This window comes from Porites lutea, chromosome 2 (assembly GCF_958299795.1).
Source record: "Porites lutea chromosome 2, jaPorLute2.1, whole genome shotgun sequence".
In the NCBI taxonomy this organism is placed as follows: domain Eukaryota; kingdom Metazoa; phylum Cnidaria; class Anthozoa; order Scleractinia; family Poritidae; genus Porites; species Porites lutea.
The window spans coordinates 42,230,585-42,302,106 of record NC_133202.1 but is presented as its reverse complement, the minus strand read 5'-3'; the positions used below and the strand labels follow the sequence as shown (position 1 = coordinate 42,302,106).

Below are 71,522 nucleotides of genomic sequence, written 5' to 3'. Positions count from 1 at the left end.
TTTACAGAACTTATATGAAGATCATCTGCAGCTCTCACAGCGCTGTCCTCTGTATATCTTGGCACTGTTACTGCGTATCTTGAGATCACACTTCAGTCTGGACTCGCAAAGCGTTCACTACACGATACTGACCGAACCTTTACTTACGCAAGCACGCATCAAGGCAAACTGTGTGAATTTTAAGTCAAGTTACCAACAGTCCCCCTTAAAGTCCTTAAATTATAATTATTAAAAGCGCGTTAAATAAACCCATAAAATATCTCTATTTTATAGTTAATATGCCAATAGCATACTATTCGTGACAGTCCCTTTCACGCACGTTGAATGGAACCGCGCTTGAGTGAGTTGGAAGTGGAAAGGACAGGGAAGGGAGGGAGGGAAAAGAGAAGCGCGGCCGCATAAGGTGCGATACATGAAAGGGAGAGACAAACAATTCACGGCTGCCAACAGCCGAAGGATTCTTACGCGAACTGGGCAGAAATGAGATGCGGAGTTCTTATTTATACCCGCGTTGCAAGGGACTTGCGCGAATAGCATACTATTCGCCACAGTCCCTTTCACGTTCGCTGAATAAGAGACGGAGAAATGGAACCGCGCCAAGAAGTTGAACATTAGATACGTCCTAAAGAACCCAGACACTGCCAAAACTCAAAACTGGGTCCCAAAACTCAAAGAAGAGAAAAACCCAGTTCTCCAACACTCAAAACCGAGTCCCAAAACTCAAAGAAGAGAAAAACCCAGTTCTCCAACACAGAAGGTGAAGGGGTGGAACAAAAGTACTCATAAACTCGAGTATAGTGAAACAACTAGACTGCTGATACTTGCTGAGAGCTGGGCAAGGAGGTCTTTCAGGGAATACCAAAAGGACTGCGTGGTAACACACGAATAGGCTGTTAACCCCTGAGTGGCAACAAGCAAATAAACTGGAGATAAAGGTCCAAGGTAAAAAGGAAACCTAAGGCGCAGAGAAGACGCGAGAAAAACCCACCCAAGGGATGGCAGCCCGAGCGTCAGTAATCCGACTAGGGCATTAGACACCCTTTCAGGCTACCATGGAAGCGCAGGAAGAAAAACACAAGAAATGACGGCAGAAAAGGCGAGGAACGAATAACACACATAAACTAAAAGAAAAGAAAAACAACTAGGAACACAAGGGAGCAAATACACTGGGACAAGGGAGTAAACCCTCACAACTGGAGGCCGCGTGGCGAAACACGCGTACCAAATTACAGAAAAATGCAAAGGAAAACATTATCATTCAAAATCTACAGGGGCCGAGGAAATAAAACCACTGTAAACAGTGTAAAATAAAACACGCCGAACAGATTGACCAAATAAGGCACAAATGCAACAAAAGTGATGAACCAACTTTACGGTAATCGAAGGAAGATTAAATTAGTGAGGGAAAGAACGCAGAACACAAACTTCAAACTGAATAATACAAAGCAAAAAATAAAGCGTGCACTGAATTCGAAGCGAGCCGAGGAGAAATCACTGCACAAACCGGAGCTTGTCAGGCAGAGCACGCATAACAGAAGCAAACTGAACAAAACAAAGAAAACCAAAAGGGTGTAAACTTGAGGGGAGCCGAAGGGAAAGCACTGCACAAGCCCGATGTTGGTGAGGCAAAACACGCAAAGCAAAAAATTGCTGAATAAAGCAAAATAAACTCAAGCATGCAAAAAAAACTTGATGGGAGCCGAGGGAGTAGCACTGCACAAACCCGGTGTTTTTTAGGCAAAACACGCAAATCAAAGTTCTCAGCGTAACAAAAGCGTCTTCTTTATGGGGGCCGAAGGAAAAGCACTGCCCAAATCCGATGTTTGTGAGGCAAAGCACGCAAAACAAAAAATTACTAAATAAAGCACAATACAACACAAGCTTAAGCGTGCAACAAACTTTAAGGGAGCCGAGGGAATAGCACTGCACAAACCCAGTGTTTGTGAGGCAAAACACGCAAAACATAAATTACCAACAATGAAAGCGTGCAACAAACTACGGGAGCCGAAGGGAAACTGCACTGAAACTTAGCGAGGGGCCGAGGGAAGAACACTGCACAAACTGCAGTAGCGAGGCAAAGTACAAATAACACCGCTACTGGATGAAACAAAAGCAAAACATTAACGCGTAAAAACCTTACGGGAGCCAAGGGAAGGGCAATAAACAAACTGGGAGTATAGCGCCAGCGAAACACAGGCGAGGGAAAGTCAGTCATCGGCACTGTACTGGCGATTGGATTGACCTGAGGTCTCCGGTCAATTTTAGCCCGGCCGGGGTCTTCACGCGAGGACCAGAAGGCAAAACTACGTGGGGTCTGTTCCTCGATCGTCTTGGTACCTTTTCTAGTCCAAAGCAGACAGCCTAACGTGAGGCATAACTACTAACGTATGGCGTTAAAATACAGAGATTGACTCTGACTGAACGTCAGTTGCTAGAGATTTAATACGCCCGACATTAGGGAGGCGACGGAAGCGAAACCTCATTTATAAAGCTATTTGGCGTACTTTTAAATTTGTGGGGGTTATCTTAATTGGCTAACTTGGTCAAATTTAAGGGTTTTTTCCGTGGAACTGAATTTTTAGGGAGCACTGACATCAAAGTGTAAATAGAGAAAAATAAATTTGTCTTTGGGTGCTTATGTCCTCCGTATAACGTAGTGACGCCGAATAAATTTATAAAAACGTGTGATGCACGTGAAGAGTTCTTGTTTTGCTTATTGAACCTATATCAAGAAAACATGCGAATGAGGCCACGTTTATAGAGAGAAAAAGTTTCCCTGGGTCACCCTCCCAGCCCGAGTCAAATTAAGCAAGTGTTTATATAAGAAACAGTTGACCCTTTTGCCCGAGCTGAAAACAGCCAGCTCGCGCATGCTCTGATTCTCTCGCCCTAACCGAGTTGACCGCGGTTGGGCAGGCCAGGTGTTTACTTGGAGAAAAGTTGGCTTACCTAGGAAGGTGACCTTACCATCGAAAAAGGGGTCTATCCGAGCCCACTATTTGTTTCTAGTGTGATTAAACAAAATGAACTGGCCTGCCGTGACACAGCCCCTTTAAAGTCTCCAACAATGCATGAAAACAGCCGTCGATTCATTTTGGACTTACGTATTTTTAAACATTGTTGCCCTAATATTTTCCCTTTGATGATTTTGTTTTCGAAATTCATATGCAAATTATGTGATCCTTATCAGTGTTTCTTTTCAATATTTAATAAGCAGATACCGTGAAGACAAAGAAGCTGTCAGACGTCGCGAAAAATGAGATAAAAAATGAAGAAATATTGGCTCTCATGGCCAGCCTCGCGCTCTTGCGTGCACGATGCCCCTATGCAAGCTAGTTAGGTCAGGGTTTGGAACCATGGCAGTATTTCCAATCGATACGGCAACAACCGGGCAACTGAATGACGAATATGAATTTTACCGACTAGTGACTTGCAGGTGGAAGACAACGGGCGATGAAATGAAGGCATATTTTAGTCAAACTGATAGGGCCGGTTTTTTGAAAACTTTGTTTCTAACAAAATCACTTTTATGCAGTTTTCAACTGAACATTGTTTGTTTCTACAAAAATTGGATTTTGACAGCTCAGGCTAGAAAACCAATACCTTTTTAACTGGAAAGATATCCCACTTGAAAACAGTTTTTTTTTTAAACCTTAGACTTTGTTTCTAAAAATAAGCTAGCAATTATGTTCTCCGGAAGCAAACGAAGCTGTAAAAGTTTTAGGAAAAATGAGGTCAAGTTAGTGGAAGAGGGGTGGTTCATGAATTCAAGTATGATAACCCTCAACCGTCCGGACCTCACTGAGTTGTATGGATGAACTGGGTATTTAAATTGTTCTCTTGCGGAATTGGCTTCCTTGTGGGAAAGATGAGCTTCTGCGCACGCGCATATCACAAACAATATATTGACAACATAATGACGAAAATACATAACATTTCCATGAGTTAATGTTGTACTTTCAAAACGCAGATTTGTAGCAATTCTTTTAGTCTTGGTGTATGCTCTATAACGTGGAGTAATACTTTGAGTAGTAATCTTTAAAAATAATGTGGTACAAGCTGACAACCGTGTAGCCTCCCACGCAGGCGTTTTTAGGGGAGCTCGTATTTCTTCCCTCCCCACAAACGCCTGCTCAACTGAAGACAACATTCCTTTCCCAAGCTTAGCCAATCACATTGTACTTTCCAAATTCTGGAAAGTTGACCTTGACCGCAAGGTAATCTGATAATTACTCGATCTGCATTAAACACTGGGAAAGCTTTCTGACCTGCAATACATGTTAGTTCAGAGCGGCAAAAATAAGATTTCTTCAAAATTCAGAATACTCCGTGCACTGCATAACCTTAGCGAAGGAAAGAAAAGAAGGAAAACGGTAACTCTAGGGTCACGTTCAGTCGTGTTTAGCCTGTCAACACTTTATTGCACAATTGTTGATTGGTCACTTACCACGCAAATAAAACAATGAGAAAGGAATGTTGTTTTCGGTTGAGCAGGCGTTTGTGGGGAGGGAAGAAATACGAGCTCCCCTAAAAACGCCTGCGTGGGAGGCTAACAACCGTGCAGCTTCCCACGGTAGGCTCAATTTAATTGCTTGTTGCAAAGCTCTTCCAGTTTGTCCTCAGATATCTCACTCCAAATAAGACTCGCTTCTTATTGTAGCTTGTTTGTGCCATAATCTTATTGGCTGCTTGCAACGGAGCAGTGTAGCCTGAAGCTATGGCTTTACAGAACGTACATGAAGATCATCTGCAGCTCTCACAACGCTGCCCTCTGTATATCTTGGCACTGTTACTGCGAATCTTGAGATCACACTTCAGGCTGATCTCCTGTCTCTTAAATTTGCATGTTGATCGAAGGCGAGTGCTTTCATAAGTTTTCGGAAAATACACTTTTTAACAATTATTCCTCAAGTCCGAATGGGCTATTGACTCAGAGGCCATGAGGGCGAGAGGAATAATTGTTTTAGTAAAATCTAACTAGTTGGTCAAAAATGTCGAAACAAAACAACTTTAGCTAAACACGAATCATCCGCCATTGTTTTGGTTTTCAAAGCCGCCGCTTTTCGCTACTAGTGGGCTATATCATATAGCCTAGTAGTAGCTCAACCAATCAGAACGCAGCACTAGTTGGATTTTACTAAAATGAGATTAGTACTTGTCATTAATTCATCGCTATATGTCGGAGCCCGATACACTTGACAGACAGTACTAACAAGATAATCAGATATTTTTTGTTGGTGCCTGTGGACGGAGTTACACAAACGAGATCCCATGGACGTGTCAATATATAATTATATTAATCGGAAATTTGTGCGCAATTACTTTTAAAGTTAAAAAGTAAGAACTTAGTGTAGCTGGGATGGTACAGAAACGGCCAAAATGAAAAAAAGGTGAGGTAAGATGTTATAAGGTATATTGCTATTTTCCTGCCCTTGATAACGATCGATGTGAGCACGAAAAATCAGGTAGCCAATGAATCAATCACAGAAATCGGCGTATTTAATGCAAACAAAATAGATAGTCTGAACTATCATACACTGCACCCATTATCTGTCTTCTCATTGGCTAAGAGTCTACGGCTAATTTTGGAAATCAGCGCAACCTCAAGATTAGTTATTTATCTGCTGCTAGCAGATAACTGACTAATCTATAGGTTGCAAGCACAATGCATGATTTCCAGTAACAATATCAATGCGACGTGCGTTTTTCGTCAAGTCTTCAAAACAAAATAATAAAGCAATTGTCAGATTCATTTTTTGTAAATCAAGGTCTTAGTAAGTATTATCAGCCTCGGCCTTCGGTTCCGAGACTACAAGTAGTCCCCATTTTTGCTCAGGGAGAGTGGAGGGAGCGAAACGCGAGCGCGAGTTGGAACAATGGGGACCACTCACTATCCCTGAGGAAAAATGGGGACTACTCGTAGTCTATTCGGCTCGGCTTAAGATGCTTGTTTTATTTTATCTCTATATTTTAACGGAGTTCAGAGGATTTAAAAATAAAAGCAAGTTGAGAACGCTTGAATTATAGTTTTTGCCTTTATTTTTTGTAAATAAATGATTGTATTATATCAGCATGTACAAACATATGTTATCGCATATTTTTTGTACGATAAGAATAATTTTTTAAATTCAAAATATGAAAATCTTGTCTGTGTTTACAAATCTACTGTAATCAGGGGCAACATGTTAGGAGACCCCTCTCCTTTCTTGTGACCCCCCCTCCCTCAAACTACTTTCGTTTAATTCAAATGTTGTGTCATAGGTGTTATTTAGGTGCAAACTTTTGGGTAAATGTATTCACAATTTATTATATTGGCACGGTGATTAGTATTTCAGTGCTGTCATTTTGTAGTGACGGATATTATTTTTCCTTCCATGTTGTTGATATACTTCAGTATTTTGGGTAGCAGTTGTTGCTGTGGTGGATCCTAGTAGTACCCCCTTTTTCCCACTTTGGGTATCTTGCAGTTAATTTTTTATCTCAGGTAAATTTTATTTTTCTTTTGTTTCAACTCCATTTGCACACATTAAAATAACCAAAACGAAAGAAGAATAAAAATTACCTGAGATAAAAAATTAACTACGACAAAAACTTCAACTTCAACTTCAACTTCAACTTTATTTCATAAGACTATTGGTTACAATAAACTGGCCCGCAAAATAGCAATTGCTAATCTAGGCGGACCAGTTAAAAGAAAAATAAATTGAAAGGAAAAGAAACGAAAGGAAAAGGAAGGAAAAACTACAATTTTAAGTTACAATAAATAATATTCTATCACAGTTTTATTTTAATTACATTAAATCTGAACAAGCAAACAAACAAATACGGGGGCACCCAACGGGAAATTTTGAGAAAAAGACCTAAAAACAACAACAAAGCGTGAATAAAGTTTTCTGAGACTATTTTAAGCATTTTGGGAGACTGCTGGAAAAAAATTATCTGTTCCTCACTCCCAGCAAGACTGATGGAAGAGTTCCCAGCCAGCAAACTTACAACCTCCAACCCGACTTACTGGGGAGTTTCATAGGGCACAATTCAGATCTTGAGTGGTAAGTAACCCATACAAGTAACCCGTAGCAGCTATTCTAGACTTCAAATCCCCTCTCACACCCTGAATTATCTTTTTCCCAGCAAAACTTTCCTTCCAAGGACTATTATTTCTTCTACATCTCCCAGCCAGCAAAAATGTGCCTGAAGAACAGATATTTTGAGGAACAGATCCATTGGGTGCCCCTGCAAATACTTTAATACAGAAATCACTAAACTATTAATCGAACTTTTTCAACTATTAAGGGCGTCTCAATATAGTCATCTTGAGACGACAGATATTCCCTTTCCCGTCAACTATTTTTCCCTTAGCCTTGGTTCCCCAATTATAATTTAGTACATCTACGAGATAAACTGTATTAACTCAAGCCAACAAAATATGCAAATCCCTTGATATACCTGTGTTCTTGGGGTAAATAGGTTGACTGATGTTCCAGATTCCTCTAAACTACAATAAACCTAACATCCACCCACAAAAACACACACACTGATGTTTTTAACCGTGTTTAAATAAAGTTATCATTCATTCATTCATTCACACACACACACACTAATCTTAAACAGAGATATTTATATTAATTTGACACTCAAGTGTAATAAGGGCAATGGGAATATTCCTTTGACTAGAATCAAAGTGCCAGTTTTGTGGCTTCTACATGACACTTCTCATGCATTTAGTCTCACCACTTTTTTTCATAAAGGGTAGCTGTTTTCAAAATGTACAGGGTTTATCTGTATTTAAAGTTAATTTCTTACCTTTGAGGAAAAAATATTCACTCAGGTGCTTTCATTATACTCTCAGAGGCTTCACATACATCACATTTTCATTTTACTTGGTGTAATTTGTTTGTTTTCAATCAGACTTTAATAGGCCATTTTTCATTCATATATTTTTCCATAAATCTGACATTTGTTATGTGCAATCGTCCACAGGCTTCATACTCTTGTATTTAACCATTGAACTATTTTGTAATTAACTTGTGGTTACAAGAGTGTGCGTTCCATTGACATGTCACGTCTGTGCGGAGCTAGGCCATATTTCGTTATGAAAACATGTCGGTTTTAATTCGAAAAAACTATTTCAAAAAGTGGGGAGCGTTTATACCTTGGCGTAGAACAATCTTTGTAAAACACTTAAGACTAGTTTCTGTCGTCAATGAGCACTATGATAGAAATTATACCTCTCCAAACAACGGGTTCAAATTTCATGCTCGTAGAGGACTGATGAATCTTCGTGCTCCGTGTTTTAGATTGTAATGAGGAATGTTGATCTTTTTTCTTCACAGAAAAGGCCTAAATAAGTATAAGTTTATGAAATTGTGGATAACTTTCTCCGAAAAGAACTATGTCTATCGAAATATAAAGCATATAACCTGGGAAATTTCTCAACCTTCGCCGCCATCTTGAAAAGTCTACATCCACAATACATCGCAATCCCAGTATGTGCGCACCCGCAAAAGTTTTGTAAGTATCACATATAGGTATTTCAAATTAAGCTGAAATACCACTGCTCTAAGCCGATCAAATTGCAGAAATTTCTCTGGCAGTAGTATAAAGTAACATATTGTGAAAGAGGAAGTACCTTTTACGCATGCGTGGTTAAATGTATGTCCCACAAAGAAGGGGTTCTTAATATGCGACTGATATAAAATAGAGAAAATATGCATATTCTGTTGTGGCTGGTCCAGTCATGAGAAAGGCATACATATGCCTTCCTTCATGGCTTGACACAAACGCCACTTTTTACTGAATATATTATACTGAATGAGGTACTTTTCAATATTATCTCTTTTCACTTCTACTAATTTTCTGTATGTCTGCAGGTGGCTACCTTCAGGAGATTATTCGAATCAATTGAGCAACGAAAAGAGTTTTATTCGACCTTTCTTGTTTTATTATCATCATCATCATTATTATTATTACTGTTATTATTATTATTATTATTATTATTATTATTACTATTATATCAATCTGGAGAAAAAGCAGAGAAAGACAGAAAGTAAAATTAGCGGGCCCTCTTTTGTAGGTGAGAATTATGATCCTCAAAGTCTAGTACATATGCAAATATGCTTCGGATGAATGAATTGGGAAATTCCCCTCCGTTTGTTCTTTCCTGTTTCCTTTTTGCATCTGGGGGAAAGGGAAAAAAGGTGATTTAAAACATCTGAAAAATTAAGAAAAAACGTTGCTAACAGTGTTGATGCCAACGAAATTCACAAATTCTGTAAAAGTTCTAAATTCTATATTTGTATATAAATGCACTACAGACAGTCTATCCGAGATCTGGGTGTTAGCTGTACGCGTTCCCAGACAACTGTCAAAGCAACCACCCCATTCCAACCTTCAAAGTTAAGCGAGCGGAGCGAGTGACGATGTTCCGTGAGCCATTTTAAATTAAACGAAATACTTTTTCGAAAGTTTATAAAAGCTGCTGACGAGGAAATTTTAAAAAGGGAATGCGGGACAAAGACAAAGATGCAGCAACGGCACACTCGCCAAAAAGAGAGGTCAAGTTGGTGGATGAGGGGTGGTTCAGAAATTCCAGTTGAGCAGACTAGTATAAATTGATAACCCTCAACCGTCCGGACCCCGAAATATACTCACTGGAACGTGTATATTTATTAGTTTCTCTTAGCAGAATGCCTTTATTGTGGTAGTAAAAAGCATCTGCGCATGGGTAAATTATCACGCAGTTGAAGGAGCTTGAATTCAGTTGACAGTGATTATCTAGCATGATAATCTAAGTTTATATTGCACTAAAAAATGCCAGTCCTATTTGAAACAGGTTATTTCTGGAGTTCCTGTTGTTGCTTGGACTAAACGCATCTGAGTGATATTTGATTAGCTAAGCCGAACAAGCCTGCGAGTAGGAGCCTTGGCTCATGTGCTGAGCCGGCTAGTGCCTGCAGGATGATATCCTTATCACCCTTATTTTCAAGGTGCATCTGGTCGTTCGATCATATTGTTCTATAGGATGAACAGAACACAAGAGAATATTAATGCATAGAAATAATGGATATATTTTTTCCATGAACGAGGAAGCTGAAAGCTCTTTAAGCGACAGTTGTTTTATTTAATGAGCCAACTATAATATATATCGTCCGGTCCCTTCCCTACCGTATTTTCAGTGGTAGCCTTAAATTATACTTTAGCGGACTTCTTCAAGCGCAAAACAAACAGCAGCTAAGATTAGCGTTCACTACATAATACCAAACCTTTTACTTAAGTATGTACGCATCACTGAGGCAAACTGGGTCCCACTCAAAGTCCTTACATTATAATCATTAAAAGTGCGTCAAATAATCCCATCCAAAAAAACTGTATTTTATAGTTATGCCAAAATACTATTGGCGGTCTATGTATAACATGTAACGGTCTCCAACAATGCATGAAAACAATCGATTCACTTTGATCTTACGTATTTAAATTGTTGCCCAAATATTTTCCCTTTCATGAGGTTGTTTTCGAAACTCATATGCAAATTATGTGATCCTTATTGTTTCTTTTCAATATTTAAGCAGATACCGTGAAGACAAAGAAGCTGTCAGACGTCGTGAAAATAATTTAAAAAATGAGATAAATAATGAAGAAAAATCGGTTCTTATCCGGCCAGCCTCGAGCTCTAGCGTGCCCGAATTCTCCCTTCCGATCCACTTCCTGTATTAACGCCTGCCATACAGGCTAGCTAGGCCAGTGCTTGAACGATGGCCGTATTTCCAATCGATGCGGTAACAACCAGCAGGCAACTGAATGACGAATATGAATTTTACCGACTAGTGACTTGCATGTGGAGACAACGGGCAATGAAATGAAAGCATATTTTAGTCAAACTGATAGGGCCGGTTTTTTAAAAACGTTGTTTCTAACAAAATTGCTTTTTATGCAGTTTTCAACTGAACATTGCTTGCTGTTAATGTAAGCGGAAGGTTTACAGCTCAGGAAAACCATTGTCTTTTTAACTGGAAAGATAAAGCCACTAGAAAAGAAGTTTTTCAAACCTTACACTTTGTTTCTAAAAATAACCTAGCTAATATGTTCTTCGAAAGCAAAAGGGGCTTAGAAATTTTGGGAAAAATGAGGTCAAGTTAGTGGAAGAGGGGTGATTCATGAGTTTCAAGGATGATAACCCTCGACCGTCCGGACCTCATTGACAGGTTATGATGAACTGTGTATTTAAATGATTCTCTTGAGAAATTGCCTTCCTTGTGGGATAGATGAGCTTCTGCGCATGGGCATATCAAGGAAGCATGATGACAACTTAATGACGAAAAGACATGAAATTTCCATGAGTTAATGTTGTAGTTGCAAATTGCAGATTTGTAGCAATTCTTTTCGTTTTGATGTATGCTCAGTAACGTGGAGTAATACTACAGTAGTTATCTATAAATAATAATGTGGTACAAGCTCACAACCGTGCATCTTCCCATTTGGTTGCTTGTTGCAAAGCTCTTCCAGTTTGTCCTCAGATATCTCACTCGAAATAAGACTCTCTTCTTATTGTAGCTTGTTTTTGCCATAAACATGCTGGAATATCCTTTTTACACTTATTGGCCGCTTGCAACGGAGCAGTGTAGTAATGATATCGCTTTACAGAACGTAGGCTCGAGTAGGCCCTCTGCATATCTTGGTACTCTTACTGCGAATCTCGATTTAACACTTCAGACTGCTGAAATCCGGTCTGTTTAATTTGCATGGTGATCGAAGGCGAGTGACTTTGCTAGTTGTGAGGTTTTCGGACAATACGCTTTAATGAAATTAGTACTTGTCATAAATTCATCGCTATATATCGGAGCCTGATACACTTGACAGACAGTATTAACAAGATAATCAGATATGTTTTGTTATCTTTTGTTGGTGCCAGTGGAAGGCGTTACACAAACGGGATCCCATGAACGTGTCAATATATACAGTAATTATATTTTATAGATAGGTGCGCAATTGCTGTTAATGTAAAAAAGTAAGAACTAAACGTCGCTGAAATCGCGCTGAAACAGCCAAAATGAAACAAGGAGACACGGTAAATGTTATTAGGTGTCTTAGGTATATTGCTATTTTTCTGCCCTGAATAACGATCGCAAATTAAAAATCCCTAACAAACCCTTATAATATTTATTTCTGTTACGAAACGATTCTCACTCGTGAGATTAGGATACATAAAAAATAGAAAAAAAAATAACTGCCAGGTAAGAGGGTCCCCAGTAGGTTTTTTAGGGATCCTGGATTTCCCTTATTTGAAGCTCGGAATTCGGGATTTTAAAGAAAAATCGAGGCGAGAACCGAGATTGAAAGCACGGGCCGGAGATGGGAAGCCAAAAACAACCTTTGGCTGCTCACCAAAATTTTAGTAAAAGTGAGGTCGAGTTATTGGAAGAGGGGACATATTGTGCGTGAATTCTATGATAACCCTCAACCGTCGTCAGGACCTCTTTTCACTTCTCTAATTTTTATGTATATCTGAAGGTAGCTTTCTCTACGAAAGAATGAACTGGGAAGTCTTTTTGCATCTGCGTTCTAGTCTTTCGGGAGACGAAAGGGATAAACGGTGATTTTAAACATCTGAAACATTAAGAAGAGAAAATTGTGTCTAATGGTGTTCTTGCCAAGGAAATTCACAAATTATTTAAAGAGGTCTAAATTCTATGCACTACGATAGGGTCTGTCGGATTATGCCGTGATTTTTTGAGCAAAATACTATGTCTAAAGCATCGGGCATAACGCTGGTATAATGTTACGGAAAACTGTGAAAAAAGTATGCAAATTTTGCCAGCAACTCCAGCTAGAATGTACAAAGTTTATAAAAGTGGGAATATTTTAGGAATTTTATACCTTAGCCTCGTATCCAGTGCACCTTGGTATAATCGAAGGCCTGGTTACCTCTTTATGCCAGGCTTCTAAGCTTGTTTATAGTTACGGACCTACTGGGGGTGTGGTGGAAGTGCCATTTTAGTCCGGCCGAGCATAATTTTGAGGATAATGCACTGGTTTCACGGGTGACGCCCGAAAGCATAATACTCCATTTTACGAGCATAATCCGACAGACCCTACACAACGGACAGTCTATACGGGATGGTTGGGTGTCAGCTTTACCTGTTTCCAGACAATTTTTCTTTCGAATTCGTTCATTGCATTTTCCAGCGAGTGTTGAAACGTGGTTTAAACTTTAATGCTTTAAGTGAAATATCATCAGTTTGTTTCAAACAATAACAATAGGAAACATTCAGATATCAACCTTAAGTTAACGCTGAACGAAATTTAGATAAGTATCTTTCAACTTCTTGATAATACGCATGCGTAAAATAACTGTATTCTTGTTTATTACCACAATGCCAGGAAACAGAATCGAGTAATATATAAATACTCGACATTATCCCTCTTAGTTATCGACGAGGTCCGATGAAGAAGGCTTCCCTTTGACTTAAGCCTCCTTCATAACTAGACTTCGTTAACCTTTTTCTCGTTCGTGGAGCAATCTTTATTGTATGCGGCGGCTTTGCCTACGAAATCTAATTCTTAACCATTAATCTGCGTGTTATGCAAGAAAGCTAATTAAGTGGCGGCGGCGCCCTCTTGGCCGCGCGTGCAACAAAACGTTTAAACCGTCTTTCATTGGCCTTTTCTTAGTTACCTCTTAAAGGCATAGCACGCTCCAACATTTTCATAAGATATTTTATTTTTAGCTCCCGGCTTCATGCAATCTACGGTGCACGCGGAGTTAACTGGTACGAAATTAAAAATCTATCCCATAAACAACAAAACACTCCATTGTCGAATTGGGACCTTCTACTCTTGATTTAGCGTTTTTAATGTTAATTTTCTTTATCAATAACCTATTATTGAAATAAAGTATAACCATTTCTCTTTTGTTTCAATAATGTACCATTATTGATTTAAAAATTTCTCCAATCTCGTATCCAGACTTCACTGCTAGCATTTCGGCGCAGATACGTCATAACAGGAGCCGATTACCGATTAAGTAATCGGCTCCTGGTCATAAGAAACAAAACAACTAATGTCAAAACGAAAATGTTATTTTCTTCATTCAACAACTATCTTTAATCGCAAAACAAGCAAACCAAGTATTTTTCAAAAAAGGTGAATATCGTTCGCATCTGGTAGGCAAATACGTCGTCACACTTGACATATTGGGGAAATTTCCCTGCACTTCCGCTTTTGTTCTCGTCCCCAGAGCCCGTCGTTTCTTTGTCACGTGGTCTTGAAACCATCCTCGGAGACCCAGGGGTTCCCAGGGGCAGTTAGTCGGGTCGATAAATCGAGACGAGCCCCTGGGCACTAACTCTTACCGAACCAGTTCCAGAAGAGTTTGAATTGCCTGCTTCTGAGAGAAGCTGTCGGGTGACTCTCGTGTTTCCTTACTCGACGTAGTTTTCCACATCGATCGCCATAGTTGCGTAGTGCGTTCAACAGGATAGTTTCTCGAGAAAAGTTTCAGAACAAAATGTTAACAACCCGCAAAAATTACAACCTTTAGCACGGCTGCAAGAAACAAACACTCTCCGATGAATTTTTAGGGCGGATCTTTCCAAGGTATCGTAAATTTTTATTGCTGATACGATACGCGATGCATGACTTTCACTTTCCACACCTTGATCTAGTTAGTATAAAACGCCAGGCGAAGCTTACATTTTTGATGTCCATGTTCGTTGCACGACTTCTGAAACTTTCTACCGCGTGAAAATTTCCTTCGCACAGGCCACGCAACTACGTCGATTGATCATGAGAAATGCCGGCTAGCCGCAGTGCCTTCTTCTTGCTTTCGCTCTAAACTCCTATCGAAACTTTTAAGCTTGAAAGCTTACGAATTCTGCCGAAGTTGATGGTAGTGTTAACTTTAGATTCGAGGGAGGCCTCCAGCAAGCGCTTGAAAGAAGGCTTGTCTTTGTCACCTTTTGTACAGTTCAAAGCGAAGGAAAGATTTATTATTGAGAAGATTGTGGAAAGAAGAGATGTTTTTGGGCAATTGATAGAAGAGTCTAACCTTCCAAATGTTGCCTATAAGTTAGGGGGTTTAAAAATCGTTAGATGCTCGAGTATGTTATTTGAAAACTGTCTAGAAAAATGGGGTGTGCATTATATTTGAGTGCATATTATACACAAGTAAATATCGTATACCTACACATAACATACAAAAACTGTTTTCCCACACTCTCTGGAAAAAAGGGAACTGTGCTGAAATCGTCACTTACTGTTTTCGATAATTCTAAAAGTCTTCCTTCTTTTAGATTTTTTTAAGTGTACAACTTGCAGAAGAGAAAAACATCCTTCCTTTTTTGATGGCAGTAATGAAAACAGCAGAATCATTCCAAGCCACTTAAGTTGCAACATCAGTGCCAAAGACTGTTAGTCTGCTTAAAGAAAACGAAGATGATCTGAGACAGGAATTTCAAGAATCAAATCTTCACTGCTTGTATCCTAGAATTTGTATTCTCTGATTGTCTTCTACAGGAAACAATACTTTGATACTTGTAATAAATTATGTTCTGTGGAAAGTATTTTAGAGACACTGTGTGGAATGGTGACCATGCAATGAAAATTTTAACCTTTCTGAAGAGGGTGTTTGAAGATTTAAAAATATTTATCAATGAAGAATATTATTGTCAGATGAGGAGAATTATGATAGGGAAGTTATGAACTATCAAACAAATGCACCAAAGGAAAATTGTTAGTATTGCAGCATTATTCTTTCAAAATAAGTCCAATCTTGTACCATCAATTGTAAGGGAGTTAAAGCAATGGCACTGTGGATGTGTTTGAGGGGGTCAGAAAGGGGAAACATCAAGCCAATCATAGATAAATAGTTTGGCAAAAAATCACATATTATGTGAAATTACTTTTATACATGTATTTGTTAAAAGATATCTTATAATAAAAATTCATTTCTACTATATTAGCTATAATTCTAATCACAGTGAAAAAACCTCCGTTTTCGTCCGTCGACACAAAAGAGACAAGTCAGCGTCTTCATAGAAACTCCAATCTGTGGAACTGCAGTTTTGGTGCCCCAAAACGCTGTTTACCTGTGTAGGCTAAACTAAATACAGACAAAAAACCTTCGTTATCACCAGATACGTGTGGAAGGGTTCGAATGGGGAGTTTAAGATGTACAACGACAACAGCAACGGAAACTCAACACGTGCAGTATACTTTTTAGTACATTTCTTTGACGTCACTGCACGACCACTGCGTGAAATTGCCTAAATTCACATTTTACGGAGAACATAAATTACGACGAATTTTTCTTCCTCTTTCTGAACATAGCTGATTTAGTTCTCACAAATTCAACTCTAGGAGAGTTCTCTTTTTTTCTCTCATTCATCCTGTACTAAATTGCAAAAGTGAGCGAGTGGGTATAACCGCGCTGATGTTTCAAAAGACAAAAAACCACTCACATTGCCCTTTAAAAGAATTCCCTTTTTGTGAATCTTTTTTAGTTTCTTGATACAAAAAATCCTGACTGAATTTACTAAAAAAAAAAGCTTATCTCCATTACTGGAACTTAATTTCTAAATTATATAAATTGTAATATTTATTTATTTTATCTATTTCTATCAGTTTTTCAACACTGCATCACCACCGAGTGTATGTTTAAAACAAATTCTTCAACCTGGCTGGAGAGGTGGAAACTGATCATGTTATAACCCCGAGGTAAAAAGTTTTTGAACAAACACCAAAAAAAATAGACTGCAAGACACTCAATTCACTACCACTACTTATTGGAAAGCAAAATTAAATAATCAAAGTCGTTCTTCAATTCCATAAGATTGCGTGGCAATCAAATGTAGAGGTTATAAGTAAAAACGTGCGTTGAAATTCAACTAACCAAATTAGTTTGTTAAAGGTGTGTACAAATTAGAATTTTCTTTTCCTTATTTAAATTAGTTGTGTTCTTCCCTTAAGAGGACAACACGAAAAGAGTGTCAACCACCATTGTCACATAATCAAGAAAAAGATTCACTCTATAGTTCCTATTTTCTGAACAAACTGATTCAAGTTGTTATTATAGCATACAGTAATTTTTTATAACATATTGCATTTTTAGACAACAGCTTTTTATTGTAAATTTAGCAAGTTCCAGGCGTTCAGATAGTAGAGCACAGCGTTAAGATGGGGTAGTGAGCAAGTTAAATCATACGTGGGGAAAATGAGGGGAAAAATGGGCTGAGACCTCTCGTCAACTTTTCGCCTTCGCTCTACTATCTGAATGCCTGGAACAGGCTATTGTAAATAAAATTATGCAATTTGACAACTAAGATATTGGCTTATTTTCAATAATAAATTAATTTTTCTAATGACCTATAATTAACTTCTGGTCTCATCGGGCCCCTCTCCGGTAATTTAAATATATCAGCCAATTCTAAATTATCATGAGTAATTATCCTCTATGCTATCTATTGAACAGTTCATTTGTGACTGCTGGATTTCCTTCTGCACTGTAAGAGACTTTCTTGTCTGTGACAGTTCCACATATTTGTATTTCCTGGCTATGAACACAAACACCAAGAAATTCAAGAACATGACAGCAGCCAGAAAGAAGAAATAATTTTCTAGTTTGCCATCATTGAGATCCTGAGGATACCAGGTATCTCCTGAAGCTTTCTTTGCTATAGCAGCCAGGGCTCCTGCCACATAAAAACCAATGCCAATGGTTGCCAGGTTCAGGCCCATGACCACACCCCGCAGATAAAGGGGGGATTGGGAGTAAGCAAAGGCCAATCCTGGTAATAGAAAAAAAAAAGGGTAAGCCAAGTCTGACAAAAATCGAGTCCACATAACATGTAAGCCCAGTCACTGAGAATAACATTTCAGAGAGGGTCAGTAGAGAGGACAGATCAATACCATACCTGCCATACATGTGCTATTGAAAGATTACCATTTCAAAGGAGATTTACACTGAAGTACTAATTTCAAAAAACCAAAATCCAATACTTTAAGGCTTCTGTTTTATTATTTTGTGGGCAACTAAACCATAAGCTTCAACAAAAATTTGTACTATGTCTTGTAAAATTAACCGTATAACTCTTAAGCCAAAAAGTTCTTGCAAAATCATAAAATTATAGTTTTGAACAAAATAAGTAGCATCCAAAATCACCGACAAATAATAGAAATCTTCACAAACATGCATCTATGGCCTGTTTGGACATTAAAAATAGATGCCCGCTTGGACAGAATGATGTACTTTCGTGAAAAGAAAATCAATGAATTTGAAGCCTAATTTTTTTAGTCCTTAATAATCACTAACCTGGAATTGCAGTCAAAACCTCTCCTGTTCCCATAAGTATATACTGTGGAACTTGATAAAAGATATTCATTTGTGAAGCATTAACTGGAGTGTCAAATGGATCCTGCTTAAAATATCCATGAGTCTCAATGTACTTTTTTCTTTCAATTTCCATGATTCCTGCCATAAACACAGACCCCATAGCAAACAGCATCCCAATCCCCATTTTCCTCAAGGGTGTAAAGTCAACACCAAAATGGCGCAGTGCCGGATAAATGATGCGGTCAACAACTGGTATAAGGATAAGTAGCATTGTGATTTCAAACAGGTATAATGATGCTGCTGGCATGGTGAAATGTTTTGATAGCTTCAGCTTCATGAATGAGCCTTGGAGAAGGTAGCTGGTTTGTCCCTGAATAACAAAATACAAAAACATTCATAACTCAGTGAGAGTACCTTGGTTATATCGACAGATTTGATAAAGGCTCTACTTAGTCAATGACAATTAAGGGTTGAACTGAAGGCTCAGAGTTTTCCATCTTATACATTCTAAGCTCTAACTGGGTGGTAAATATTTTTCTCTCTCTCAAGTCTGTGTATTACAATTACCAATGGACTGACAGAATCTCTAATTTGTATTTTATTTACATGTAACTCTTGCAATCTATAGCCTACTAAATTAAAATAAAATACTAATAAAGTGCTCCATATCAGATTAAACCAATAGCCTGCAGTGAGTGGTATGAAATAAATGTAATTTTACTACAAATTTAATAAACTTAATATCCATAAAAGATTCAATAGTAAAGTTATAAAGTACTTTTATATGTAATTAACAGTGACCAACTTACCTGTCCATAGATTGTCCAATATAAAATAAATGTAAGGAATATTGGCACAATTCTCAGAAGGGACTTAATGTCTTCCACTCGCTGCTCTGACCACAATCCTCCAGTACTTTCTTTAGCTTTATCAAGCCAATGAACATTTGATGACCCACCATTTCTACACTGAATCCTCTTTAAACCTTGCCAAATTATTTTGCATGTATCAGTCATGTAGCTGCCCTTATGAGGGTGGATAATATAGTATTTCCGTCCACTAATAAATAACATGATGGCTAAGAATATTGATGAGGCAGTAATCACATAACCATAAAAGAAAGACACTTGCTGTTGAATTGATACAACTGCAGTGTATGCCAGGAATGAGCCCAACTGGATAAACCAGTAAAACCAGTCAAAAAAACGCTGAACAATAACTGTGCCTTCGCCTTCTAGTTGATCTGCTCCTAGAGGTGAGACATTGGCTTTGATTCCCCCGGTTCCAATTGAAATGAGAAGCAGTGAAATTAACAGGAATGCTTCTTTACTACCAGTGTTTAAACCATAATCAGTACCATAGTCAAATGTTACAGCTGCCAGAACTATAGTGCCTACAAGATATAACAGGGAGCTTCCATATATGGTGTTGTAGCGCCCCAAGAAGGTATCAGCTACCCATCCACCAATCACAGGTGAGAAAAATGATGTCCCTTGAATGTGAGAAAAATTTGTAAACTTGTTAATAAAAAATAAACTAGTACCGAGTGCCACAAATTAATTTACCAAAATTATATTATATAACACTTATTATTACAATGAATTGAGTAAAACAAGGGATTTTATCAACTAACTAATGATGTAATTAATAAACAAATTAATGATAATAAATTAATTATTATTCCTACTGATGAAAGATTTTCTCAGGCTAGTTAAACAATAATGACTCTTGGGCTAGTAAATGCTACATGTAGCTACAGCTTGTCCAAAGGGCAGGCTGTAAACCTCACTTTCTTTGCACCCTGCAAGGAAAGGTCCTAAGCCATTCTAGAGGTTTTTCTCTGCAGAGTATTCCAGTTTTCTCTTGATCTGGTGAAGTGTCTCCAATATTTTAATAGCAGGGGACTCTTAGAGGGTAACAAGTTTATCCAATTAGATTTGGAACATTCAGGTACCATGGGATGAACTACCACACTGTGCCTAGCCTGGGTCCATGCATTGTGTAGTACTGAACCATGTGGCAGGTGTCACAGTATACGTATGGTAAATAGGGAGCTCTAGCATCAACGACCGCAACTGCAGCGAAAACATGAGTCTTAAAATGAATTCACGTTTTTTCAATCTTTGTCACGTTTATTCCAATTTGCTGAAAATGGCAAGTGTAGGCGAATTTCCCTGGAGCTCCCTAATGTACATGCACTGTGTGGTAGGTGAAGGGCCTAGCCTGGGTCCATGCATTGTATGATAGGAGCATTATATTGTGCGGTGGTTTACAGTGTGGTCATTCACTGAGTGGTATATGTAGGTGCGTGCACCGTATGGTGGTTACTACATGGTACTTAGCGTTCCAACCCCTTCTCAGTTTATCAGTTCTTGGATTGGGAAATGTGTCTGAGATGAAAGTTGTGGAGGTTTCCTCTTTGGCATAGAAAAGAAAACCAGTTACCTTGGAACGCAAGGCTGATGCTGCTTGGTAATGGAGCCTCAAGTTTTAAGTAGTCCCGACAATATAATACAAGGTTAGCCACGATACCATAAAATGTCAGTCGTTCACACAGTTCTGTGAACAAGATACAAAGTACTAATAAAATTCTGGCTCGTCGGCTTAAGGTGGCTACATGTGGAATTGTTGACATAAGGACTTTGTTGGTTCCATTTGACACATCTCCAAGAATGGGTGTCAGTTCTGGGTCTTTTGTATCCCGCATCACTCTCCCAATGTTCTGTTGAGAGGAAAGCAAAGTATTATTGCAGTTTTTTCTTGGGCGCACAGTGTATCCAGGGAAGGGTTTGAGGAGATTGCAACTCCCCTTTTTTGTGTGTCTCAGTCAACTGAGTCCTGAACTTGCTACTGCATGAGATCAAGATGCAATGTGTTTGAAAAGAGCTCATTTGCCAACCAACAAGCTCATGAGTGTGCCTCTACAGTATCAGCTAAGCTTTCTCTCTTAGCACGATTACTATCTTGTTACCAAGAGAATACACAAGTACAATATGTTAATAAAAGATCTGTCAGGGATATCTCGTCAAAAGACTGTCAGAAATGTAGGGGTTGGAACCTCCCCTTTCTTTTCAAAAAGTTTGGGTATATCCCTCTTTCCTTACTTCAACAACAGATCCAGGAAGAGACCCTTGATACCCACATGCACCACCTCATTAATGCAAACATCAGACCAGTGATGCTGTCCTTCTTCCCTTCAACCAAAGGATTACATGGCAAAGTACACCTGGTCTTGGGAGAATGTAACTATGGGTTTTTCATAGCCTGTGTGCAGACATCTCCAATTTCCTTTGCTGGGTCGAGGCCCTGTTAGGGTAAAATTCGGACAAGCAACATGGCCTTAAGACAGCGACATATTGGACTGGACAAAAAGGCAACAAATGACATAAAAATGGGTTTAAGACTGACAGGGACATGGCATACTCCTCAAAACACAACGAGGAACGTATTTGAAATTCAGACTGGGGACAAACGTACCAATGCTGACAGGGCCTCTTTGCTGCATACAATCAAGAGAGGAAATGGAAGACGTCTGCATGCAGGCTAGGGTTTTCAGGGCCGTCAGGAAGGCACGAAGGGAAATAACGAGTAAGTATGAAGTCATGAAATATTTATTTGTCGAGGAAATGAAACTCATTTTCACATGAAACGATTTTTACTTGCCTAACTATGAAACTGAGGATTTTAGATACTAGGAAATATTAACCCCGACTGATTTTTGCACTCGGGCTTGCAAACGCGACTGTGTTTCGATTAAAGCTGAAAATAATTTCCTTCCAATTCTACAGCCACGTTAACAGCATTCATGTTCAAATACGTGCCGCACCCTGTGGTTTTGCCCATCGAAACACATGACGAGTAACTACTTGAGAATCAATGAAGGTCGCATCAAATGCCATGTGTATAGCTGATGTGTAAGACCTTGTGATCATCAGCAGTATCTACATGTATCTGCTATATTTAACGATCGGGTGATACAATTCCACACGATTAATCGTTCATTACCTTCCAGGTGTAGGTGTAGAAGCTACCCAAGAAAAAGACGTTGTGGAATTGTCAATGTGTGAAGCCTGATGTAAGTTTACTTTACTCTTTAACTGCAATAATGTGTTAAGCTTACTTAATTATAAGCTTACGAAAACCGGTTGTCCAGCACAAAAAAACCAAGGGAGCTATACTAGCTTCTGTTTAAACTGTTTGGCCCGAGACAGCTCTTTAAATATTAAGAATTAAATAATAATGACAAATTTCCCAAGGCAATTCCGTACTAACCTTCATCCTATAAAATTAGCCTGTGTGGAACGCATACGAATCTCTCCTTCGTATTGTACATGTAATGTATAACGTGACATCTATGACTGTCATGTGACATAGCGTTACTAGCACCTATATTTAATCACAGGCAGCCCAATAAGGTTTCCGTTCCGCAGGCGGAGCTAAAGGAGAATCGGCTACGAAATTTGCTCCAAGTATCTAGGGATACTTTGGGGATGCTAAGAACCTTATCAAAATGTTTTTTCAGTCTTCAGAGAGTCTTCAGAGAAATTTGGTAATTTGACATTTCAAGAACTCCTTGTGTTCGGCCAGGAGCCGATTACTAGTAATCGGCTCCTGGTTCGGCACATTTATTTCTCCAAAATACAACAAATCACTTTCGCAATGCGACAGGTGTGTACTGCGAAATGAAAGGAAAAGGCTCTGTTCTCTCTGTTGGTTGGTTGCCTTCGTCGCAAACGCTCTAAACCTTTGTTTTAGACAGGAGCCGATAAGTAATCTGGTCTAGACGAGTGCGTGGGCCGGCAACGCAAGTTGGTAACCGAGAGAGAACCAACCTCCTCCCCAGGGCGCCTTTCCGTGACTTTGGCACCTTCAAAGCCAGGGAAAAGCGCCCTGGGGACGAGGTTGAGAGAACGCGCTATTACAGCTGATGCGCTCCCCGTTTTTTTTTTTTTTTTTTTTTTTCACAGACCCTCTATTTTCTCTTTAGAGATCGTCGAGCGTGCGTATGAAAACAAAAACGCAGGTGATTTACACTGCAACAAGAAAAACGTCTTTGAGCAGGCTACTCCTCTCTCCGTCTCCTTGCCCCACCCCCCAAATGCAAAGGGCGGCACATTGCAGACTACTCATTATCAGGCCTGACTCATTCTCATTCATTGCCCATTCTCTCTTGTTGGTAAAAATAATCCTATTCTAAAGGTGCAGTAAGACTCAAACCTGGAGACACGATGCTCCCCAACACAACTGTCATTCTTTATAGCCTAAGCATCACTACTCTGATCGATCTTCCTAGATAAGGTTAATTTAGCGTGCAAAGAAAGAAGTGTCCGATAGCCTGGGACTAGTGGAGTTTGCTATCGAGCTAGCGAATTCTGTTCTGAACTTGCCCGCCAGGCAAGTGAAGTTTTTTGGGAAATTCACATTATAAAAAAAAAATCAATCCTGCTCATCAAAAAACTTTTTTCGGGCTAATTAAAATGACCCTTGGGCTAGAACACGCTTATACCTGCCAACTATTTTTAATCTATGGGCGTGACATTTTCATCCTGAGAGTGCTAGCATTTTTCGTAGGGGTCCGATAATATCCGAAGATGCCCGAAGACGTTCGGAAGACTTTTCAAAGGGTCCCGTCTAACACGAACACGAAAGAACTCGACCTCGTCTCCATTGACTTTCCCTACTAAAGTAAAAGAATTTGGAGAAAGTCGATCATTCATAAGCATTTTTATTTTCTCTCATTGGTTTCAGTTCCTTTGAATAATTAATGTATTTTTCGAAATGTGTCAGCAAAAGCCATAATAGCTCTTGGTGTCAGTCAATGCTGTAATGGCTCAAACTTTTCTACCAGGCGTGAGAAATTGGAACACAGTGAGTAGGTGTGAGATCGAAGTTTTCGATTCGCAGGTGTGACAATCACGCTAAAGGCATGGAAGTTGCAGGTATAAATGCTAGTTGCACTTTACCCGAATGGCAAGCTGCAAAACTGACTTTCTTTGCACCCTGAGGTTCCTTCCTCTCCCCGACTTATCTAGGAAGATCGAACGGCCTATGCTATCAGGCGTTTCGGGAGGGGAAGAAGAAAAGAGAGCGAAAAGTGAAGACAGCCTGATACTCAGACTATAGTGTTTAGGGAGTATCCCGGAGTAAGAGACACCAAGATCATGAGTTGATTCTTTAGCTAATTAAGAAACGCGTTCTGAGAGCTTAGCGAATATCACACTCAAATTTATTTCGTTCATCCCAAAACGTTTTAAGGAAAATGTTAATCTTTGTAGTCTATTTAGATAGCTTGAGAAAACAGCCGTAATTTCGCGACGTCACCACTGACAGTCACTACATCTGGAGGGTCGTTACTTGCTGACCTTTCTGGATTTGGCCAGAGAAAGAGGCGGAAATCGAGTCAAGTTTTACTGTGAAATGTTATCGCTGCTTTCAAAGGTTCGCTAACTTCAGGGGTCGTTACTCCACCCTGCACAGCACTGGCGATAGTTTGAGTTCAAAAAAAAATATACTACGTTATATTTTGTATATGTTTTTCTTTTGTAGCGAAGCTGTCAATTCAATTCACACTGTAACATGGCAGCTGGGGGAAACGAGGATGAGCGAACTGGGCTTATTTCAGGGAATGCAGTTGACAATGGCTTAGTTTATAGTGGAACCTACCCTGGTTCTTCTACAAAGAATGATGACGTCACAGACGGACATGTTGATAAGCTGGTGGTTACCCTGTGCATTCTCATCACCGAGTTTTGTGAGCGCCTGACGTTCTACGGACTGGTAGCAAATATGGTGTTATTTTGCAAAGATGAACTAGATCTTCCCGCACCGTGGCCCTCGACAATTAATTTGATATTTTCAGGTTAGTATATTTCTGCCAGTTAAATTTGCGCCTTATAATAATGGTAATAACGTTCTGCTCAAAGTTAGCCTGAGTAGCAAGCGTTCCCGCGCGAGTTCGTCGAGAACGTTGGGACGAGAGCAAAAAGAAAAAAGGAATGACGGGGGAGGGGGAGGGGAGAGAAGTTACAATAAATGATTCTAATACCTTATTATCACTTATTTTCGCGCGACTTTAATTTCGCGAATTTGGAATAGAAATATTTCGCGGGACTTAAATCTTGTGACTTTGACTGGAATCGCCGTTTTTTTAAGGTAATTAAGTTTCGCGGATCAAGTACGCTGCTGCTCGTTTTTTAAACTTGCATTTCTGCATTTTATTTAACCATAACGGAATAGAAATGCAACAAGCAACTGGCTAGCCTGCGTAGCAGGCGCTTGGAAGTAGTGGGCGCAAGAAAGAACGAACGCACGAGAGGGAGACACGCGAGGCATGCGTGTCTCTCTCTCGTGCGCCCCGGTTACGCAGGCTAGCAACTGGCTGAAATGTTCAACAATGTCAGCAACATAGCATCTTTTAGAAGTAAACTGCTATAAACGACCGAAGCAGTATTTAACCCGATAGCGCTGCCAATTAGCTTTTAGATAAGGAGCGCCTCAATGTTTTCAAACATTCTGGCTGCTGCATAGGCGGCGGGATTTTTTTAGCACGAGCAAAGTTTTGGCAGAGGAACTATGAAGCCGTGCGGACTGCTTTTAAAATTGGCTTAAAGGGTAGTCATTTTTTCTGGTAACAATTATGGAATAGGGATACTGAACATATATTTGAAACCAGTGACTTGAAAAGGGGGATCTACTGGAATTAAAAGTGGATTTGTTGAATGATTCTGGTTGGGAATAGAGCCAGCACAGCGCATCTCAGAGTTTTTGGGAGAGTTCTGCTTGAGTTGCTGGTGTTTTACCCTCTGAGAGACGTGCGCCCTCTAGAGTTGCTGAGTATTTAAAAGTTGTACCAAACTAACTCATAAGCTAGCTAGACGATGTGTAAAAGTTGACAGTGCTTTTAATGTTACACGAAAATGTCAAGCCTAGAAATTTTTTTCCATACCTTATTCCATTTAAGATCTTTTAATTTGAAATTAAATTTGTTTATGTTGCAGTAAATTGGAGTTAAAAATAGACTTGCAACAACAGACTGACTTACTTGTAAAATTTATCTTCAAAACCATTTCGGTCATTTGGGGTCATTTGGATAGAAAGGAACTCTGTTTTCACTGCTCCTTACAATTTACCATTTTGTATTTTCTATTTTTAGGTGCCTGTTATTTCATTCCTTTAATGGGTGGATGGCTTGCCGATGCTCGTTTGGGAAGATACAATGTTATTTATGGAAGCATGTTAATTTACGCTATTGGAACTCTCTTGATCCTCCCAGTTTCCTATAATGGCATCGATCATAACAAGACAATGAGATTGGTGTACTTTTTATTGTCCCTTGTATTGGTTGCACTGGGTACTGGGGGAATCAAAGCTAACGTAGCGCCCTTAGGAGCTGATCAGCTTGCAAGACATGGGCCGAGAGCCGTCGAAATCTTCTTCATTTGGTTCTACTGGTTCATAAACCTTGGAGCACTAATCTCTTTTACAGTTGTTGTGTACATACAACAAAAGTATGACTTTTTTTACGGGTACTTGATCCCGGCAGGTACATTGCTTTTAACCATCACTGCCTTTGTGAGTGGCCGTAACAAGTACGTAATCAAACCTCCAGGAGGAAGCCAGCTAATCGAGACCGTGAAAATAATCTATCAGGCTGTTAAAAATCGCCAAGGTCAAAGCGGAGAGATGTGGCTGGATCGGGCGAAGAGTAGATTTGGAGGGGCGTACACTGATGCGCAAGTTGAAGACGTCAAGACTTTGTTAAGAATTATCCCAATGAATCTTCTATTTGTCATGTTCTTCGTAATTTTTCCTGCTCAGGTAAGTTTTTTTTTTCAGTCAGGTTCACGTACTGCCCGCTCATTTATACATGTAACTAATCACTATGGCGTCTACTCTCCACGGTTCCACAGCTAAGAAATCAGGGAACTAAAAAGTTCTCAGCCCTCATTCACCTGGGCTCGATCCTTTCCGCGGTCTAATTCCTTCTAGAAGAGAGCGCTCATTTGCCAAACAGTGGCTGGTAATCGAGCCTATTATCCTCCCTAGCCTTGGGGGGGGGGGGGAGGGAATCTGGCAGAGCTTTTTCGCAGTCTACGTGGATCCTGGCCCTGACTATGTATTAAAGGTCTAAGACTGACTTGACTCCTGTCGTGGACTTATGATTGTTCCATTATCTCATCTACTCACTACCGAGCTTAGCCCTTTAAGCCTCAATATCAACAAACAATTTCTTATACATTTCCTCTAATTACTCGACTGTCGCAGCCTTTTCCATCTGGCTATTAATATGTCGAAAGAAAAATGATTTTGGTCACTATTGAATGACTTAAAGCATTTTTTTGTCTTTCAAGATGCCTTTGACAGTTTGTCGACTTGTGTCAGTAACACAAGAAAGCTCTTTGAAGTACTAAGGGGATTCTTGATAATTTCACAGGCGGTTCACACCCTGCGAGCAGAACCTTCACTTGCACCAGCCCCTCCCCTAAGCCAACATTTTGCCCTAAGTGAGAAGTAAGTGATAATGTTGGCTTAGGGGAGGGGTAGGTGGGCAGTTTCCCAGAAACCTTAATCGATTCATAAGAAGAAAAGGAGGCTTTGTCTGAATCACGTCAAACCTTTGAAGTCGCCGCAGCACAAACTTCTGGACTCTTCAACCTTGTTCTCTCTCGTCGAACTGTTTTTTTCGAGTGCGAGTATTTGTCCATTAGTTGAAATGACTGATGGTCATAACCTAGCCCGCTATTGCAAGCGCAAGGCTATTAGGCCTGGCTTCGAAACTAGATCCTCGCAACATGCCGCGCATGCTCAACAGAGATGTTACTCGATTCATGCGAAGTTCGAGTGTGCCATAATCGAGCAAGGAGGGCAAGAAAAGCTCAGTGCTGGCAGCAGGATGAGGCGTTTCTCTGCATCTCAAAACTTTCCGCTTCTAATGAAAAAAGCTCATTCCATACGAAACTGTAGTTTGAAACAGAGAGTAATAAAAACAAATTAAACGGAAGAAATTAAAAAGGAAAGGCGGAACTATTAACGCACGAAAATCACTAGTTACAAATGTATAGTCATGAAGCCAACGGTCAATCGAAATAGGCCATTTCACAGTTGCAGATGCAAACAAAGCTGGAGTTGACCTTCTTTTCATACGACCCTTCTTGCCTTATTATAGTTTTCACTATAATTTCAAAGGAATTAAAAGAAAAGAGGCCTTAGTAAGTTGTATCAAAACCAGGCCAACCTCAATCTCACTTTCACTCAAAGGTTAGAGAACTAAGCCTATACAACTGTTACTATTTTGCTGTAGCCTATGACGGCTAGTGCAGCGTTTACACAGCGCACCCTTTTTGGGTAACTGTAAATTAGAACACCTATTGATAACTTGCTTTTACAGTTGCAGACAACATGGCTTATCCAGGCCACCTACATGAAACTGGAGTTTCAGAGTTTCACTGTTCCACCAGCATCCATCTTTTCCTTCGACATTATTTGGGTTCTTGTAGTAACTCCCATCGTCGGTCAAGTCATATATCCTCTTCTAAAGTCCTGTGGTATAAGCTTTACTTCGTTACGCAGGATTGGTGTTGGAATGCTTTTTGCTGCAGCATCTATGATTGTAGCCGGTCTAGTGGAGATCATAAGAAGGCGAGAGGTCGAAGAAGGACATTTCTTTGATCAAGTTGTTTTTGGCAAACATCGCCAAGCTTCAAATCTGAATGTTTTTTGGCAAATACCACAGTTTTTGGTTATGGGCTGTGCTGAAGTACTGGCAGTTACAACAGGTAGGCACACGCTCTTATTAATTATTATTATTATTATTATTGTTATTATTGTTATTATTATTATTATTATTATTATTATTATTATTATCATTATTATTATTTATTTATTTATTTATTTATTTATTTATTCGGGTTTTTTAAATTGTGGACTGCTCAAGGTCCTCATTTTTGTCGCGACCAGCGGAAAGAAAAGATAGTGCAAAACCAAAAAATAAAGATTTATTCCTTTGTTTGAAAGCTTTTATTCTTCGACCGTCGCGATGACTAGCCGCCCTTCGCGCCCTCGGCGGAAAGTCCCGGCATCACATCACTCGATCCTGGTCGTCATTTCTCACAGTATTGTTAGTGGTTTGTAAACTTGTGACAAGGCATTGTTTTGGTGGTCAATACAATAATTTTTTTCGAATAAAACATAAAAAAGGGATTTAGTTACCAGAGGAAAAAAATGCTAAATGGCCGCCGTGATGCCACGTGCAAACCACGAATTCTCCCTTAATACAGCTAGTTTATCCCCTGAAATCTCTACCATCTTGTAAACTTTGGGCTCAAACGGATAACTGAAAACTCTAAAAGTAGTTCCTTGGCTTCAATAAAAAATCGGGAAAATCTAATCTAAATCTAATCTTACTTTCAAATGCAGGACTGGAGTTCTCGTATTCTCAATCTCCAGAGCACATGAAGGGAGTTGTTTTGGGTATCTTTTGCATCTCGACCGGTATTGGATACTGGCTGTCCAGCTTGCTTGAAGTCATAGTTCGCTCAGCTACCAACAACAAGTGGTATCCAAGCGAAAATCCCAACGAAGGAACGATGGAATGTTACTTCTTTCTGTTAGCTGGTCTAATGATTGTCAATTTTGTCATCTTTCTGTATGTGGCTTCAAGATATAAATATAGGACTGCACCGAAGGAGAGTGAAAAAACAGCAAATGACAGGGAGGAAGACCAGCTTGATGAACCTGAAGTGTGATGCTCTAAAATTTGTTTGAAAACCTAAACCAGTCCATCATGAAAACGTCCTAACAAAGGACTAGCATGCATGGGAGATGCTCGCCCGCTACGCGTTAACACTGAGGGTCATTTGTTTCAGGATGTGCCGGATGGTGCAAACTGATTCAAAACACGTGAGAGATGGAGCCTTCCTTGCCTGCCAGCAGCCCCTTCTACCCAGATCACGCGCATCTTATTTTCGCCTGGCTTACTATCTGAGAGTCCTGGCACAGGCTACACTGAGAGAAAATCCGCGTGCTGAATGGATAAGCTTTGAAGAATATTAGGAAGCGATTTTCCGTGAGGTCTATACGCTATAGATACAGTGTGGCGCGAAATTTTTGCGGTCGAGTTTATTTTTGCCATAGCGATTTTTTGTGTTTTGCGGGAACTAATTTTTGCGATTAAGATAGAATGGTTTTTCTTGCTGCGAGTTAATTTTTGCATTGACAATATTTTCGTTTTCACTGAGTACGTGAACAGAAATACACACTTTCAAACAATACTATGGTGTGCGTTTCGTTTCTGAACTAAAGAGACAAGTTGTAAATGAACAGACAAACAGAACAGAAAAATTCCTTGTCTCGTTTTGGTGTAAAACTTTGGAATGAACCTTGTATTAATTGTCATATTAGAGATCTTCCTAAAAAGAAATTTACGAAAGTGCTTCACAGATTGCTTTCCGACATCTTAAAAAGAGAAGATGACTATATTGAGACGTCATTAATCGTTGAAAAAGTTCGATTAACAGTTAAGTGATTTCTGTACAAAGTTTTCGCACTCCGTCAATTCCTTTTTCGTCTTTCCTTAGTAGATTTAATCTAATTAAAATAAAACTATGGTAGAAATATTATTGATTGTAACTTAAAATATTTTCCTTCCTTTCTTTTCCTTTCACTTTATTTTTCTTTTAACTGATCCGCCTAGATTAGCAATTGCTACTTTGCCGGCCAGTCTTTTGTAGTCAATATTTTTATTAAATAAAGTTGAAATTGAAGTTGAAGTTGATTCTTAGTGCTGTATTTTTGTGTAGCGAATTTAATTAGCGAATATTTTCTCTTGAATAAATTTTTACTGAAAAAATGTTTGCGGTAATTTTATTTTGGGAATCATTTGAAAAATCACAAAAATTAGAACCCGCAAAAATTTTGTGCCACACGGTAGGTCTATTTTCACGCTTTACGTACATTAAACATGAAATAATCTTAGAAAAGCCACTGCAAGAGTTATTCATCCATGAACAAAAAACATAAATTACTATTTGGGTAAACTGTGCTGCTTTGTGGGAGGGTCTCAATGGGGTTAATCGATAGGCGTAAAACGGCCAAAAATTTAGTCGATAGCCGTAGATATTTTAAGGAAGGTGCTAAACTCACTCATGGTTGCGTTTTTTATTTCCCGGCTACTTTGACTCCGTACGCACGTTAGGCCAAGCGCCTTTTAGGTGTTGACCAGGACCTATACTCCATTTCCGCCGCTCTCTCGAAGAAACAAGTTTTTTCCACAGCGAAAATCTGGCTTCTTACTGGGGATTAATATTTGTGATTTTCAGGAGGCGTGCCCTCGAAATACTAGTGAAACAACACGCAGAGATGTCACTGTTTGTAAAACACATTGCCGATAAACAAACAATTCCCTGTAACAATTCCCTGTTTTTCTCTGACGCTAAGGTAGACATTGCCATGCCTAGTCCCTGTCCAGCTGTACGGCGTCTTCCCACGCAATCTCGGTCAAGGCATTTCGGTGGCGTATCTGAGAAAAAAACTCGCTCGGACCACGTGACCCGAAAAGCATTAGCCGCGCGGAATAATGAGGCCTATGGACAAGGCAACGGCAGACAGTCGTTCTGTACCCATTTTTCTATATTGTTATTTTAAGAAGCCATTACCCCTTTTTCTTTCTATTTCTTTAATGTAGGGTTTTCTTTTGCTTGTATGGGGTACAATACAGATGAAAACTAGGGCCTGGTTTTCACAGAGTTTTCAAGTTTTCCCACAGAGTTTTCGAGACTTCCCCACAGAGTTTTCAAGCCGCTGTAAAAGCGGTTTTAAGAACACAAATCGCCTTTACCTTTCCTATCTTGTTATTAGTGTTACAATCAAGTGGTGGTTTTGTTATTGTTGCTCCGTTCCTTCTCCTAGCTCTCTCAACCGTCGATTTCTTTTTACGCTCCTGATCCTCGTAGTGCGGCGTCATTCAGGGATTTTCTAACCCCAAAACACTCGTATTTCGCCTTTATATTCTAAACAGCAAAACAGTTGGGTTTTGTTTCTTTTTTTTAATCCTAAAAATCGGTTTTGAAGGAGCGTTGGAGCCTCTCTCAAACGCCCCCACGTGGAGCTTCTCATCCTACAATACTGGTCAAAAATCTTGAAAACTTGTGTGATTTTCCCCTTCCCCAATGTTGATTTGGGTATTACAGTCGTCTCAGTGATCCAAAATACGCGTAACTCAACATTGGGGAATTGACGGAGAGGGGCACATTTGAGTGACAACAAAGTTGTGAAGAGTGAGTGAAAAAAAGTTTCGAGAGAATTCAACAGAAACTATTTCTGTTTCAACGATTTGTGACGGGTATAATTGATTGTAGCCTGCAGAACAGGTATTATTTTTCGCGTTTTTAGAGAATTTTAGCTATTTGAAATAGTTGATATACTATTTATTGTATAAGACTCCAAATAAAAAACGTGTATGTACGTATGTATTTATGTATGTATGTATAGGGAGAGGGGTTGAGAAGGCTCCATTTCCCTTTTCCCCTTAGTATTGACCCCTCCCCCTCCCCTTCCCTTCCCCTTTTTGCGCCTGTCACGCAGGGGGAAGTACCCTGCGTAGAATATTTTTATATTTGTATGTATTGTTCACAAGCATTTATTGAACCTCGCCAAGTTAGTTTAGTCCAAAGTGCAAACGGAACCACAATTGCGGATCAACAAAGGAAATAATGAATAAGGCCATACTTGGTTTTAAAATCTAGATTTAAGAGGATTTAATGAACAGCTCGTGAAATGTACGGACCTAAGACTGACATGCTTTTTTGAAAAAAATCGAAAGTCAGCTAAGATTGAAGCCGGGCCATTTACCAGCAAGTTTTCCTTGACAAATTAGTAAACCCTGGTTGAAAAGATTTCCTCACTTTTAAATCAAGGGGAAAAACTTGGCGCTTATTCCCCATTTCGAGAAATTAAAATCCCCGCGAAGTCTTCCCCGCAATTCGTCACGTAACGGTTCTCCCTAATGCGTGATGGGACAAAACGGCTGCGTGGGAGACTAATCCTCGCGTGATTATCCAACCCTCCGATCCGTGGCTGTCACGTCAATGTTTAAAAATTGTAACGATACACATGACATATGACACATGACATCACTCAGCCTTGTGATACGGTGTCAGAAGCCATGTGACGTTGTTTGTACATCCGTCAACCCACATGACTTCCCGTATTCCCAGAGAGATTCACCTTCCCTTTTTTATCTGTTTCCGTTTTGTCCGTCGTTAAAATAACTATGCAATTTTTATTTCAGTGAGTAGTTGACTTAATTATTTTTCCTTTCGTTGACATTGGTTGTTCAGATGCAACACTCATGTGGCACGTTTGTCTATGCCTAGCCTTGGTGCCTTTACTAACCCAGGGAAGTGTCTGAGTATCATGTGATAGGCGAACGGCTAAAAGTTCGTTCTCTTGAAGAATCGAATAAGCGGACGAATGAAAATTCGATGATCACTGATTTGACTCTAGGCATCGCGTTACGATATGTTCCGATCACATGTCCAGCGTCACTTCAACTCAACTTCTTTGAAAGCGTTGAACCTTAAAATGAACAAGCATAAAGCATGACCATCCCATTATCCGCTAGAGATGGCTGGCTACTAGTTGACCTTTTTTAGGTTTTTTGAACGTTTTAGCTGTGGTTTTTCTTGATACTTGGTGGCGGAGTTTTGCTGTGAAGATCGCTTAAAAGGTAAGAAAAACCTAATAAATTGGCGCGCAAATATGATAAGTCGGTTTATAATGAAGGAAAAGTTTTTGATAACTGGTTCGAGGGCGGCACATGACGAAGAAGGTTCTACAGGCAAGAGCATGATTTTCTTCAGTATACGAAACGTTCGGGGTGCGCGGTGTTCAACGGCAAACAAAATTTTTAAGAGAGTGAAATCTTAAGTATTTTTAGTTTCATTTAATTTTTCTTCTGCTCTCCTTTCGATATGAACCCGGTTCAGTGGTAGACCCGCAAATTTAGCCTTATAACCTTACAGAAGACCAGAGAGAAGACTTTCAATTTTAGAACAGTGTTTCAATCTTCTTTTCCGCGGAAAATACGTTTAAGTGAGATTTTAGGCAACGGAGCTTAAACAAATCGTTGGGCCCGGTTTTTACGAGCTCTGTAAAGTGGAAAAATTTTAGGCTAGGTTTATTCCAGTTTTTAAGTTATTTTCTCAGTTATACGATCACAATTTATCAAACAATTACAAAACTTATTTTAAAAAAGCTAATCAAAACAAAGCTAAACATGAAGAACTCCGCTTAGCCTTTTTTTGCGAGTAGTTCTTTATTGAGTGGTCATGCCTGACCCATGCGTGAGTAAAACCCATATTTTCCTGCAGATAAATCCATACTCGGGGAAATTATTGTATTAGCAAAAAAGTAATGAGTATAGTGAGTATCTAATCTTATAAAATAACTGAGATAGTACGCGTGATCTGATTGGTCAAAAACCTATGGTTTATTATACCGGTAAACCCATAGAAAAAGGCATCCGGACCACGAGCCATAAACAAAACCGGCTATTGATCTGCAAACGATTTTAGAAAGGCTAAAAAACAGAACAAGTTACTTACCCATCCCTTCTTAATATTAAAAGCGTTGGTTTTCACATTTTATTACTGAGCGTCACAATTCGCTACTGCCATAGCTTTAGAAGTTATAAAGTACAAAGCTGGAAAACAGTTTACATTTCACGACGATGCCAAATCGCAGAGAAAGACAACAACTGTGTGAATTTCTGGTGTACAAAGTCTCTAGGAAAACTTAACAATGTGCCAACCAGCAACAAAACGGATAGTTTTAGCATTCTTGATTTATTTTATTTCAAAATTAAATTCCTTAATCAAAGAAATTGTTTCAAAAAGAGATCTCTGATCAAGATATGGTACAAAATCGGCCGCTGGAGGTTGTAAACAAGCTGCCAACGATGATGAAAGATGTCAGAGTTTCGGGCTAGTTTTTTCCAACATTTGCACAAATTATTCGATGATATCGATGCCATGACCTACCTCACACCACCTGACTTCACAAATCGACAAATATTAACGCCAATATGTGGCTACGGCAAAGAAACCTTTCTCCACCACTGACATATTTCCATCGGTCGCTGTACGTACATATAAAGTTACATGCGACAACTTCGCAAATGCAGCCACGTCGTTACCGCAGCATTTCTTGATCATAATAAAGTCCAGGAAACAGATCTTAAACCACTGCGGCTTGTAAAAAGTGAATGAAGTCCTCCATTACAATAGCTGCCAGTTTCCTCTGTAAGCACGAAATTCTTACGGATCGACTCAACAAAATACAGCTGCGTACAGTCTGATGTTCAATCAATTTCTACTTCTGTAGTAAACAAACCATGAACGTATTCTTTCATTGTACGTTCGCATGAATATGTTTTGACTTTTCCTGTAAAACAGCTTTCATAAGTTATCATGTAATGAGTGCAAAAACTCGTGTTTTGAAGTGCTGCTGTTTGTTGTTTGACTGAACTGAGTTTTGAGAAAGTTTAGCGCTATTAAATCGTGAGTCGTGATTGGCTTATGATGACTTTAGAGAGAAGACATGACTTGATCACGGTACTAAAATCATATTTTTTACCTAAAAGACTCCATTTTATTAAAAGTTATTTTATAAAAGCAATAGACCACACTTTCTATGGGTTTATCGGCGTGATAACCCACTTGGGATGTTGGGAGAACACTCGAAAAGCTTGTAAATCACTCGCCTTCGGCGCGTGATTTACAAGCTTTTCTCGTGTTCTCCCAACATCCCGCGTGGGTTATCACGCCGGTAAACCCATAGAAAGTGTGGTCTATTGCTTAATTGTTGAAATTTTTTTTACTGAATATAACGTGTCTTTTTGCAGACATATCTGAGTTTATTTGCGTTTAGTCACCATGGCAGCTCAGGGAAATGATGATGAGCGTGCTGCACTCATTTCAGGAAGTGGCGTTTACGGGGGCTTGGTTTATAGTGGAAACCACTCTGGACACCCTGACCCTTCTCCTGGTGATACCCAGGCCACCGGAAATGGAAAAAATCGGCTGGTTACCCTGTGCATTCTAGTGACTGAGTTGTGTGAGCGATTGACGTTCTACGGATTGACAGGAAATCTTGTTTTATTTTGCAAAGATGAACTGGATCTTTCCGCACCATGGCCTTCAACTATTATTTTGATATTTATGGGTAAGAGTAATTCTTAAAATTACGTTGTAATAACTGATGACAAGAGATCATTTCAACTGATCATTTCAAGAGATCATTTCTCTTGCTTACATCAGATTACTTCAGATTTAGTGAGGGGATGTATTTTTGCTTACTTTTCTCGGGATAAGTTAAGTGAGGAAAATAAGGAACCCTTACTTTCGCTGATCTCTTGACGTCAAAATGTTTAAATCTTAAGTGGAACCACGAACAGCAGGCGAGTGGTTTCCCTGTGAAGTTTTGAACACTTTGACTTCATTTTTATGATTGATAAGAGTACAGACCATGGAATGGATTTGCCTTTCTATATAATAACATTGACAGTTACCCGATTATTGTTCCTGCACTTTTTTAAGCCCATTTCCGTTAACGTTTTGCGGAGAATCGCCCGAGAGATCCAGTGGCGGATCAAGACCTTCAGATAAGGGGGGGGCCCGGTCATCCAGACCCTGGGATAAGGGGGGGGGGCGGTATCAAAAAAAAATTTTCGGCCCCTCGGGCCTCAGTCTGGTCTAAAAATAAGGGGTTGCCGGGCCATAGCTCTTGACCATTCAGCGCGCGAGAAATCGCTCAGTTCTTGTAAAATTATTTATTTTTTGTTACTTTTTTTCCTGTTATCATGAATGAGCAGACCATTGTCCGTAGGTGACATAATGATCGCTAGTCCAGTCATACTTCGGAAAAAAAGTTTTAACTGATAATAAAAAGGTATTATCTTAACCCCTCAGGCACCTGCTACCTTATTCCCTTGCTTGGAGGATGGGTAGCCGACACATACATGGGAAAGTACAACGCAATCTATGCCAGCTCGTTGTTATACCTCACTGGAGCTTTGTTAATGCTCCCAGTTTCCAACGACAAAATCGCCCATAACAAGACAACGCGATTAGTGTACTTTGGATTGTCCCTTGTGATGATTGCAGTGGGCACTGGAGGAATCAAAGCCAACGTTGCGCCCTTAGGAGCTGATCAGCTTGAACAATACGGGCCTAGAGCCGTCCAGAGATTTTTTAATTGGTTCTATTGGTTTATTAACGTAGGATCGCTGGTGGCATTTACAGTTGTTGTGTATGTGCAACAAGAGTACACCTTCTTTTATGGGTACCTTATCACTGCCTGCAGTATGTTACTAGCTGTCCTAACCTTCGTCGTCTCCCGTAACAAGTACATAGTCAAGCCACCAGGAGGTAGTCAAATCACCGAGACTGGGAAAATAATCTATCAGGCGATAAAAAATCGCCCTCAACCAGAGGCAACGACGTGGCTAGACAGAGCAAAGATAAGTTTTGGTGGAACGTTCTCTGAAACACAAGTTGAAGATGTCAAGGCACTGTTGCGTGTCATTCCAGTATTTCTTCTATTTATCGTTTATTGGGTAATCTACGCACAGGTAACTAAATGCTCAGTTCCGAATATAAGCTAAGTCATAAAACATACCAAAGATACAGTTTGCTCTATGAAGGTTCGGCAATTAAATAGTCAGTGTCATTTATCAGTTAGTACACTTATGGAGTCGAAAGGACGCTTTTTTTATCTTGCAAATGAGAAAAAAACTAATTTTATTAGAACCAACTAAATTAGCTTGCTTTATAGGTCAAAGGCCTTATGTAGCCTAAGCGAAGAGGGGAGGAAACATAGTTCTCCTTCTCGATCATTCAATACATATCATTGCCATATATATATAAAGGCAAATATCTTGAAAACTCAGTTTTCCCCTAATCTTAAGGAATGTGTCTATTATGGGTCTGAAGCAGTTTCTGGGGCCGATACTCTCTACAATGGCCTATACGTGGAGGTTCCGCCTGAAAGGGGTACCTTTTTCAGGTATAAGAAAGGGCGGTAAGGATTTCTCTTGCTAAAGTGAAAAAAAAATACGGTAGAGAAATTTGTCCGTTTTAAGTCTGTAAAAAGGCCCAAAAGGGCTAACAGGTGCTATGCTATGGATGTAAAAAAAAGTCGAGAAAACGCTCTGGTTTTGTGTTCTATTCATATTTTTAGGACGTTTAGTGCAGTTACAGCAGTTAAAAGGGATGCAAAATTCTAAACTAGGCATACCAAAGGGTTACCAATTATTAATAGAAGGTATACGAAAATAGCATATACAAGGGTGAGGGGCTGGACCTTGGAACGAAGCCTCCCGTTTAAAACTTGCCCGGTCCCTCGCCCCCTCCCCGCTGGAAGTAGTTCTCTTCTCTCCTAGAAAAAGAGATCTTTATACAATCTAAATTCATTATTGATTTATTCTTATTTTATATTCAGATGTCGACATCATGGCTTATTCAAGGCACCTACATGAAACTAGAATTTGAAAGCTTCAGCGTTCCAGCGGCATTTCTATCCATTTTTGATATATTTATAATTCTTCTTCTCATTCCGTTTATGGATCATGTCGTGTATCCCATTCTCAAACACTATGGAATTTCCTTCAGTCCCTTACGCAGAATTGGGGTTGGAATGTTGTTAGCTACAGGATCTATGATTGTAGCGGGGCTGGTGGAGATAAAAAGAAGGCATTCTGTAGAAGAAGGACATTTCTTTGATCAGGTTGTTTTTGGTGAGCATCGCAACGCTTCAACGGTGAATATCTTTTGGCAAGTCCCACAATTTCTTCTGCTTGGTTCCAGCGAGGTGCTGTCAGTTATTACAGGTACTTATATCATAATTGAGTAATAATTAGTTCTGTTTAACCATATTTAGTACTCGCTGTGGTTAGCCAAATAATTAAGCAGTGGGGGCAGTCACATCCCTTTAGCTTACAAGGTAATCTAATTTTAGATAAAGATTACTTTCGATTTGTGGAACGCGTTTTCTTAGCGAGGCGGCCATTTTGAATTTTGCAGTCAGCTAGTGCAAGGACCAGAGCCGAGGGTAAGCGATCGGATCTATCCGAAGCGCGCTTTGTTAGCTAGACTTGATACAAGTCGAGCTCACGAATTTATTACTGAGCGAAGCGAGCTTTTAGACCTCGAAATTCTCGAAGCGGCCAAGCGAGCGACGAAGGACTTTTTTCAAAGTCTAGGTGATAGCCCGTTGGAGGAGAATCACCGCGCGCTTATTAGTCAGTTCCCGCGCCTCACGATTCGAAGAGGACGCTCGGTTACTAGGACTTACCAAACGCCTTCCTGAATAATAAAAGTATTTCTAGGCTTTTCCGCAAGAAACATACGGTAGAAGACAAAGCTTTTTCTGGCGTATCCTTAAAAAATAAACAACCCTGAAAACTTCTCTTTTTTCATTAGAAAAGTTAACGAAGTTATTTTTATTGAAGGTTAATCCCTCTCCCGATGACAAAATGATAAATCTTCTAATATTTGATAACCTGCAATTGTTTCCCTCACTACAACTTCTCCAAAAATTCGTAGTAGAATGACGACGGCTATCGCGTTTTGTTCCCGCCAAAATGACGCTTGTTTGCAAGCGCGCGCAGTAGTTAGCATTGAGAAAATCTCATTCTCTTGGTCGTCCTTGTATTCCCTTGTATTAGAATCCATAGGTCTCTACAAGAGAGGATAAAGGGGACAGAGAAGGCATCCCCCATACACACCCTATTCCACAGGTAGTTCGTCTCGCGTTATTTTTAAGACCACAGATCCCAAGGGGAATTAGACAACAGCCAATCACATAGTGCGAATGTGTTCCCCGTGGATGACCCACGCTAGCCATGCGTCCTTCAGGAATTGACGCAGAACAAAATGGCGGAAGACGCTGAGAGCGATATTGCTATTCGTTTTGTCGACGAAAACGACTACAGAGAGATTTCTGCTAAAGCTGTGTCAGAGAAACGGAAATTAAAAAAGAATCGCCCTTCCTCTCTTGTATAGAGCTAACAGTACAGCAGGGAAATCCTTAACACACTGAATATCCTCTCAGAATCAGTTATAATTTACATTTTGAAGAGAGCAATTTCTGTTTTGATATTTATTCTTTTATTAGTCTTTTATTATTCAACAAAAATAACACTTGGCGTCCTACTTGCTTTATTGTACAAACGACCGGTTTCAATAGACCGGCGAAATTTCGCATTTTATTAAAGCACTGAGGTCACGAAAACTTCGAGTTAAACTGATTTCATGGGTTGTCAGAGTCTAGCGATTCCCTTTTCCCAGGTGAGCGCCGACTCATTTCGAGTCAATATTCAGGAATGCTTTCAATCTCTTTACGCTTTCATTGCCTTGCGCCCGACATGTTTTGCACGGCGTTTAGTCAGGCGAAACCTCCACGAAACATCCACTCAGCGCGCGAGGTAACTTTATCCCGATTCTAAAAATAACTCGAGACGAATTACCTATGGAATGGGGTGTGTATGGTGGATGCCTTCTCTGTCCCCTTTATCCTCTCTTGGTCTCTATTATTAAATATATAGAGCTATAATATTAATTTTTGGACTTTTCTATGTGAATAGGGCTGGAGTTTGCCTACTCTCAATCTCCTGACTACTTGAAAGGAGTAGTAATGGGCATGTTTCTGATCACCGGTGGCCTTGCAAACTATATCACCAGTCTTATTGTTGTCATAGTCAGATCAGCGAGTAACAACAGATGGTATCCAAGCAGCGACCCTAACAAAGGAGAACTGGAATGCTTCTATTTTCTTCTAGCCTCGCTAATGATGCTCAATTTTGCCATTTTTATGTTCGTTGCTTCGCGGTATACTTACAAGGTTACGCCCAAAAAGATTGCACAGAAAGAGTATTGGGTGAAAGGAAATCAAGAAAATGAACCTAAAGTATAACAATTATAATTACTGAGCTTAGGTTTAATTAACACGAGCTTTGTTTCATCTTGAAATCTGATGATTTCGTAGGAGCAAAACCAAACAACTAACGGACAATAACGTAAGATTTGACTGGTTCGTCGGACAGACTCCAGTATGCGCGGCTTTTGGTGCATGTTTTGGTGACAACGCAATGCATTCTAAGCTGAGCAAATTGTTGAAAACAAATTTTCTAGATAATTCTGGAAGTAAAAGATTGGGATGAAGATTGGCCGATCAAACGATGTTTATCCATCTTAGCGTTTTTGTTCGCGTCAAAAGGACGTTTTTATCCTTTTCGCAGTGGCTGATAAAACGGATACCAACAACGAACACTAAACAGTTCTGAAAAGGCAAAGGAAATCGCCCAATATTAGAAAGAAAAACTCTTTAAGAGCTTTTTTATATGTCGACTGTACGTACAAATATATTTTTAAGGATAATCCTAGAAATCATACGGGATAATCATGTTTTCCAGCTGGAAAGAACGGGGTTTTTCCAAGCATTTCTTGTCAGTAGTTCATCTTTTCGGTATCAGCTCCTTTGTAGATTAATTTTGAGTGTTTTTAGGATTTTAATCAGCTTTTCAATGTTGCACTATAGTTAACTTGACCGACATCTAATAAAATTCTCTGAACTAAAGTTGTGATTCTTCCTCTACTTAATAACCTGTAACTGATTACGATAAGAAGTCAAGAACTCGCTGATTGTTTAAAATCGCTCGTTGTATGACAAGGATACATATAATCTTCTTTAATTTACCATACTGTTTTCAGTAGAAGGAATTGTATTATAAACCACGCATTTGTCGAGTGAAGTGAGCATGTGTCTCGCCTGTGTTCAAAACTCATGTATTTAACTGCATATTTTGCACCAGTATGAGGAATGAAATTTCGTTCAGGAACTGCTCATTTGAATAACAACAAGTAAACTCAGAATTCCACACATGACAGTAAAGAAAGAAACTCTGGTGCAGTTCTTTGCAGGCGATTTGTTTTTGCTGGAGTAGTCACGAACGCCGCCAGGATTGTTACACAAATCACCCTCGCAGCAAACCGCGCCGCAACTAGTAATGTTAATGCCAGAAGTCGCTAGAGAACTCGTCTTCATCTGCTGACAAGTCATGTTGCCCTCTAACTGTTGAAAGCTGCAGGATGATTTGATGCTGCAGTTAAGGATAAAGCCTTTGATATACCCAAAAATGGAATAATTCATGCGAACACTAGCGATACCACAGGAATCGTAGGCGCTTCCCAGGTCACTGCAGTCAACAGTGTCAGTGGTATTGTGACAAAGACTTGTGTTGGATATCACAGGATGGCTCAAATTACCCCCTAAGGCTGCGTCGAAATCAGCTTTACACTGAAGACATTTGATAGCACAAGCTGCAAGGTAAATGACGATGTTTTCTTGATTCAGTCGAACAAGCTAGAGGGTTTGGCTATACTTTAAAGGATGGGGCAATGTAGACGCTAAATCAATAATTTTTGTTATACCTCCTTACTAAAAGCGCCTTATCCGATTGAACGCCGAGCGTATGACTTTCCATATGCGAAAAAACGTTTTTAAGCAAGATCAGAGGAACTCAGTTACTTATTTGCCTGGGGAAACATTAACGGCTTCGTGAAAACTCACCTCCCCCAAGATAAAAGTATTTTGCTAATGAGAATGGGAGAAACCTAATAACAAAATTATATCGTGTTACAAGTCAAAAAAGAACATTAAATGAAGCATTGGGTTCATTCTCTCGACCGTACATTTCTTCTCTTTCGCTTCAGACCGACGCCACTACTCTGGAATGGAGAATGGCCTTTGGATAGGCTGTGAACAAGCTTTCTTGTAGGGTATAGGACTGGGGAAAAGAAAGCTACAAAGTGCGACGATACGTGAGGGGAAAATAGAGGGGAAGTCAGGGAACAGGCTTGTGTGCCCCTTACATTCCACGATCCGCCGGGTTCTTACTGCAGGCTAGCGGTTGACCAGCCTGAACAAAAAACGACCTGCAATTGCACCCTAGGCATAACGAAAATGTGCGGACGTACAGAAATGTGAACGACCAAATCTTATATACGGAGCTGCGAAAGCTTATCTTAACTTTTTTTTAGTTGTGCTTAAGTCAAAAAGCAAAGGCTTTTACAACTTAACCAACCGTGTTTAACGTAACAGTTTTCTCTGACCCAGCTGTTTTAGCTATATTATGAAGAAGGTACCCTTCCTAGTAGGTACATCACGCCCTTTAAGAGACGCTCGATGAGAGACGGGTATAACAAACAATTGAACTGTCAGCTGAAAGAGGAAAGATTGTTAACGGATAGCTTAGAGGTGTGATCCCAAAAAACAATTAACTGCCAATAATTGAAAAAACGGGTCGGAATTTAAACTAATAACTGAGAAATTGTCGAAAAGAAACCTACCACTAAAGGGCTCTTGTTCGTTAACTTTTAGAGGCCCATTTAAATACTTGCGCAAACACAACGCGCTTTACTGATAGTACGAGTACAGTAAAGACCACACGAGTTGTGTCGAGAAGAAAAAGCAATGAATCTATTCAAGTTCATGGCCTTTTTCTTTGATTCTTATCCCCAAGCAGAACCTCCGCTACTAACCTTCTTGCACTGCAATCACCATCACAGCTGTTAACAAAAACGTTTTCATCATGAACCTTATTCTTCGTTATGTTGCCACTGTTACGTCCTCTGAAACGTCATAATCACGTACATGCACGAGTGTGATGCGCGCTCAGTGGAATTAAGAAATGGTAAACGTGCAGCGTTCAACCATCGAGTTATGGCCGGATGCACGCGGGAGATTGCATAGCACGAAAAAAGAGTAAGAGTTACTCAAGGCATAGCCACATGACATGACAATAAAGTTAATGATGACATGGTTTTTATAACATTTGACTAGAACGAATGGAAAGTATACGATGACTAGCTATGCTATGCCAGCTTTTGAAGTGGTACTCCATAAAGACCATTGTCTCTTTTCTTATTGAGACCCACAAGCAGGTGCCGGGAAAAGGAACTAGTCAGCAAACATCAAAAAAGCCGAAGGCTGACTGTACATCTATGAGATTAAAACTTCCTTTTCTCGTAATTGTACAGTCAGCCTATCTTTTTTGCTGTTCATCTAAAGTGAACTCATCACCACGTGACATGCCTAGAGACCAAAAATATACGTTAACGAATTTTTTACATTTGGGAAACATTTCTTGCTATTCCAGGTTTTTTAGCGAGTGGATATTGCTTATTAAACACTTCCCTCTGGCTTTTTATAGAACATGTACATAGGTTTTTTGTGGGCGGGGGGGGGGGGGGAGGGGTGTGGAAGGTGTTCAAGAGAAGAGGAGAGAGCTACAACCCTGTAAGGGAAAGAAAAGCTTTTCTCGCTCTTTTCCTCGTTTCCCTTCATCCTTTAGAGTCTCCTGAAGATCGCGTGATACTGGGGGCAAATAGAGGTTTAGAAGAGGTACAGTTGAGGTGGGACCTTAAGATATACCGTGTCCGTATAAGGTAAAGTACCCGTACCCGTGGCTGTAGCCTATTCACAGACCGTCTATTTTCTCTTCATAGTCCGTCGAGCGCTGGTGATAGTTGTTTTTGAAAAGAACGAAAAGAAAAATTAAAAAACGTCTGTTTACAGGCTACCGTGGCTGTAAATACAGCTACACTGCCTCTTACCTCGGAAAAACGTATAACAGTAGCGGCCTGTTTCTCGAAAGGCCCGGAAACTCAGTTCGGACCATAAGGCAAATTTTAAATCAAAACCGGTCAGAATAGTAGCCCAGTTCCTAGCCCACAAACCTGTCAGTTTTGCTTCGTTTTTGCTTCGATCTTGAATGAAAAACACAAAACAGCTTTCAGCGCCCGAAAAGTTACCGGGACTTTCGAGAAAAGGCCCTGGGGAGGCGACAGATCGGTACTACATGGAACCGAGGCGACACCGAAAGACACCTGAATCTCACGTGAATACCTCGGGTATGCCGATCTGTTTATATTTCACTTTTACGGTACTTCAGTTTACTTCCTTTTATCAGTGTAAAGCAATATCGGGTCAATATCGCCATAGGTAGTTTTCTTCGGATGTAAAGGTAAGAAGCAATTTGCTGTGATATTTGTCTTGCAATTGTGGAAATATTGGAGCAATTTACTTTTGCCTAATTTTCGCATACAGCAGAGGTCGAGAAATATTTTTTAAGCAACAATAATGAACCGGCAAAAAGGACAAGTAGGGTCAGTCTAACATTCATTCACATGCAAATGAAGGGTCTGATATTTTATGCTTTACCCGAAACATTCAGCTGGTCTGTAACGTCAACTGTGTGTGATCGGCTGATAACAGTTTAGTTTACTTTGACCGCGTTAGCGGAGAGCGCGCTGTCAACGATACATAAAATTTATACGGTCGATCTGAACTGTACAGTGCTTTTTACTTCAGATCTCGATGCAGGCGTACAAGAATTTTTATCAAATGTCTGTGTTTTTCTCGACGAACGTCGAACATGAAATATTAGTGTTACCTTCCTTTCGAGTTGTTTCTAGACATCCCCTTCAGGCTACATTTTTAAAATGAAAGACGAGTTTTTTTCTTTTTGGGGTGGTGGGGGGGGGGGGGGGAAGGGGGGCTCATTTTTCCTTAAATGGGAGATTTGATTTCTACAATTTTTGCGTGGGTAGGGTGCAAATGGAGGGACCCCTGTTTGTCTTCTTTCCTGACATAAAATAGTTGCATCGTTATCAGCCAGTTGAAACCACCTGTTGATCAACCCCTGACAACCATACATCTACAATCACCTCTAGCATGGTGAGGTGTAGTTGTGACTTCCTGTAAAGGTTTGCATCTCAAATCCTGCGCAGAGGGTGGGGTTGGGTGCATTTGGGTCTGTAAGAAAACAAACAATTTGGTGTGGACCTTCTAGTCTGGATCATAGCCTATAAAGCTGAGTCAGATGTACAATATTGCTTCAATTCAGTGAAGACGCGTCACTTCAAAGCTGCTTCATTCAGTTTAATCCCATTCAGTTTAATCCCATTTGTTACTTTCCACTTTATCAAAAAAACTGTTCTATTCATCACTGCTGTGGTTTTCTTTTTTTCTTGAGGAGATTGATCTTCCATGCATGCATCCGCTTGGATATCAGATCAAATCAACTGATTTCATCGTGAGGACACTTTAGACACAACATGAAATCATGTTGTGACATTTCTTAATAAATTATGTTTATTTTCTTATACAGGCTGTTGTGACTGAATTGTACGATGGATATCCACAGTGAAGAGGAGACTGCTCCATTAATCTCAAAGGACAGCCCTGGGTCTTCCACTGAGAATAACCACTTCAAAGGTCCTGGTCAGAAACTGCTGGTTACCCTGTGCATCCTCATCACCGAATTGTGTGAGCGTCTGACATTCTATGGACTGACAGCAAATCTAATTTTATTTTGTGGTAGTGAATTGGGTCTTAAGGCACCTTGGCCATCAACTATTAACTATCTTTTTCAAGGTTGGTTTCCAGTCAAGCCTCATGTAAGCGACCACACAAAAATAATTTGTAATGAGATTTAGTGGCTGCTTATAGCGAGTGATTGCTTGCAAGAATCATTAACCACAGGGGCTCTCTTCTGAGAAAAGGGTGTCTGGGAATACTGTTTCTACTTTTTGCATCAGATATGTGGTTCTATAGTGGCACTTAAAGTTCTTCCCAAACTTTGAGTAGCTTGGTGTACCGTGAACGTTAACATATAAATCAGACCATTCATCAAGTTGTAGCTCGAAGGGGTTAAATGAACGTTAAAACCAACATCCCAATAAGTATTCATTGGGTCGCTTACAAAATGTACTTGTACATGTAAGAGGCGTCATTTACAAAAGGTTCCAATTATAGGGCTCTTCCTGGGAAAATTTTGGTGTTTTCCATAGGTGCTTACTAATGAGGCCTAATGACTTATAAGAGGTGGAGATTTGATCGTAAAAATATAATTTATTGTGTATTAATAAACAATGTTTTTAAGACCGAATCCATCAGGAAATTGAGTAATTTTAATTTTCAGTGGACAAAAACCATGTACCAGAATAATTTAAACAATATCACATTCTTTTTTACATTTTTCGAGGGCTATAGATGTAATAAGTTATCGCTAATAATAACACCAAAGAAATTTATTATGGGAGCCACAGAAAACGAATGTCAAATTTCACGAAGAGACATCTTACACATGAAATTTTCAGAATTTTACCTGTGTTTTCACAATTCTTGTGAAATTTGACATTTATTTTCTTGGGCTCCCATGAGAAATTATAGTCTTCCATGTTATTACACAATAAATGATAATAAATTATATCTATAGCCCTTGAAAAATGTAAAAAAGGATGTGGTATTGTTTAAAATATTCTGGTACAAGGTTTTTGTCCACTGAAATTTGAATTACTCAATTTCCTGATGGATTCGATCTTAATAATTCTATGATACGCACTGTGTATTGGTCAGTAATAATCTCTCAGACACTTTGTAACATTGAATACCCTCCAGACTATTTATGAAGCCCTCCTTTCCTCTTATTTGTCATATGGTATAGTCGCCTGGGGACAAGCGGCCAAGACTCATATTCTAACCAACTATTTTTGCTGCAAAAGCATGCCGTTTGATTCACTTTAATGTACTTTGTTATCTTTGCAATCATCTTAATAGTGTGCTTGTAAGCTTTTGACTTAATTATATTCTGTATTCCAGTTAATCTCAGCATTGCTTTTAGCACAACCTTTCTTCCGTTCTTTACCTTTGTACAAGTTATACAATGTATATATGCTTAAATAACTTTTGTTGACTTGTTAATTTAATACCATTTGGAGTGTGTATTTGTTTTATTCAGACACTTCCCACCTAGACTATAGCCCTTGCGATTTGTGGGCAGTGAGAAAATAAAATTGTAAAAATTGTTAATTTAAACTATTAAAAATGAAGATGATGATGAAAATAACCCACTAGTGATATGTACCATTTTGTCAATGTACCAAGTACTGCTCATAGGTAAACCAGCATCATTTTGGCGGGAAAACTCAATAGCCATTGTCATTCTTCTACTTAGTTTTAGTGAGAATGTGGTAGTGGCAAAGACACTTTATCAAAATGTTAGAAGTTTTATTATTTTGTGATCGGGAGATCAGAGGGCTCAATGAAGATATCAGTGCTAACTTTTTTGGTGAAGAAAATGAAGCTTTCTGGGCTGTCTATTTTTTGAGAATATGCCAAAAAAAACTTTAAATCAAATCTCATACTCGTAGTCGTTCTCGTCTTCGAATCTAAAGGTCTCTTTTATAGTAATGCCGTAAGCAGATCAACAGCATGTGATAACAGCATTTCTTCAATACTTTTATTAATGCTCATAATTTTAGGAACATGCTATCTCATTCCTTTGTTTGGAGGATGGCTGGCTGATGCACATCTGGGCCGTTTCAACACCATTTACGGCAGTTCTTTGCTTTATGTTGTCGGGACTATCCTACTGGCAGCAGTTTCAAACTCATGGTTTGATCATGATAAGAGTTTTGCCCATGATCACACTATCAGACTGGTTTATTTTGCTATCTCTTTGGTATTAATTGCATTCGGCACCGGTGGAATCAAAGCAAATGTATCACCATTTGGAGCTGACCAAGTTCAAAAAGATGGGCCAAGAGCAATCCAAGCATTCTTTAACTGGTTTTACTGGTTTATAAACATTGGATCACTGATAGCCTTTACAGTGGTTGTGGGGGTACAGCAAAAACATGTATTTTATGGTTATGTGATAACAGCAGGAACAATGTTTCTTGGTGTAATTGCCTTCCTCTCTGGCCGAAAAAAGTATTTAAACAAACCGCCAGGTGGCAGTCAGCTAACTGATACCGTAAAGATCATCTATGAAGCCATAAAGAATCGTGGCTCCACAAATGCAATGGTCTGGTTGGATAATGCAAAGAATACATGTGGAGGAAAGTATACTGAGGCAAAGGTGGAAGATGTCAAAATTTTGTTAAGGATTTTACCAGTGTTTGCTTTGTTCATTGTCTACTGGACAATTTACTCACAGGTATGAATTATCAATATCTCATGCTATTTGCTATTTTTTTAAATGCGATAGCTAAAACTTGTCTTCCCATCAACTAATTGAATTCCAAAAATAAGGGTCGGGGGTTTATTAAGTTTATAATAATTATTATAAAATTTATTTTAGGCTGTTTTGCCTCTTTTTTAAAGTTTGAATTCTGAGTTTGCAAAAATCATCAAAAAACTATTATAGTTGGTTCTCCCTGGTGAAATTTGTTTGATGTGTTCTTAATAACTCTACAGCTGTATTTTTTGTATGAATAAACGAAGGCACAGTTAATAATATTTTAGTAACGACTACAGCATAGAATTTAAAAGAAATGTGATTCCCCTGCACGTTCTCTGCATGTTCAATGCTTGCATAAGCAGACATCAAGAATAGAAAAATTATCTGTAACTCATCAGGAGTTTGCTGATTATGATATTGTGATATAAACGGCAGCCTGTAGCAGTAGTATAAGATATTGGAGGCTGGCTACAACAAGTTGTCAAATAGCTCGCATTTTATGTTCACTTGTTAATTTGTAAATACAGACAGTGTTACTGAAAATATTATTTCATATAATACTTGTAGTAAATATTAAAATGTACAATTATTATCATAACTATAATAGTGTGGACATGCTGTACAGTGGTCAACTCTGCACATGGATTGAAGACTTGAAATATGTGTTTGAAAGTTCAAGATTGTCTTCCTGGAAAATGTCCTCTTGGTTAAAAAAATAGCCATCAAAGTCTGTTTTTAATTTGTCCTTTCTTGCAGATGCAGAGCACATTCCTCATACAAGCCACCTACATGAGACTGAAATTTAAACATTTCACTATTCCAGCTGCTTCTCTTTCAATTTTTGATATAGTTGCTGTTCTTGCATTTATTCCCATTATGGATCATGTTGTTTATCCCCTCATTCAATTCTGTGGCATTAGATTTACACCCCTGCGCAGGATTGGTGTTGGACTACTGTTAGCCGCAGCATCTGTGGTAGTAGCTGGTCTGATTGAAAGGAAGCGACGACATGTATGGCAAGATGGAGGTGTTTATAACCAAACTGTTTTCGACAAAAACCATGAAGCTTCAGATCTGAATGTCTTTTGGCAAGTCCCACAATTTATGTTAGTTGGTTCCAGTGAGGTTCTTACAAGTATTACAGGTGTGAAAACAGCATTGAAAAAATTGTAATTTGCCCACAATGCACTTTTTTAAGTTTTTTTGTGTGGAGTCATCAGAGCAAACTGGTGATTATATCATTAACATATTATAACAATTATTGTTATACAAGGTTGTGCAAAATATCGTGATTTGTCAGTGACGAGCAGATCAATTATTTGCCGAAGCTAAAGACTGAAGCAAGTAATTGATCTGCAAGACAGTGACAAATCATGATATTTTGCAATATCAGAGTTCAATAATTATTTTATCATTTGATCACCGAGTTTGTTTTTTCATGAAATTTATATCCACGGGAAGCGAAGCGATCTGCCATTTTTATGCAAGAGCAATTGCAAGAAGGAGAAAGGCGTGGTTTCCTTTATGCATGAGCGGAATATTATTTGCAGCCAAACACAGTTGGACGAAATTGCGCATGAGCAGAGCATTATTTGTAGGCGGTTATTTGCAGATCACGTGGTGGGCTCTCAGCCAATCAAAAGATAAAAAAATTGCTTTGAATGGTAATTTCCGTTACTATATGTATTTATTAAGTTATTTTCTTTTTGTTTTTTTCTTATAGGATTAGAGTTGGCTTATTCTCAGTCTCCTCAACACATGAAGGGACTTGTGATGGGTGCTTTCCTGGTGACGAGTGGCCTTGGAAACTATGTCGCCACTCTCCTTGTTGTCATTGTTCGATCAGCTGGCAAAAAAGAATGGTATCCAAGTGACGACCCCAACAGGGGAGAACTGGAAAATTTTTTTTTTCTGTTAGCTGGACTAATGATGCTGAACTTTGTGGTTTTTCTGTTCATTGCCTCCTCCTATAAATATAAGACTGTAACTCACAGAGAAGAAATTAATTCAAATGTTAAGGACACAGGCCAATCTTCTGATCGTGATGTGTAATTTTTACTGAGTTGCTTGTTAATTGTCAAGTAGACTAAAAGACATTGCACATCATTGAAGAGGCATTACCTTTGGTTGCATCTAAGCTTGGACACAGACAAAAAAAACTTGTTCTAAATGGGTGCCAGACATGACGTGTTTTGCCACCAAACATTTGATGTTTGACAGCCATTAAAGTAAGGTTTAACTGCTGACATGTTTTTGATCAGCCCATCCGGCTCATCTTTTTTTTTGTCTCAATTTTCAGTAATATTTCTCGCTCAGAAACAGCACACTTGCTTTTAAGAGTTATTCTTTGGAGTTTTACAACTCCAGAAATTCTTCTTATTATCTTGCGATGAATATTTTGTTGATCAAAAACAAATCAAGTTGACTACTAAGAAGAGCTGTCTATACTTTGCACGTGAACATTCGTCTAACACCGACCCTAACTTCAGCAGTTTGGCGGCAGAACATGTCATGTTTTCACCCAATTAGAACATGTTTTTTCGTCACATGTACACATTTAGATGCAACAGACAGTAATTTGTAGCTGAGGTGTTCTCTTGTGTAGTTAGCAAAATTAAACTGGACTACATCCTGTTTTATATGGAAGCTAATTTATAAAGCAGTAACTACATAAGTAGTCTTGACATGCAACTGTTCTTCAAAACTTCAAAGGTGTTGCGTCTTTCGATTTGTATTATTCTTGCCCTCTGTTTACAGCTTACTCAGCAGCCTTTCTATGTCAATCGTTTTTGTTTCTGACACTGAATGGGACTTTTAAAAAAAAACAGGGGTTGCATTATTAAATTGCCTGCCACTCCCATTTGAGTCTAAAAAAATAAATCATACAAGAAAATTTAAATTTGTAAAATATTGAAAATCCACAAACGCTATTTGAAAGGTCTGCTTAAATTAGGTGTTACTGGAATGTTAACACCACAGGATTTTGTCCACAGACTCAAAAGTTTAACCCTTTAAGTCCTAATAGTGACCAACATAAATTTTCTCCTAACGATATCCATACAATGTCAAGAGATTAGGTTATGACAATTAATTAAATGATCACCAAAGAGAAAATGCTTTGATCTTTTCTCAGATTCTCTCAACTTATTCTTAAAAGAAATGTATAGAGATCAGTTTGGAGAATTTGCTTGTGGATATTGGGGCTTAAATACCCTGGCTCCAGAGGTCCGTTCTCAAAATAACTAATATGAAATAAACCGTGCTTTAGATAAGGCTCCCGAGACGTAATCTCGGCGCTTCGCGCCTCGTTGTCACGGCTTCGCCGCAAACGATCAGTATCAATAAGAAAAAAATATCCTCTGGAACCCAGGGTAGGGCTTAAAGGGTTAATGCTACATAGTAAAAATACATGGTACCATGCGTTTGTACCAACTGGTAAAGGGATTCAGTCATTTGAATAAATAGGACATCAGATGTACGCAGACTGTAAGTCACTGGTTGAAATTGAATTAAGGTGGAGGTATGTTTTGACTAATTTATTGAGATATACATGGCACCTTTTTCTGTTTCAAAACTAATAAAATAATAATTTTATCATTATTAACAACATTTTTCAACACTATATTGGTTACAACATTTGAAAAATACGTTATAAAACAACGATATAGGTACAGTGCTTATTTGTAGACTCTTTTAGGCTTATGATTTTTAGTATAAAGTCAATTTTCCATAATACAGACATCCTAAGAGACAGTCCCACATGTCTGCTTCACGTGATCATATATATCGTTAAAGGTAGAATATGTATAAAGTTTGGTATCTCTGTCTGAACTCGGGTGTGGCCCCCTCTCTTCAGCTCCAACATAAATTCCCTTCTTTTAAGTATTTGGGCGACTTGGGATAATCGCGAAACGGTTTGAAAGGATGCGGCCCTTATACCAGGGAAAAGAGGCCTCTACTCGCAGTGAAATAAAAGAATGGTGTATTTAAATAATGGTTTTTGTTATTGTACTGGGGACTCTGTTTTAAAGTAATTTATGAGAGCGAATAAGTACAATTTGCAGAAAAAGAAGACAATATTACTGTATATAAAAAAGTGATTTGGATCCCAACGATGGTATAACACGACTGTTTTAGTTTAGAGTAAGCTTTGAAATTTGATAGGTTTTATTAAAATGGCTGAAATAAAAAGATTAATGTATTTTTAGTACGTTGGTTTGTTTGCTTGAATTAACAGTTCTCGAAAGAATGACCAAATTGATCTTAAATCCTTAAAAACGATGAAACATCGCTTTCATCAGGGACCTTAAGATCCGACGACGGCAACGTCAGGAACGCCACAAAAGCCATAGGTTTAATACTTGTACTTTCAGTTTTGAGAGCTAGAGCAACCTAAACACGTTGTACAGAGGAAGTACACAAGCGACGACGAGATTTCCTCTCTCTTTCTGCACTTGGATATGGTTCTTAGGAATTCAACTTTAGGAGGTATTCTGCAAAAAATCTCTGTGGGTCAGTTACGCCATTAGAGGTGCACCCCCTCCTATGAAAAATCCTGGATCCGCCCCTGTGAGGTGATATCAAACACGGCGAGGCTATAGCGTGACCCGGATAGCATCGAGTGACTACAGATATCATGTGACTTGGATAACGAATTTGACCCCAAAACACGATTAAGTTTTTCTCCTCCTTGGCTGGGAGAAAAACTGAAAATGGAGTTTGTTCACATGATCGCCTATTGCCTTGCTTTGCTGGTGACTCACAGTAAGTTTTGATGAATGTTAGATGCAGGGTAGCTGGATTAGTTGATAAATTAAGTAACCAGTACTGAAACCCTTATAGGTATTTAGTTTTCAAATCGTATTTTGTTACTACTTGTTATCACAATGAAATTAATAGGACATTTTGGTAGTCAAAATGCTTTAACTATTGTTCATAACCAGAAACTCATAAGGGGTTTCTCACTTGAAAGACTAACCTTAATATCGCAAGTCATCCCAAACAGTGAGAGACATGATATGACTTGTATAATACTAATTGTTTTGTCTCAGGGGTCACGTCGATCATATCTTTTGACGGTACTGCCACAATCATTTTGAAACATGAAATCCCGGAGTTTGCTTCTGGACTAATAAAACTCCAGTTTTGTTTAAGTCATATTTGCAATTTTCTTTTCATGAACCCAGAGGCGCTTCTTATCGGTCACTAGCTTTAGGCAGAGAGAGGGCGGGGCGGCAGGATTATGGTTACAAGGGGTTTGTAAAACCTCTTGTTGAGCAAGATCAGTGAGGTTCTTTAAAGCCACCTACTTGAAGTGCCCCTCGGTAGGTCAATCTCGCTCCCGTATAAAACAGTACTTGAGAAATAGCTGCTTCTTTATCAGTTATTATTATCATTATTATTATTATTATTACTATTATTATGACATTGGCATTGACAAAAAGCAGCAACGTTATATAATCAAGAAAATGATAAATATAGCCATTAGAGCAACATATTACATCTTTTGTTGTAGAAACAGGAACTGGGATAGCCCAGACTTAATGCAATTTTGATTTTTTTTTTTTTTTTTTTGGCTTTTTAATGTATTCTCTTATCTGGCTCTACTTTGTAGTTGGCGCACCGTATAAGTGAATTCTCCCAAAAAAGAATTCTGAGCGGGATGTACAGCATTATGGTAGCAAAGGGGCCGGCTTCTAAATATTTGAAGCGAGATCAGCACCTCAAAGAAAAGAATATAAAGTCACCAATTGTTTTGATTTTGTTTTAGGATTTTGCTTCGCCTCAAAAATCTGGTACGTTTCTAAAACACAAGGAAGCCGAACAAAAGATTGTAATTCTCCTGAGAATTCTTGTAAATCCTTAGCAGATGTGTTTTCTCTGGTGGACTGGGGCGACACTATATACCTTGACGGAACCAATACAAAGGAAAACCCCTACGAATGCTTGACTATGACGTCACCACAGTTGCGCACCACCTTGAATATCAGCGTATCTTTTATTGGTCAAAATGCGCCTGCGTACTTGTCTTGTCCCAATGGAATTTTCTTCACTGGAGGAAAAGTTCAGGTGCATTTCTCTGGCGTGGTATTCTACTCAACACCGATGTCGTTTTATCTTTGCTCTATTTACATCCAAAAGAGCGTGTTTAAAAATCCCTTGCTGGGGATGGCCCTTCTTAAGTTTTATTCAGTTGGAAATTTAACAATATTTCAGAGCGTTTTTCAAGAAAACGCTATAATTTCGGTTGATGATGGACATTTCGTCTTGTTGAGTGACAGCCGCCTTCAAAATAATACGGAAATGGCTGCAACAATAATCCCTTCTCAAAAGGGAAAAGTTAAAGTAGATCACTGCGAATTTATCAACAGTCAGGGGGGTTTGAAAATCACTTCAGTCAGGAACTCCTCAGTGTTTCTGTCAAACACTGTTTTTTCTAAGCAGACCGTGAAACCGTCGTTTGTTTTAGAACTTGAATCAACTTCTGAAGCTGTGATACAAAACGTAACCATCGAAAAAAGTTTGATAGTTAGTGACAATTCTCGAAAATCCGCCGCTGTTTATATCGCCTTAAGTGAAGGGGGCAATAACACCGTGAATATTACTGACTCTGTATTCAAAGAAAACACCTTTAACGCCGGAGGAGTGGGAGCTATGATCATTGACAATGGACCCGACCTTATGAAGTCAAAAGGCTGCAAAAATTTTTTGTTTAATGACAGCACCGAAGCTTACTCCGTTTTCAGTTACACAAATCGAGTACTCGTTACGAATTGTGCTTTTAACCGAAACTTCGGGAAGTACGCGGGAGCGCTGTTGATATTCAACGGCTTGACAAGACTTACAAACTGCACGTTCACGGATAATTTTGCAGAATTTCGCGCGGGACACATCAGTATCGGTGAGGGCTCCGGCGGAGCGGAGATCTACAATTGCACACTTCGACAAAAGGAAGGGAGGAAGACTTTTTTATCTTACGAAAGTAACAATACTGTCTCCTTCTTGTACAGCGGCACTTTAGGGACTCTGGTTATGAAAGACTCGGTAATGGATTTTACACCCTTTCTACATGAACAGGTTCTGGTAGAAATTGTCAACGGCGGGCACGTGGCCATTGAAAACACTTCGTCAATTCTTTGTCCCGTGGGAAACAGAATATCCGTAGACAACTACTCGCATGGACTCGTCACCAGATCCACCGGGTCCGCGGCCAGCTGCGCGTTGGAAGTTAAAATGTACGGCATCTATTGTGAACGTTGTCCGAATGGCTTTTACAGCTTACAGCGCGGTGTAGCATACGGTACTCGAGTGAAAGACGATATCAAATGCCTTCCTTGTCCTTTTGGAGCAGACTGCTCTCGAAATGTTGAAAATGTGAAAAACTTTTGGGGATCTTTAGTGAAACAAAATCCTCCAACATTACACTTTTACATGTGTCCTCCAGGTTATTGTGAACCGCCAAAGGATTCGAGTCTCTTGACTTACAATGGTTGTCATGGTCACCGCTCTGGTGTTCTTTGCGGAACATGCGCTGTGGGATATAGCGAGACCCTTTTCTCCTCGGAGTGTGCGCTCAATGAAGATTGTGATGACATATGGTTCTGGCCAGTGGCGATTCTCTACATTCTGTTAATGGCCATTTATTTCGTAAAGAAACCTCCTATTGTGCCTTTTTTAACATCACAAATCTTGTGGTTTAGGAAGACCAAAACGGAAGAAAGTTCGAAAGAGAAAACCTCAGATAGTAGAGAGAATAAAGTAAGCGATGCAACGTCTACAGATAAAGGTTATCAAAAAGTCGTATTTTATTTTTATCAAGCCTCAAGTCTACTCTTTGGAGGTACCACCAGAGAATCAAATATAGTCCCATTTCTTTTGGCTAGTTTTAATTTCCAGGTTCCTACATCTCCAAGCGGCCTGGGTTGTCCTTTTCCTGGACTAACAATCGTCACAAAAGAGCTTTTTATAATGTCCGGGTTTTTTATTCTCCTTCTGAGTGTTTTCTTGATTCACGGTTTTCAGCGGCTAGTGTCCAGGCTGCGACGCCGGTGTTGTCCATCCCTCGCATCTCATTTATCCGCAGTCGCGGAAGTGGTTCTCCTTGGATACGCGTCCTTGACAACCAGCATGTTAAAGCTCCTTACGGTGCAGCGGATAGAGCCTGGAGATGAATTTCGCTTGTTTTATGATGGTAACATTGTTCTATTCACATGGTGGCAGTGTATCTTGCTTGCTCTCGTCACCGCTTTTGTCATACCATATGTAGGACTTCTGTACTGGGGTACCAATAAGTTGAATGTCAAATGCATCACGGCTCGAGAGTTTCTTTTTGCCTCCTTCTTCCCCCTTCCTTTTCTCCTCTATTGGGCTATCTTTAGAAGGAAGCAAATTTGTGACAACACCGAAAGCCAGGAGCAGAATAAAGAACGCGCAGCCGTCATGAGAGTTCTTTACGGTCCATTTCGACCGCCAAGTGATGGACAGAGAGGAAGCCTTCATTGGGAGAGCGTCCTGATCAGCCGCCGCCTAATTCTCATTCTGTTGTTTACTTTCATCGGTGATGCAAGTATTCGGCTTATGCTGTCTACAGTGGTTTGTCTCTTTGTGGCCCTTCATCATATCCTGTGGAATCCTTACAAGGACAGCAAAGCCAACAAATTAGAAACAGTATCGCTAATAACTCTTGTGATCTTTGGCCTGTTTAACACTGTACACGCTACCTTCATAACATCAGGGGTTCGTCACCGGGGTCCAATTAAAACGTACATTGACGCGTTAAACTGGATCCAAGTATCAATATTACTGGTTATACCGGTGGTACTAATAATCGCAGTCATTTTTGCCATCGTTTCTCAGATTGGTCGCTTGGTGTATGTATCAGCAATACTCTTTTGCCAAATGTTTCAATCCAGAAAAGGGAGGAGATCTTCGGTGGTTTCAAAGAGAAATTCTGTAGAAAGGAACAATAGGGAGTCGCTGTTTTCTGATGCTGAAGTGATCGAGCAGCCCAACAAAGGTTTTGTCCACGAAATGATTGAGGGAAGTCCTTTATCAAGCTCAGAAGAAATTTGTCATAAGGAATCTGTGATGAACTGATTAAGGAACATTGTCCTGCCATTGAGGACTACGTTTTGAGGTAGTCAATTCATTCCGGTTGGTAGAAACTAAACGGGATATTGCCAACCATTTACTATATTTTTGGGCCCAGACACACCAATTGCACACTACCTACTTTATTCAGACAACGGAAGAGACTATTCTGCGTAAAGTGGTAAATCACTTAACGTGATGCTTTGGACGCTAGGCACCAACCGGGTTTTTCTGTAATGGGTTAGCACACCTGGTCACCGATTCTAAACGTCAGGTTTAGAAACCTATTCGTACAGTTACGTAACCTTCAGTGAATCTGAGCATTTCCAAACTGATCCGAGACAACTAATATAATTTCTGTATTCATTTGATGATTTTCGTTGGTGTACTTCCAAACTTCTTGGCTTTATTTCAGTGCGTTCCGAAGCTATTAAAGACCTTAAGGTAATTTCATTCAGATTTTTTCAAACTTGGCCCATTTGACAGCCAATTGACACTGAAATTTGGAGTCACGGTGCCTGTTTTGCACTGCGAGCCAGTTATTCTAAATGTTTTTGTAAAGTTGCGCGCGAAATGTTCGAAGCTGGAACAGCCTTCAAACTTTTATATAACTTTTGGGTTTTACCATTTTACCGTCGTGCCAAGAGAAATTGAAGACAATACTTATGCAAAATTTTTGGAGGCAAGCAAGGTGTATTATGGGAGATGCATAACAGGCACTTTATGAGCCAAGCTAGGCAAACGCGGGAGAATATGTGGAGCGTATTCACATGACGTCACGCCCGCCATATTGGTGAACCGGTGTACATCCAAACCCGTCTTGAGCCGGAGTTAAACCTTATTCTTTTGCAGAAACTTTCTTTTGTTCCAATATTATTTGCAAAGTTGCTGACTGTCGTGTGAAATGACGGCAAAGAGGCACGATCTTCATTTCCACATGTACATTTTGCGAATCAACAAGAGCGTACGGCGATATATTTTTACTTGGTACTTGAGATTGTAAATAAACAGTCGAGGACCAGCAATCACTTTATGATAGACCTTTTTTAGCTTGTACGATTTGTTTTCCCAATTCAGACCACGTGATGTTCCCAAGGCAATGTGCCTTTTGTCTTTTCATGAATTATGCATACATACTCACGTCGATGCAAGTGCATCTAACGATGCTTAATAGAAACGCGCGATCCCGCACCTAACTGAAAGATTGTTTGTGATTAGCTGGGAAAACAATAGGGATTGTCACATAACAATGCCACTATCCCTGAAAACAATGGAGGTGCAGATTAAAGGGCACCAATAAAATAAGAGGTTTAGAACGGTGCAGGTCTACTGAAAGAAACAGAGTTCTATGGGATACCATCACGTGGTCTGCAATGGGGAAACAACACATACAAGCTAAAAAGGTCTATTATAAGGGAAAAGTCAGAACAAAATTCAAGTCCCCTAACTAGTTATTCAAAAGCTGGATAATAATCTCGTTACTCAGCGAAGATATCTTTAGAGATTTGACTGTGAGTAGCGTCATTCACTTTTCCACAAACGGGGCCAGGACCATTGAGGAGTTCAACTGATGACCGGCCCGTAAGAAACCAGAAAAAAGGCGTGTTCTGGTTTAAATCACCTCAACAATTTGGAGATAAACAACGCACAACGAAACGCAAGATTCAGAATTGTAATTTCACAAGCATGTGTGCTCTAAGTTTAATTACCCCCTTCACTGAAATTTTTCTTAGTAAATACGTGTCATTTCCAACCCTGATCAGCAAGATTCACTGAAATAATTACAAAATTTTACATCCCTAAATAAAGATTACACAACTTAATTCGCTCCTATGACCATAATGAACTTAAAACTTAGCATGTTAACATACACTCTTTTTTCTCTTTGGAGATCGTAGAGAGCGGGTATGAAAATAAAAATCGAGGGGGAATTAATGACCGCTAACCTAAAATTCGTCGGAAAAAAGGAAAGAAAAAAAGTCTGTGGACGGGATATTAACCAACAAACACCCACAATTAAGCAGCCATAAATTGACATCCAATAGAACTATCAAATTTGTAAAGCGGGCTGATTTCTTTCTACTTCTTTTTCTTGATAATGAATAATTTGACCAAAACATGAGATCTCTTGACTAAAACTAGAGACGAATTGTCTAAATCACATCCAGTCATTCTATAATTCATAAATAATTGGGGCTAGGAAAGACAAAGCCAAATTGAGAATCAAACTAGGTTAAAAAATTTTAGCCTGAATATAATTTTGACCTGTAGCATATACACTGTTAATTTCGCTCTGAGTAAGAGTTCACAATAAAAGCAAAGCAGTTTTTCCCCCACGATCTGGTGCGAAATAATCTGGCACTTATACATTATCTATGTAACTATAATTACTACTTGCCAGGCTGTATGCACGACCTAAGTTAAGTTGATTTGTCATACGTTTGTTTGATCTACCTACTATTCATTACGGCAGTACAGTAAAACCCCGCCTTATGGCCACCTCGTTATTACGGCCACTTTATTTTGGCCGCCTGGCAAAACGGCCCAACCTTTTTTTTGTAAAAAAGCCCTTGATAATGCGGTCACTCGTTAATACGGCTAATTTTTTTTACCCATTGGTGACCAAATTATCGGGGTTCCACTGTAGTTGTTAATCGAGAAAACGTTAACACAACAAAATTCATTAATCTGAATGGCCATCAGAAGCCCTGATCCCAGCATTTATTGAATACCGTAAACTTCCGAAAATAAGCCTCTCCATGTATAAGCCCCTCCAAATATAAGCCCCCCCCCCCGAACCTGTACCGCAAAAAAACCCTCCGTTAAATCGCCCCTCCGAGTATGAGCCCCCGCGGGGGCTTGTACTTGGAAGTTGCCCTCAAATATAAAGTAAAAAAAGCAAAAACGGTAAATTTCCTTCCAACTATAAGCTATAGCCCAATCGATTTTTAAACGCAAACTTCCTCCGTACATAAGCCCCTCCGAATATAAGCCCCTCCAAAAATAAGCCCCTCAAAAAGGGCCTTTGAAAAATATAAGCCCCGCGGCTTACTTTCGGAATTTTATGGCATTAATTTAGTTGGACAGCACGCGTCATGGAGTCATGCCTAAGGAATAAGACAGTGCGCGTTTTTTTAGTAATCACTAATTGGTAAAGAACTTCGTGTCTTTCAATTCAGGTGGTAATCATGCTCGTGATTAAACAGATCGGACTCCCGCTACGCGGTTTTCATAATGGTAAAAGCTATTGTTCTTATTCAATTAAGGTCTTAAGACGTCTCTTCAGCTAGAGATGAATGGCTTTCAACAATTGTTGAAGTAAGGATATCAGCGCATCTTTGCGAGTTAAGCTACAGGATGATACACTGAAAAACAAAAACAAGCGAAGGTTGTGTTAGAATCGCATTTATCGCTTCAAGAAATACCACAAGACAAATGCAAGCCCTCAGCATAGAGTACCACTCAAGGCTCTAAAAAGTAGCTTTTGTTGCAGGAGTAATATGGGACCAGGGCCCAGAGCCCAGTGGGTGGTGGATAGGGTATGACGGGGTGGAGGAGAGACAAAATGTGCTTCCACCTCCCCTCTCCCTTTTATCCCGAAATACACATGTATTGCACAGGCTTACCAAAGAAGTTTAACCTATGAGCAGGCTAACTTGCGGGAGTTCAGGGAAAATTTTGGCGGCCAGCGGGGGAGGAAAAGTGAGATCCACATATACATTCTTCTGAATGATATCCAACTCTTCCTTAAAGAATCAGGCGAGAGATTTTGGCAAATCATCGAGGGATTTTCCTTCTGGGGATCAATTCTCATAACCTTTCCTCTCTGTTAGGAGAAAATTCATGTTTATAGTCTGAGAAGAGTCTTTGAATTGGGGCCTTGTTGCAAGAAAACCTGACACGTATGAGACACTGAAGGAAAACGGAAGGTCACTTTTGGTGCAGAACTTTGAAAGTGCGATCTGAGTCATATTACAAAATATGCAGAAGCAATCTAGCAAGTGTGAGATCAAGATAGCTAGATATTGGCCCAATTCTTTTTTGTGTTTTTATGGAATGAGACAAACTCTAGGTCAACAAAAATGCAAAATAGAATGACGCCAATATCCAGCCGTCTTGATCGAACAAGCTCAATAACTAATAACTTATAAGGGATTTATTATATGGCCAAAAAGAGAATTTTTCTTACGGGACTATTGGAGGAAATTCAGAGCGGGCGAGGGTAGCTAATCAGAAGACAGGATCTGCTTGATCTTGCCAGCTCATGGATTCTGCCTTACAATAATAATATTTCATTATTTTATGGCCTTTTAAATCAATTAACTTACACTGGATTCTGTCCTCTGCTGACTGTTCCTCTGTTGTACCTGAGCTTGTGAAGCAGTATTACTTGATCTTGTGGGAGACGGGCGAACCTGTTGAGGTCGTCTTTGTTGCTGCTGTTGTTGTCTTTCCTCTTCTTGCTGAAGCTGAATCGCTAACTGAAGGCTGAACAATAAAATAGTAATAGCTGGGTGTAGGTGGTATGATTCAATATACTTTTCACATGAAGCTGTCGCTAAACTCTTCAAGTTACACTTACTTGGAAAGTTTGCAATGGGTGTGGCTTGGCCATCATCCACTGCACTTTACAGTGGTAGAGCCCTCCCACATTTGGCAAGGATTTTTTTGAACAAGTAACAAACTTCAACAAACATCAACTCTAAAATTTACTGACTGTACACAGAAGTTCAAAATTTAAAGCTAACAAGTTTGTTTACTTACTCGGACCATTCTTGATTAGTCTGGGCACTCTGCTGGGTAGGTGCCTGTTTAGGTAGGGGCTGAGGGACATCTGGACCTCCAGGGTATACATGTGTTTGAGGTCCTCTGGTGGTTTCATCCTGCTCTTCTTGAAGACTTAATGCTACAAGGTAACTGTAAGGAACAAGTTACTTTTGAATGGTTTTGTAATGCCACACAAAAGTGGAGTTAAAAAAAAAAACGCTACAAAAGGAATAAGAAGATGAAGAAACTGATACATGTCTCAACCCTTTAAGCCCCAATATCCACAAGCAAATTCTCCAAACTGATCTCTACACATTCCTTTAAAGAATAAGTTGAGAGAATATGAGAAAAGATCAAAGCATTTTCTCTTTGGTGATCATTTAATTAATTGTCATAACCTAATCGCTCGACATTGTATGGATATCGTTAGGAGAAAATTTATGTTGGTCACTATTGGGACTTAAAGGGTTAATTGGTGAAAACAATGCAATAACCTCTAATGTCTACTTTCCGATTGTTATCATTAATCAAGTCTATTTAATTATAAGTACTCTCTTGAAATAATTCAAACTTTAAGGTTTTTTTCTCATACTAATATATGGATTAAGTTCATGCCATCATGCAATGACATATATTAACATTTTCTCATTGACAAGTTAACTGCAATGGCCACTGCAATGTGCTATTTTAGCTTTCTATTTATAATTTAAATTGATAACATTTTGTAAATTAGCCTACTCTTGATCCTCTTGTGATAGTTGCTGAGCAAGAGGTGCTTTAGCAGGTTGAGGTGGGCTGTGTACAGCAGGAAGGGTTCTAAACTCGGCATCCACAAAAAAGCTGTCACCATCAACACTACTTAATGATTCCCAAATGACTCGGTCTTCTGTGAGGAATCCCTGATCTGTGACCAGCAAGAAAAGTTCGTCCTAAAACCAAAGTGAGAATTAATGCCATATGGTTGAATTCCTTTCTTTACACAGGGTGCAACTGAGAGAAAAAAAAAATAGAGGACTAGGAATATGAGCAAGACGAAAACAGAAGCCTTTAATATTTTGTTTGAGGTCTCTCATGAATGATTGTCATAAATCAAAATTCTATAAGGATCAATATAAATTCCAGATTTCATTTTAAACATTATAATACTAAAGAATTACTGATTAGTACTGTCAAAGAGGACTAGTTCATTAAATTACATTACTTTAGTTGCACCAAAGGACCAAAGGTTTCTCCAAAATTACAGAAATTACAAAAATTACCAGTGTTAGACCATCAATTATTCTTTTCTTAATTTTACGCATGAGTATTTGGCTAATTTACCAAAAAAAAATGTTGTAACATTAAAAGTTGTTCACAAGAAAATTATAGGTTTTTGAAAATTCAGTAAAATGCACAGCTTAACCAAACACTGAATTTGACCTTCCTCATGTTCTCTTAGTCCATAAGTTACTTAAAGCTACATGGAACATTTGATCAAAGTGAGCGCTTTTCATTCAACTTGATATCATAAAAATATGAACAGGTCTCACCAGCAAAAATATAAAAGAACATTAAACAGATCAATTTAAAAAGGTATTTATTTTTGTCTAACCTTGTGCTTATGAAAGGTACTGAAGTGGTTATTCCTAAAGAAGACACAAAGATGATCATCTTGTAACTGCGAGTTCAACTCACACAGCCCATGGTATGTCAGCTGACTGGCTGTTTGCTCAAGGAAAGCTTCACTGATCAAACCTGCAAATTAATAGAGTGTGGTCATTAAATCTCTGAGCTAAAAGCTACCAGTAATTTCATCTTGTAAATACACACCTCAGAGAATGTAACAGACCTGCCCCTGTCTCTGTTGCTGGTCTCAAGTATATGACTTGGCCAAGCATGAGGTCATGATGTCTGGAAAGTATTGTCCTTTTTTGCAATTTATGGAGTGAAATGAAGAAAAGGTTGATAAAAATGCAAACAAAATGAGGGAAGCTAATGTTGAGCTATGTTGACCAAACAATCTTGGTCAATGGAGAAAATGACCAAGATCACTTTTTGTTGTCATGGGACCAATAAGGAAAAATGAGCAAGAAAGATAGGCCCATATTATTATAGCCTGCAAAAACACCCGTTTCTCCTCGCTCTTCGTAGCTGGGGACGTTTTGAGTGGAGGAACATCTGCGACTCAGTGGCAGAAATTCCATACTGATGACGCAAGTCAATGTTTACATAATAAATATGGTAGTCATGGGGTTCCAAATATGAATTTATCCAATTTTATAAGTCTTCTGGTCGACTTTGGTAAAGTGCTGTGTTCACCTGCCAAGGAGCTCCAGCAAAACTCAAATACTTCTTCTAGAGAAGACTATATTCCACAAATATTGACTTTTTTGTTAGAGATTCTTCACATTTACATTTGACCATTGTGGCCTTTTGTCTTTTGTCTATTAAGACCATCATTCGTAAACAATAGCTAAAACAATGTAACTACTCCGTCGACCAATCAGCCCTTCTGACTAGATTCTGGACAGATTTTACATCATCAGTATGGAATTTCTGCCGCTGAGTAGCAGACGTTCCTCTGCGCGAAACATCCCTGGCAGTGAACAGCGAGGAGAAATGATGTTTTCACAGGCTAATATTATCACCTCCTAAGATAGCAATCAAAACACAGATTCTGCTTGATATTGCCCACTCATGGAAACAGCCACCTGTGATCTTGTTAGAAGCATCAAACAAGCACTGCCCTAGGTGTAATAAGTATTGATCAAGGGATCATGTACTATAAACGTTTAGTGTGATGACCTCATTTTTTGTTATTGTTATTATTATTTTTTACCTTCAGACACTAACTGGGTTTCTGCTCCATCTTGTTTGCTTGCGATTATCTTCTCCACCAGCTGATTATAACTCAGACTACCAATAGCAGATGCTATTTCAGTGTTCTGTGGATCAACAAGCCAGCCGTGGTACAAACCAATGGAAAGAAGATCAAACACTATACATTCTGGGGTGAACTCAAAGTCTGACACCCTACAAACAACGACATCATTAAGGAAAAACGTGAAAACTCTATTATATACATGTAAATATGTGACCCTTCGGCAGGGTATTGAGGTCAAAACTGAAGCCTACCGCGCTAAGTTATCAAGGCCATCACTTTATTTTGGCCAGAAAGTGCCCATCCTGCATGACTATGGCATGCGAAAGGCCTAATGTCACATTTTATGGAGGACTCATGAAAACAAGCCATGACTCAACATGACAAAATTTTCTTCCCTTTTCTGATGTTGGGTATGATTCTACTAGGAATCCAACTCCAGGAGAGTTCGCCTACATTTGACAAAGCAAGTGAGTTATCTAGAATAATTGTGATAAGGATTGAAACACCACAAATTCTCCTTTAAGGTGACATTTTTGCTGCTGTCACTATCCTTGGATCATTTAGGTCCCTATTTTCACCTTCAGTAAAAGGTAATGATCACCTTACAAAAAAGGTTGGTGGTTCCAGACCATGTTATTCATAAACACTATTTGTTTTTACTGATACACTGTATACACACTGTACAACATTAAAAAGTTTACCTACCCAGTAAATTTTACATTAACATCTAATCCTGTTTGTAACTTGTTCATTATTGCAATGGCATCATGCATGTTTTGCTCGTAATTTAGTTGTGCCCCCTCTGACAATTGCTAAGGTAAACAAAGAGAAAATAACTTTGATTTTTGAGATTTCACCCAGCTAACAATGAAAACAGTCAGAATATCAAGTAAGTCTTTTTTTAACAAAAATGGGTTTAATACATTCAATTACAAAGCACATTGCCAGCTGAGACATCAATGTAACACTGAAAATTCTGAAAATTAGATTTGCGACTGAAATTCAAATTTGTGTGTTTCAAGTACACTGCATGTGTTTTGGAGTGATAAGATGCCAACCTCTAGAGATAGAGAAAATGAAGACTGTTCCTTTTGCAGTACCCTCCTTCCAGCCAACATCAACGCCGTCCCCCCTCCCCATAAGGGCAAATGACCCAGTCCCCAAATTGTAACATAAATTAAGACATTCAAGTCTTAAATGACGTAAAGAGTGCCAAAACTCACTTTTACGACAACAATAAAATAGTCTTGTCAGAGATGAACGACATTGTGTGCAAAAATGCCATGAAAACAACACTATGATCAAAAACATTTTTGAATTTTGGGAAGAAACTGGGATAAATTCATCAAGGTCAGTCACAGTAGGCAACCATTTGCAACAACATGTCATGGCAACATGTCACAGTGACAAATCACGTCATGTGTACTAAAGAATTTTTGTGAAAATCTTTGCCTCAGCAACAGAATTTTGACGCTGCAACAAGTCGCACAAAATCAAATCAGACAGATTTGTGCGACTTGTTGCGGTGACAAAATTTTGTTGCAGAAACAAAGATTTCCTTAAAAATTCCCTCGTTCACACCAAGCAATTTGTTGCTGCGACGTGTCATGCAACTTATTGCCCGAACTGTACAAATGAAGCGATTTGTCGCTGCGACATGTTGTCTAGTGTGTCCCGACCTTAACAAAAGCACAGAAAAGCTCAAAATTCAATCTTATCTAGAAGATTTGGTGATCTGTACAGGAGCCCGGGAGAAGTTGGCATCAATGGATCGGCTGTATAATCAACTTATTATCATACATGTTTTCTCATAATAATAGTACAACCCATCAGCAAACAAAATGATTCATAATATTTTGGAAATGAAGTGGTTATACATACTTTGGGTGATTCTTCTAAGATGCAGTCTCCTATGTACTCCATAAGCTGTCCTGATGTTACAATCTCTTGTGGTGAGGGTATCCTGATTCGTCTCTGCAACAACAGAACATTCACAATAGCCAGCAGAGGACACGGACCATTTTCATTCTGTGTTATAATCGGAGTGTTTATTCCTTTCCATTTAATCCACTTGATGTGATAAAGTGACTCAAGAACCTGTTGTGAGGATTCAGTTACTGATTCAGCATTTCCCTTGACTCCAGCTACATCCTCCACTACAATTTCAGTTGGTTGTGAATTGGGTTCTTGTTCATTCATTGTATCATCTTCACTTTGAGATAACCTATTGCCTTTTGGAAGGGAATCAATATCGAATTCTTCGCTAGCTGACGGTACCTCGTTATTTTCTTGAGTTGTGTCTTCTTCTGTCCCAGAATCATCATCTGTTTTTGCAGTTCTTTCATTTTGGTCCTCAACCTGACCAGGCTTCTCCACAGACTGGTCTTTTTCATCCCGCTCCTCTGAATCACCGTTAGCGTCATCTACAGGCGGATCATTTTGCTTATTTAACCCTGCAGTTGTATTTTCGTCGCTTTCTTTCACGTCGATGGCCTGATTCTCCAATGTTCTGCTGGAGCTGTCACAGATCTCTCCTTCACCACCTTGTGTCTCCGTTTCGTCGAGTGTTACTGATCTTATTGTGCTAGCAGAAATATTATTTAAAAATTCATCAGGACTTGACACTACATTTTCAGTTTGTTCCATTTCGAACACTTATCCACTATTCAGCAATATAAGTTACAAAAATTACTGAACGAGGTAAAACGGGTTAATAGTTTTCAAGCCTCCTTTCCGGCCAACGTATCTTGTTCATACGTGGACTCCCATGAAGTTAGTACGCCTCTCGCTTTTATGCATTTTCTTGATGATCTCCTCGAAATTTGCAAAATATATGATGCTTGCAGTGGCGGCTATAATTAAATGTTCATTGACTTGTCCAAAGCCTTGTTATGATGTATGCACTTGAACCTGCTTGAACTGATTTACCGGTTAAATTTTATCCCCATCAGAAAAGAATGAGCAGGAAATATTAGGCAAGTAACTTTGTCACACAATTTGGATAAATACCTCCAAATTTAACACGATTTGGGTCAAAAATGAATAATTTACAAAGTGAATAATGCTGACAAAACGGCTTCAAATTGATCCTCCATAATTAGAATGCATACCGCAAGCCCTTGCGGGTTTTGTGATCTAGTATGTAAAACTACATGAAATGTCCAGCGAACCATCTCTAGGGGTGAATGTTTTTGCGAATTATAATTCCAGCTGAAAATTTGCATCTCAAGTGAATATTTATGAATCTGAAAACGCTAAAGTCAGGACAATATATTTTCCAAACAAGCTACTTTAGTGGTATTTGCTGGCGGGATATCAACTTAAGTCACTTTTGCAGTTGGCAGTGGAATGATTTTCTTGGCGGGAAACGAAATGGATTTGTGATTTGTGAGGGAATAAGTCACCGAACGTGGAAACGGAACAGTTTTGTTTAGCAACGAAAGAATCCTAGCGTTGAATTACGTTGGCTGAGATATTACATATTCCATTTAATCCGGAAGACTGCCATTTGCTCTTTTGGAAGATGTCTTGGAATTATTTTAACATCTTGTGTTTTCGCTCGGTGGTTGTTTGTTATTTTCTTTTATTGTTACTAGTAAGAGACGTTCACAACGTACCCAATCATGGTGGCAATAATTTCTTAGGACATCAGTACTGGAACACTCGTTACTCTTTAAACTATCCATCCGATTGGGATGGATTCTGGAATAATGGAATCGATGGAAGATTTGAATACAATCGTCAAAATTCTGAATCGCAAGGAAACCAATGTGATGGTTGCTCGTGCTCTAACAGCGACGCTAAAGTCACTTGTACTGGATCTCCACGAACACTGTAAGTGATTTGCCATTAATATGTGATTTGCACTTCTCTTTTCCTTATATGTTATAGATTGTTTGTTTATATTGTAGAATACAGTGAATGTGATTTGCAACACTGCCATAAATCAATTTCTTCTATTGATTTATTTACTTTCGTTACAAATCGTAAAACAAGCTCATGGTGGCATGATCAATATTGACTTTCGTCATTTTAAAGTTTAAAAAGGACAGTATGTGTATCTTTTCCTCACTTTATTTTGCCTGCCTCTTTCTTTGTTGTTCCACATTACTCTCCATTCACTGTAGCTGAATCTCAAATTCCATATCAGTCATACTTTTGAACCATTCCTCTTTCTGCTTCTTGTCTCTTAGTTACAAATCAGGGTCAGAAATTGCTGAGACACTTTTTTTAAATGGGGTACTTTGAAGTAAAAAGTAATCTTAGGGTGCAAAGAAAGCCAGTTTTACAGCTTGCCATAATTTAGCAAACTCTAGCTAGCATATACTAGCCCCAGAGTCATTTTAACTACCCCCCCCCCCGAAATTTGGATCTTTTGCCTTATAGGGTGTGTCAACCAATGTATCAGTCAACATATCAGTTGTATCAGTTGATATATTGGCTGAGTCTCAGTCGAGTGTCGGTCGAGAATGGGTCAATATATTGGTGGAGTGTCAGTCGATATGTGGCTGTGACAGTTGGCCCCTATGTCCTGTGGGTCAATAGTCAGTTGATACTTCACCGGCAGATCACTGACTTTTGGCTGGCACTTTGGTCAGTCACCTCAGTTCAGACACTAAATGTTTCAGCTATTATTAGTTTTAGTTTGTTAGGCAATAAAGAGAAATTTTCTCATTATTAGGGTATTACTGGTTTGCAGCTAATGTTACAGGGGTCATGCTGTTGGACGAAAACAAAGGCATTTCTGTCAGTCCTTTGGGAACTAAACTATTTTTTCTTGAAAATTCTACCTAAAATTTCGTATTGTCTTTAATCCACTAACATGGCCACCTTGTCACACAGTTGCAAGCTGAGAACAATTTATGTACATGTACATGTACAGTGTTTGAAATCTTAATACAGATTTAATGTAATCATACCCTCCCTTAATCCTAATTTAAATATGTACTCCTTCTCAGTGTTTGTATTTTATTGTTAAGTACCCTGTTAATGTTTGTGCTAATAGCTTTCTTTCCTTTTCAGAACCATAAGAAACAGGGTGATACAATCTCTTAATCCTGAGGATTTGAGGGACACGCTTGAGGAAATGTAAGTACAGTGTATATATGCATTCGTGTGATATAAACATAGTGAAGCTACAAAATACATTTTATACAAAAGACAAGATTATTAGTCTTGGTTTTTCAGTCTATACTGCTTTATGGCCTGCATGCTTCTTGCTTGGGCCATAAAGAAAGCCAAATTATGATGACATACTTTGTTAGAGGCCAGGTCTGGAAACGGGTATGGATTTTAGTGGCCAGTTCTAAAAATGGGTGTGAAAATGACATTTTTGGTCTGAAATAGAGTGAGGATTTGGAGAACTGGGTAGCACACCCCACCAAGAATTCCCAGGA

General features: G+C 39.2%; 5 protein-coding genes across 5 annotated transcripts in view; 3 read left to right on the top strand and 2 right to left on the bottom strand.

Annotated features, from left to right (window-relative positions):
• Positions 1 to 16,934: 16,934 nt before the first annotated feature.
• Positions 16,935 to 22,675, bottom strand: LOC140928661 (solute carrier family 15 member 4-like). The gene is made up of 5 exons (XM_073378440.1): positions 22,598 to 22,675; positions 20,771 to 21,047; positions 19,135 to 19,817; positions 18,305 to 18,695; positions 16,935 to 17,780 (listed from the first exon to the last, which is right to left on the bottom strand). Exons 1-5 carry the CDS (start codon positions 22,601 to 22,603, stop codon positions 17,428 to 17,430), a joined length of 1,710 nt encoding a protein of 569 aa, XP_073234541.1. The 5' UTR covers positions 22,604 to 22,675; the 3' UTR covers positions 16,935 to 17,427.
• A 2,202-nt stretch (positions 22,676 to 24,877) lies between these two features.
• Positions 24,878 to 41,972, top strand: LOC140926228 (uncharacterized). The gene is made up of 9 exons (XM_073376003.1): positions 24,878 to 25,184; positions 26,478 to 27,142; positions 28,713 to 29,100; positions 29,741 to 30,065; positions 31,642 to 31,727; positions 36,236 to 36,544; positions 37,291 to 37,952; positions 38,822 to 39,209; positions 40,965 to 41,972. Exons 1-9 carry the CDS (start codon positions 24,902 to 24,904, stop codon positions 41,291 to 41,293), a joined length of 3,435 nt encoding a protein of 1,144 aa, XP_073232104.1. The 5' UTR covers positions 24,878 to 24,901; the 3' UTR covers positions 41,294 to 41,972.
• A 3,326-nt stretch (positions 41,973 to 45,298) lies between these two features.
• Positions 45,299 to 58,984, top strand: LOC140926227 (uncharacterized). Its single transcript, XM_073376002.1, has 7 exons — positions 45,299 to 45,404; positions 46,551 to 46,816; positions 48,706 to 49,382; positions 50,163 to 50,550; positions 51,130 to 51,454; positions 54,085 to 54,170; positions 55,177 to 58,984. The coding sequence occupies exons 2-7, from the start codon at positions 46,573 to 46,575 to the stop codon at positions 58,500 to 58,502; spliced, it is 5,046 nt and encodes a 1,681-aa protein (XP_073232103.1). The 5' UTR covers positions 45,299 to 45,404; positions 46,551 to 46,572; the 3' UTR covers positions 58,503 to 58,984.
• A 1,175-nt stretch (positions 58,985 to 60,159) lies between these two features.
• On the bottom strand, positions 60,160 to 69,216 carry LOC140928659 (ubiquitin carboxyl-terminal hydrolase MINDY-1-like). The gene is made up of 8 exons (XM_073378437.1): positions 68,008 to 69,216; positions 66,832 to 66,938; positions 66,082 to 66,275; positions 64,855 to 64,997; positions 64,002 to 64,192; positions 63,261 to 63,413; positions 62,825 to 62,984; positions 60,160 to 61,861 (listed from the first exon to the last, which is right to left on the bottom strand). Exons 1-8 carry the CDS (start codon positions 68,770 to 68,772, stop codon positions 61,847 to 61,849), a joined length of 1,728 nt encoding a protein of 575 aa, XP_073234538.1. The 5' UTR covers positions 68,773 to 69,216; the 3' UTR covers positions 60,160 to 61,846.
• Positions 69,217 to 69,349: 133 nt separating this feature from the next.
• LOC140928660 (uncharacterized) overlaps positions 69,350 to 71,522 on the top strand; it is a 79,952-nt gene continuing 77,779 nt past the window's right edge. The window contains exons 1-2 of the mRNA XM_073378439.1: positions 69,350 to 69,960; positions 71,149 to 71,214. Of these exons, the coding sequence (XP_073234540.1) occupies positions 69,650 to 69,960; positions 71,149 to 71,214 (377 nt within the window). The 5' untranslated portion in view covers positions 69,350 to 69,649. The remainder of the gene's footprint in view (positions 69,961 to 71,148; positions 71,215 to 71,522) is intronic.

Coding starts and splice junctions, on each gene's coding strand:
- LOC140928661 (XM_073378440.1), bottom strand. Junction 18,696..19,134: donor ATTGGACAATCTATGGACAG/GTAAGTTGGTCA, acceptor TTTGTTATTCAG/GGACAAACCAGCTACCTTCT. Junction 17,781..18,304: donor GGTTTTGACTGCAATTCCAG/GTTAGTGATTAT, acceptor TTCTATTACCAG/GATTGGCCTTTGCTTACTCC.
- LOC140926227 (XM_073376002.1), top strand. CDS start 46,573: ATGGATATCCACAGTGAAGAGGAGACTGCTCCATTAATCTCAAAGGAC. Junction 50,551..51,129: donor GGTTCTTACAAGTATTACAG/GTGTGAAAACAG, acceptor TTTTTCTTATAG/GATTAGAGTTGGCTTATTCT. Junction 54,171..55,176: donor TGCTTTGCTGGTGACTCACA/GTAAGTTTTGAT, acceptor ATTTTGTTTTAG/GATTTTGCTTCGCCTCAAAA.
- LOC140928659 (XM_073378437.1), bottom strand. CDS start 68,772: ATGGAACAAACTGAAAATGTAGTGTCAAGTCCTGATGAATTTTTAAAT. Junction 64,193..64,854: donor GTACCTTTCATAAGCACAAG/GTTAGACAAAAA, acceptor CTTTGGTTTTAG/GACGAACTTTTCTTGCTGGT. Junction 63,414..64,001: donor CTATCACAAGAGGATCAAGA/GTAGGCTAATTT, acceptor TGTTCCTTACAG/TTACCTTGTAGCATTAAGTC.
- LOC140926228 (XM_073376003.1), top strand. CDS start 24,902: ATGGCAGCTGGGGGAAACGAGGATGAGCGAACTGGGCTTATTTCAGGG. Junction 29,101..29,740: donor AGTACTGGCAGTTACAACAG/GTAGGCACACGC, acceptor TTTCAAATGCAG/GACTGGAGTTCTCGTATTCT. Junction 30,066..31,641: donor CAGCTTGATGAACCTGAAGT/GTGATGCTCTAA, acceptor TGTGATTTTCAG/GAGGCGTGCCCTCGAAATAC.